The 72,089-nt window shown below is 33.2% G+C and overlaps 6 protein-coding genes and 1 non-coding gene across 9 annotated transcripts in view; 2 read left to right on the top strand and 5 right to left on the bottom strand.

Annotated features, from left to right (window-relative positions):
* Positions 1–5,708: 5,708 nt before the first annotated feature.
* Positions 5,709–10,350, top strand: LOC129312388 (glucomannan 4-beta-mannosyltransferase 2). The gene is made up of 9 exons (XM_054954971.1): positions 5,709–6,256; positions 6,414–6,512; positions 6,793–7,045; positions 8,097–8,207; positions 8,352–8,488; positions 8,605–8,718; positions 8,822–9,021; positions 9,109–9,333; positions 9,719–10,350. Exons 1-9 carry the CDS (start codon positions 5,927–5,929, stop codon positions 9,870–9,872), a joined length of 1,623 nt encoding a protein of 540 aa, XP_054810946.1. The 5' UTR covers positions 5,709–5,926; the 3' UTR covers positions 9,873–10,350.
* Positions 10,351–15,803: 5,453 nt separating this feature from the next.
* On the bottom strand, positions 15,804–15,886 carry TRNAL-UAA (transfer RNA leucine (anticodon UAA)). Its single transcript has one exon. It is a non-coding gene; the product is annotated as a tRNA-Leu (tRNA).
* A 103-nt stretch (positions 15,887–15,989) lies between these two features.
* On the top strand, positions 15,990–19,170 carry LOC129314345 (splicing factor U2af small subunit B-like). 2 transcript variants are annotated; one of them, XR_008594081.1, is made up of 7 exons: positions 15,990–16,316; positions 16,409–16,495; positions 16,702–16,783; positions 17,012–17,138; positions 17,246–17,701; positions 17,832–17,861; positions 18,734–19,170. XR_008594081.1 is itself a non-coding variant. In XM_054957767.1 (6 exons), exons 1-5 carry the CDS (start codon positions 16,080–16,082, stop codon positions 17,676–17,678), a joined length of 966 nt encoding a protein of 321 aa, XP_054813742.1. In that variant the 5' UTR covers positions 15,991–16,079; the 3' UTR covers positions 17,679–17,701; positions 17,832–19,170. The 2 variants fall into 2 exon arrangements, 1 of the variants encoding a protein (XP_054813742.1); XM_054957767.1 differs by having other exon boundaries at positions 15,991–16,316; positions 17,832–19,170.
* A 9,114-nt stretch (positions 19,171–28,284) lies between these two features.
* On the bottom strand, positions 28,285–31,510 carry LOC129313329 (histone deacetylase HDT1-like). Of its 2 annotated transcripts, none has more exons than XM_054956317.1 (10): positions 31,425–31,510; positions 30,718–30,791; positions 30,416–30,624; positions 30,174–30,196; positions 30,044–30,088; positions 29,770–29,948; positions 29,398–29,472; positions 29,234–29,315; positions 28,647–28,764; positions 28,285–28,558 (listed from the first exon to the last, which is right to left on the bottom strand). In XM_054956317.1, exons 1-10 carry the CDS (start codon positions 31,435–31,437, stop codon positions 28,498–28,500), a joined length of 879 nt encoding a protein of 292 aa, XP_054812292.1. In that variant the 5' UTR covers positions 31,438–31,510; the 3' UTR covers positions 28,285–28,497. The 2 variants fall into 2 exon arrangements, with proteins under 2 accessions (XP_054812292.1, XP_054812291.1); XM_054956316.1 differs by having other exon boundaries at positions 29,234–29,324; positions 31,425–31,509.
* Positions 31,511–33,727: 2,217 nt separating this feature from the next.
* Positions 33,728–35,525, bottom strand: LOC129313330 (uncharacterized). The gene is made up of 2 exons (XM_054956318.1): positions 34,835–35,525; positions 33,728–34,371 (listed from the first exon to the last, which is right to left on the bottom strand). Exons 1-2 carry the CDS (start codon positions 35,232–35,234, stop codon positions 34,169–34,171), a joined length of 603 nt encoding a protein of 200 aa, XP_054812293.1. The 5' UTR covers positions 35,235–35,525; the 3' UTR covers positions 33,728–34,168.
* A 7,605-nt stretch (positions 35,526–43,130) lies between these two features.
* LOC129313639 (protein TIC 100) lies at positions 43,131–49,477 on the bottom strand. Its single transcript, XM_054956911.1, has 11 exons — positions 48,704–49,477; positions 47,837–47,908; positions 47,304–47,393; positions 46,612–46,785; positions 46,345–46,435; positions 46,050–46,112; positions 45,870–45,936; positions 45,043–45,146; positions 44,826–44,952; positions 43,923–44,689; positions 43,131–43,795 (listed from the first exon to the last, which is right to left on the bottom strand). Exons 1-11 carry the CDS (start codon positions 49,366–49,368, stop codon positions 43,523–43,525), a joined length of 2,493 nt encoding a protein of 830 aa, XP_054812886.1. The 5' UTR covers positions 49,369–49,477; the 3' UTR covers positions 43,131–43,522.
* Positions 49,478–71,899: 22,422 nt separating this feature from the next.
* Positions 71,900–72,089, bottom strand: part of LOC129314539 (arogenate dehydratase/prephenate dehydratase 6, chloroplastic) — a 2,009-nt gene continuing 1,819 nt past the window's right edge. Inside the window, exon 1 of the mRNA XM_054958006.1 lies at positions 71,900–72,089. This exon is cut by the window's right edge and continues 1,819 nt beyond it. The gene's annotated coding sequence lies outside the window, so the exon portion shown is untranslated.

The following is a 72,089-nucleotide window of genomic DNA, read 5'->3' on the forward strand; positions in this document are numbered from 1 at the left end:
TAAATTATTTTATAATTTTTATAAATTTTTAGTTTAATAAATATAAAATAAAAATATATAATAATAATTTAAATTAGGATCTCTAGATTTCAACATACTGATGAGCACCAAAAATAAACTCCGACCCAAAGTCCCCTTCTCCAAGAAAATAAATTGAAGATAGTTACATCCTTGATTTAAATAATTATAAATTTAAAAGTTTTAATTATAAAAAAATTTAAGATTCAGATGTTACTTTTAGATTGTAAGCGTAATTATTGTTTGTAATCATTTGAATTACTATTTACAACTTAGTTTTTAAAAAATAAAAAAAATTAGCCATCATTAATTTAATTAGTTAGGACATATATATTGATACATTCTCTCTCTCTCTCTCTCTTTAATAATTAGAGGGCAAGGATGAATAGCCTGACACTGCAAGTGGGAAGGGGACCTTCCACTTACAAGACGTTAGCAGGGTACAATACAAAAAGGGTGGCGGAGGGAAAGGGTTGCTTTATCAGCGGGGGTACAACACAAACAGGGAAGGAAGCAGAAGAAAGAGTGGGAGAGGGTTATAGGAGCACGTGTTGGCCCTTTTATCTCGATAATGAAGCAGCCTTCTTCTTGTTTTCCCCCACTCTGAGCCCTCCCACATGGGAACGACCCTACGCTCTTGCGTTGCCCCTTTGTCCCCACACCCTGCATACCCGTTCCCTCTTGTTTCCGTTCACTCCTTGACACGTCGGATGCGTTTGTTTGTCGAGGGTGGACATTATATTCCGTCTTTAATGGCTAATCCAACCACCTAAGTCCAATCAAATCTGTTTCAATTACCTTTGACCAATTATAAAACATTGCACGCCAAATACGTACCTCATGGACTGGCATTACATGCGGAGTGATTCATTGCATCTATTTGGGGTTTACCATTTTACCTAATGAGTCGCCACTCCAGGGTTTCATTTCGTCTCTTCATCCTCCACACCCAACTGCTTCTCTTTCTCTTCTTCAACATTCCCCTTTTTAAGTAGTATTTTTTATTTATAACATCAACGGAGGTCGTACTTTTGTGGGCCATGATTCTCTCTTCTTCTCTTTCCATTCTTTAACTATTAGATCAAAATTTGAAGAGTTTAAATTTAATTTCTTATAAAATTATATTAATAATATTAAACTATAAAAATAAATAATTAAATTAAAATTACTAAAATTTAATTTGAAGAGTTTAAAATCATAGTAAATGAAAATTAAAAAAATATTTTATAAAAGATCAAATCTCAATCATCCAAAATTTTAACCTTATAATTAAAAAACGGAAGAGGATGGAAAGGGAAGAGACGAGAATCTCTGCCCCTAAATTTGCATACGGTCACTCTAATCTATTCTACAAATATGTTCAATTTTTCGGTACTTAAAAAAAATAAAAGAAAAAGAAACTGGATGCCTTTGATTTTTTTTTTTTTGTTACGTGCGTGGTCTATTTATATTGGTAGAGGAGCATCTCTGTTTTTTTTTTTTTTAATTTCGTCGCACGTAATAAACATTATTTAGCGTGTGCCCAATGCTGTGTTCATTGTACGTAAATATTGTTAAGTGCATTCAATGCTCTGTTCATTGAACATGAAAAGAAGCTCTCACATATTGTTCATTGAGGGAAACAACGAATGAATTTTGATTTAGCGAGAGGAGAGGGGACTGTGGAGTTCTAGTAAGGAATCATAAAGTCTTAATTAAATATTATCTTATAAAAATAGATATATGTTATTATTAAAAATTGAACCTTAACTTATTAAATTTTTAAAAAAATCTTAACAAAAAATATAAGTTTGGGTTCAACTTTTAACAACAATAAATACATGTTTAGTTATTTTTACAAGACAATATTCAATTGAGAACTTGTAGGTTATTGTTGGGATAAAATTTCTTGAGATGACCTTAAATGTCATTTCTCTTATACATATGGAAAAATTTATTTAAAAAAGAAGTGTTTATTACACGAAAAAAAAATTACACATTCCTTTCTGACCCAAAAAAAAAAATTACATATTCCTTTTATTCATAATTTCCCTTTCCCCGTATATCAACCCCCTTTATTGAGCGACGAACCAACGGCGTTTCCTTGAAGTAAATTATTTGATAATATACCATTTACGCACCTTTAAATAAGGCATTTTTGGAGGAACATTTTTTTTTAACCAGGTTTTTTACAGGAATATTTGATCCACGTAAATAAGACACTTGAATAAGTATTAGTTTTTCTAATATTGTCTTCCTTTAACGCGGGTGGTTTTTCTTCTTGATTTTACTCATTTTTCCATTGATACGTGAGTTTAAACATGGAATGGAATACAAAGGTTAGAATTGCTTTATAAAAAAGAATATACTCTAATAGAACATATATTATTTTTTATTCATCATAAGCCTAACCATGCATGGAGTTGAGGAAACTAAAGCCTGAATGCATGAAGCATTAAATGGATATAATATTTATTCAATATTCATTCCCTTTCTAATTTTTTATTGCCAAAATAAAACAATTGATTTGCAATTGATGCTGTTTGATATTCGCAGCGCTACCATATTTCAATTTATTTCCTGGCGAATTTTTTGGGGCTCACATATACTGTTGTATATAAGGTATTTTTAAAAAAATAGTATTCTTAAATATAAGAGGTATTATTATATTTTTAAATAATTATATAATTTTGTCTTTGTTTTATAACAAAAAGATATTAATTGTGTGCTTTATGGCTTTACCCACCACCATCATAATATTAATTAAATTTGTAGGAGCAAAATTAAAAAATTACTGATTTAATGAGATTTCAATTAAATAATAAATTTTTATTAATATATATAATTCAGTTAAAAATACTTTATATGTATATAGGAGGGATGTATTATTATTTTGGGACTCAATTAATTTCATTCCTTCTACTATCATAACTGTCTTGTATTTTGTATTTGATATCTAACAGCTTTGGAAAAACAGGCAGCTTCGCCCATATGGGCTGCCTTTAAGTTTAATTTTTTATTTGTCACCCTTTTTTTAAGATCTGACTCTTATTTGAAGGATTTAATGCTAAGCTCGTAAGTTTTGTTTTGAAAAAAATTAAAAATAAAATAAAAAACACTATAAATTAATTACAATATTTTAAAATTTAAAAAAGTAAAAATTTTTGTAATTTTTTAGAAATTAAACAATATACATTTAGAACTCTAGTAAGAAAATTTAAATCTTGATTAAAAAAGGTTTATTTTTATAAATACATAAACATAATAATTATAAAAAAATAAAAAATATTAAAAATTTTATACTGTCAACTAATATTTATTAAAGTATATTAAATTAATTTTAGAATAAATAAAAATAAATAATAATGTAACGTATGTAGGATTAGGGTTTCAGGCGAACAGGTCCTTCTTGACTTCAAATACACGATCCACAAAATAATAATAATAATAATAATAATAATAATAATAATAATAATATAACGGGCTTGAAGGGCCGCTCGAGTTCGAGCCTGGGTCTTTTTTTATAAGACTTATTTGGATCAGGTCCTCAAACTCAATTATTTTAAAAAAATAATTTTTAAAATCTAAACTTTTATTTAAACAAGGTCTTTAGACCTAGCCCTTTAAGTCCGATTTTTATTCTCAATTTTACTAACAGACTGTGTGAGAATGTTAACAGCATCTCTCTGTATAGTTAATGTCTCAATTGCTTGTCCAACAATTTCAGATCGATTAAACAACAACGAAGGATCAATTACCAGCGGGAGAAAGCACGAATGATTGTTAATGTCGTTAGTGCCCGGTCATCAATTTCTGATTAAAGAATAATTAAGGTTTTCATGTCAACAACAACTTTTTTTAAAAAAATAAAAATAACGACGAGAGTAAGAGCGTGCAAATTAAAACAATGAAGAGTTATTCTCAATAAAAACCACAGTATTTTTTTGTTTGTACAAGTTCAATAAAAACGACGTTAATTAACAGTGGTGGACATTATTGTCCAGATCAACCTTTTTATTTATACATACCTCAATCTGCAATAAAGCTCAGTAAAAAAAAAAAAGTAAAAGAAAAAAGTAGCAGTGTCTCATGCACCGTATGTAAGTTCTCGATCACGCACAAGGTTGCTCTTAATTACCTCACCAAAATACGGATTCTCTATAAATGGAAGGCACATGTGCCTCAGCCGTTCTCAGAGAGAGGGAGAGAGGGAGGGAGAGACAACAATCTCTCCCAAATGATAAATGAGGCCAAAATTGTAGGACTTTCATAAACCGTTTTCCAATAAATGTGAGTACTCATGGCTTCTGATGCTCGGTCAACTTTCACCTCATTATTGTATATCTTCCCTCCCTCTTCTCACTTTTCGGACCCCCCCCCCCCAAAAAAAAAAAAAGCGAAAAGAAACCCAAAGATCAAGATACAATTTCAATCATTAATAATTGCTGGTAAAAAAAATCATTGATAATTAACATTTTAGTTAAATTGTGATAATTGACCATGAATAATACATTTCTTTGAACTGATTAAGATATTTAATCAATAATTTATCAAATAAAAAATAATTTTTGATTCTTGCATTCTACTCATATTTTATTATAAATTCTTGTATTTTTTTTTGATATCCTTACATTTTATTCATTGAAGAATTTAAAATATTAAAAAAAAGTAAAAAAATTTATAACAAAATATGAATAAAGTGTATGGATTAAAACTTATGTTTTTTCATTTTTATCAAATCAACTGATTGAATTGACTACGTTTTTAGTATCATGTTTTTTATTTTTATTTTTTTACAGAAGCTCTTCACCCCGCCATTCATGATTTTTCTGGGGCATAGCGTCTCAAGTAATGACAAAATCTTCAGCTAGCGATAAATCTTAATTCTTAACTCCAGATATTTTATTCTTCAAGCACATCAACTTCCCATATCATGTGAAGCTCGAGATAAAAAGTGACTGCATCACAATTCACACCCACTGGGCCGTCGTGGGAGGCAGCGACGGTTACGGAGTGCAGGGCCGCGTCTATTTTCATAGACCCTGGTAGAAACATAATCCACATCATAATGACCGATGCTCTAATTTAATTTTCAAGATTTGGTACAGAAAAATTGTAATCATAAAATGTTCTTGGGTTGCACTTTCTATAAAATTTCCTTTTATACGAAATACTATAACTGAAAATTTTGAAAATTGGTAACCAAGTAACTGTTTATCTGTTTAGTCATTTTTCACCTAAAGGCAAGGTGAATCCCTAGTTTTCACTCGTACTCCGCTCTACTGAGTGATTTTATTTTAATCCAACAAAATACTTTGCAATATTTATAAAATAGAATATCCTTAAATAATAAAATCGTCCCTGCATCAAAACTGAAATAAGAAAAAAGAAAATTAAAATGAAAATTGATTGAAATATTGAAAATTGAATCCATCAAGACGTTAATAGTTAAAATTGTGACTTAGTTAATTATCAACAAAATATTTTGATTGAATCAATAAAACAATTAGCTTAATAATTTAATGATTTAATCAACCAAGTAAACTCAGATTTCAATACATAAATTAAGACTTGATTGATGCTAGTGCTTTTTTGGCACCATACCGAATAAAATTTTAATCTAATGAAATTAAATTAAATAATACATAAAAGAAAGAGAAAAACGTAGAATTCATGAGCGAAAATCGACTATAAATTAATCCCTACTCTCTCTCTCCATCTATTGCCCCCTTCTCTCACTCCCCTTCCTCTGCTATGCTCTGTCTCTGTTTCTCTCTGATAGAGAAGAGAGAGAAGCATTGTGTGGCAGTGGTAGTTGTAGCGAGGTACCTTTTCTTCGTCTGAGAGAGGTGGCTTTCATCTTCTACCTTCCGCAATTTCTTCTCCCTTTTGTTTTCTTCTCAGATAGTACTAGCCAATTCCATCTAAAATGGTCGAAGCCGAACCCAAATTCTTCATGCCGGACACAATCCGAAGTGCGAGTTACGACCTCGCGGGACAGATTAAGCTCATATGGGAAGTGGTCAAAACTCCATTAATTGTGCCACTTCTGAACCTTGGAGTCTACATTTGCTTGGCAATGTCTCTCATGCTCTTCATCGAGAGGCTGTATATGGGAGTCGTCATCATCCTCGTCAAGCTGTTCTGGAAAAAACCAGAACAGCGTTACAGATACGAGCCTATTCAAGACGATGTTGAATTGGGGTCCTCCAATTTCCCAGTCGTTCTTGTCCAAATCCCAATGTTCAATGAAAGAGAGGTTAGAATTGATGATATTCTGTTTGTTAGCTTTTCTTTTCTGCGGAAGGAGAAAACTCTTAATTAGAATTAATTGGATGTCCCAATGTTCAATGTTCAATGAGAAAACTTTGAAATCTTCTTTTGTCGGTTTATGCATTGGGTGGTTTCTGGGTCAGGTTTACAAGGTCTCCATTGGAGCAGCTTGCGGGCTTTCATGGCCCTCGGACCGTCTGGTGATCCAAGTCCTCGATGATTCTACTGACCCGGCTATCAAGGTACTTCAAATCTTTCAGAAAGAAAAGCAAACAATCATTTAGTGTAGCCTCATGAATGTTTAGCCATTTCAAGTTTCGGTTTCAAATCCCAAGACAATGAGAAAAAAAAAGAGGGAGTGAGACTTTCTCCGAGATGTTGATGGTTTTGGAGCATTGTTGCAGTCTCACTGCCATGATTGTTTTTCTATGCAAATTCCCAAAATTGACGAACTCTACGCATGGAATCTCTGCAATATTTTGTGGTTTGGATTTTGCTGAAACATTCAGTTTGGAATTACAGCAACTGGTGGAGCAAGAGTGCCTGAGATGGGCAAGCAAAGGGGTAAACATAACGTATCAAATACGGGAGAACAGAACTGGATATAAAGCCGGTGCGCTGAAAGAAGGGCTCAAGCGAAGCTACGTGAAACACTGCGAGTATGTGGCCATTTTCGACGCCGACTTCAGGCCGGAGCCGGACTTTCTCCGGCGAGCCATTCCCTTCTTGGATGGCAACCCCGACCTGGCTCTGGTTCAAGCACGCTGGAGATTCGGTAAGCTAAGCAAAGCCCAGTAAATTGTTTCACCATTTTGCTTTTTTATCAACTGTCGTTAACTTTTGCTTCATCTGTCAAATTAACCGTGTCGGTGGTGGTGGCATTTCGAGTTTTGCTTAGTAAAACTAATTTCGGCTAGTCTTTGTACTTTTTTTCCTCTTGTAACTTTGTTTTGGTTATCATGAACTTATTTTATATTATATTTTCTACTAAGAATAACAAAGCGGGAACCCTCGCATCTGATTGGGTGAGGTTTTATATTTTGCTTTTTTATTCCCCCCCCTCATAATTTATGTGCTATTTTTCGTGGTTTTTTAACATTTATTTTGGAAAGGATTTTTGCGATCAAACTTCTTGAAATGACTCGATTGTCCTTGTCAATGTCATCGTTGGGGCGGGTGAGACGGTCCCATGGTGATCCACATCGACAACTGGCGGGTGAGGCGGTCCCATGGTGATCCACATCGTCGTTGTCGATGTGGCATATTCCTCGAACTTACGGGCAGAAACTGCGACGGTCGTTGCGGGGCAGTCGTGTCATTTCATTTCCTAGCGTGAGAAAGAAGGAGGATGTATGCAGAATGCCGGCTTACTAATTATTAATTATACGAACCAACCAGCTTTTGCAGCTACAATGCTATCGGGGCAAAATTGTCCTTTCATTTCCATCCAAAACTGCAAACTCAGCTCTAATCCCCATCTCAGGCCAAAAAAAAAAAAAAGAAGCTCTGAGGCCCATCCCACGTGTTTTCAGAATTAGATAACACTGTTGGCTGCCCATGTGAATGACGGTGGACCTCACCCTTTCTTTTGCCGACACTTCCCATTCATATCTATGATGACGTGGCATTTTACTGTTTGAGTCGCATGGGAACAAGGAGCGTAATTTGACTTCATAGAGTACCAGCTTTTAACGGCCCTCTTTTGATCAATTTTTAGTTTCTTGGCCTATAAATTTTGATAGAAACGACAAAGAAAAGTGAAAGAAAATGTTGAATGTTGATTGAGCAAGAGAAAAAAAAATCATAAATGTGCGGTTTTTGGACAGTGAATTCGGACGAATGTATACTAACGAGAATGCAAGAGATGTCTCTGGATTACCATTTCACAGTGGAGCAAGAAGTTGGGTCAGCTACTCATGCCTTCTTTGGCTTTAATGGTATTTTAATTGGCTCTCCCTCATTCATTAGCAGACACTTCTGCGACATCATTCACAACGATATTTAATGTTTGGCTACTTTCGTTTCATGCTTACGTCAAGGTCATTAATAAGATAATTCCTGTTTCGGAATTATAAATGCAGGCACAGCAGGCGTTTGGAGAATTGCTGCTATCAATGAAGCAGGAGGTTGGAAAGACAGGACAACTGTGGAAGACATGGATCTTGCAGTTCGTGCTAGCCTTAGAGGTTGGAAATTTCTCTACCTTGGTGACCTCCAGGTATTCTTTCTGCTCAACACATTATATATACATGCAAACATAATACATGTATGTGTGAGTGTCTATATATAGTGATTGATATTGGTGGTTAGCTTTAATTTTGAATCACCGTTTAGGCAAAGAGTGAGCTTCCCAGTACATTAAGGGCCTTCCGTTTTCAGCAACATCGATGGTCTTGTGGTCCTGCTAATCTTTTCCGCAAAATGGTGATGGAGATTGTCAGGAACAAGGTTAGGTTTTTCAGCAACATGATACTATGGAGAGGGGACATGGGGATTAAATCGAAGAAACTTGCTGATTTTTCTTTTTATGGTACACAATTTGATCATGCAGAAAGTGAAGTTTTGGAAGAAAGTGTATGTGATATATAGCTTCTTCTTTGTACGTAAAATCATAGCCCATATGGTGACCTTCTTCTTCTACTGTGTGGCGCTTCCCCTCACAATTTTAGTCCCTGAGGTTCATGTTCCAATATGGGGAGCTGTTTACATTCCTTCCATCATCACCATCCTCAATTCAGTGGGAACTCCAAGGTCTCAGTAATTACTTGCTTCAAATTCTGTCTTAAGTTCAGTCCTTTCGTTTCAAGTTTCGCCAATCACATTTTTGAACTTTGGCAGGTCCATTCACTTATTGTTCTACTGGATCCTCTTTGAGAATGTCATGTCTCTGCATCGTACCAAAGCTACTTTTATAGGTTTGCTGGAAGCTGGGAGAGCTAATGAGTGGGTTGTCACTGCAAAACTTGGAGACTCCGTGAATAATAAGAACAAAGCAGATGCTGTTAAGAACAAGATAAATGTCACCAAGCCTATCAAAAAACCCCGACTCAAATTAGCCGAAAGGTCAAGTTATTTATCCTCGACATCATGAATATTTTGGTCTTTTAATGATAGATTCTTCATAAATTTGATCGCTATAGTTTCACTGTCTTATTTCAGTCATTTAAAAAGTATTTGTGTTTTCAATATTGCCCTCATATCAGTTTCTCTACGGGAGATTAATGCCACAATTTAATGGGAAACCATCAATAAAACACAAACAGTCATAAGAGAGTAATGTACTACTTGAAATAGCCGCAATACCATACTGTTTTAATTCTCCGTCAGGACGCGCTTTAGTTATGACTGAGTATTTAGTGGCCAGATCAGTTTCATGTTAAGCCATGCCATTTATTTTCATTCACAAGGCTAACTGTGGATATTGACGCTCATTGTTGAACACGAACAGGTTTAATTTACTAGAGCTGGGATTTGCAGTCTTCCTCTTCTTTTGTGGATGTTATGATTATGTACATGGGAAGAACAACTACTTTGTGTACCTCTTCCTTCAGACCATAACATTTTCCATCGTTGGATTTGGCTATGTTGGCACCATTGTGTGAAGCTCTTGATCAGAGTCCGTCGGCATCTCCAGAGCTGTAGTTTTAAGTTTTACATGTGTCTCAAACAAATGCATAGAGGGTTGATTTCTTTTAGAAACAAATCTATGCACCAAACCATGAATTATTTTTTTGGCAAGAGAAGTTCTTCCCCAAGATCCTAAGCTATCAAAGTCAAGAAGATTCTCAGAAATCACAGACAGATATTACTATTATTGTTTCCAGAAAGCATTACATAGACCTGAGGCAAGGAAGATGACCTTCCAAAATGTGCTTCATTAGAGTTTTTAGTTTAGTAGATAATGTCCTTTTGTTTCCATAGATTGTTCTATGAGAATTTGTACTTATTTCATGATCCTCTATATAAGCTTTGGTTTTGGTCAATTGGAGCCCTCGGATCTGCTGGATAATATAGGTGAACTTGAAATGAATTATATAAGTTTTGTTTTCATCATATATATAGATATACCATGCTCTCAAATATGAATGATTCTACCACCAATTACCAGAATTAGTCTAACATTAGCTTCATTATTGCATTGAATAACTTACTTTCTGTGAGTTAAAATATTACCACCATGGTTCAATTCTCATGTCTATTGTTTTAGTTTTGCTCCTATATTTCGTAAATTATATTCCAGAATGTAAACAAATACAACATCTAAAAAAATCATGATTGAGATGGCAAACATTGCTGATATATGAAAAACCTCCAGTGTGTGTAGAAGGAGCATGTTATAAACATAGGCAGTTAGTCCTGCGTTGAAAAAGTAAAAACGATGTTTGAGAAGATAGATAGAGATTCCACCCAAGGGCACTTTAATTTCTTTATTCTTATTCTATGTTACTTAAAACAATAATCCGAGGAATAGGAGATCATGTGCAGTTAGTTATGCACATGTAAGCAGTTTGTCATATTTTGATATTCTCAATGCCGAACCGTCAAACAAAGATTTCTTTAAAGGGGAATTGCGAGTCTGCCAACCAGCACTACAAAGCCAAGTGCTTATATACGTAATAAATTCTCTATGAATCACCCCCTTACTGCTACTATCAATAAAATTAGAGATCTTGTTATGAAAGACTAGATGGTCACTTTTGATCACGTTTTTAGATAAGCAAATAAATGTGCGGATTGGTTGGCTCACCAAATTCCTGTCGAAAGTCCTAGAGTTTATATTTTGAATACTCCGCCTTTTAGTTGTATAAATCTTCTGTACGCTGATATGACACATCATATCACTTAACACAGTTTACCCATAGCCTTTTATTCCAAAAAAGAAAAGCCAAGTGCTTAGAGAAAACCCCCACAATGGCTTTGTCATAACCATGCTTCATTGCATTCTTTTGATGGCAAAGTACCCTTTTAGCATTTGGCAACATTTGCCGGTTCCTCTTCATGCCTCGAGTCCAATCATGTCTTCACGTTAATAATGTAGGATCAGAGCAATTTTCAATCGGTCAATTTTTTTTTGGGGTGAGTGTTGGATTATAGTATCCACCCTTGATTGAGAATTGAATATTATTCTATATAAAATTAATTCGTATTTGATTTAACATATTTGGTTAAATTAGTTTTAACAATCGAATATCCAACCAAGCTTTAGAGTATGTTTGGATTAAAAAATTTGCAATTAAGATTAAAATTTAACTAAAGTTAGCAAAATAAGGTTAGAAGAAAAGTCAATAATGTAATTTATGTTTAGATACCTTTTTTTTTTCAAAAGTTAGCTAAATAAATTGAAATTTATTTGAATGATTTGATTCAAAAGCAGTTGAGATGTTCACTAGCAAAAATAAGCATATTTTTTTTTATATTTTTGCCTAACTAATAAATAAAAAAAATATTAAACTTAACATTACAATTAAAAAGTAAAATATCTTAAATATTCAATCATGAACACCTAAAATAAATTCATATTTAATTGATATGATTTACGAGTTGATCTTTGATTATATTATGAACATGTTACATCTATCTTGGCAATCTAGGTAGATTTGACTAGGATGGCTCACCAATATTGATATCTTCTTCATGGACATGTACACTTTCATTTTTAGCTTGTGTGAATTGCTCATCAATAATTGAATTTCTCCTGATAAATTTATGTATTGCCATTGCTACACAAACAATTTGAACTTGTGTTTTATGTCTAAATTTGGGCACTTTTCATATAATTACAAACCTATTCTTTCACACCCTAAAAGTTCTTTGTATGGTACATCTCAAACTTGAATGATAATAATTGAATATAGTATTATTGTTTGTAAATCCTACAACTCACTTGAAGTCTAGAAAGTGATAACGTTTACAACGATATGGATCAAGATACCTATTTAGTGTTAGATAATTAGAATCAACCAGATAATATTTACCTATTAAATAAAAGGAAGTATTGTAAATTTGATTAACATTAAATCAATGCAATAATAATTATAGTGACTTTAATAAAATATACCTATAGGTGGATGTGAAAATTCATTGAAGAGTTGATATGACATTATCAAATACTTGAGCATCATAAGCTGTACCTTCCCATCCCGCAATCACAATAGTAAAACACATGTTTCAATCACAACAACCATGATATTTTATGTTACATATCTCTTTCTTTCAATAAATTTGATTTGATCAACAATACTAACCACGCATAGCACATAAGTGTCATTAATTACTTCTATAGCATTCTTAAAGAATGGCCAATATTATGGATCATTTTGAATTGTTGAATGACATCGCTGAAACAAAAGATTAAGTGGTTTTATATTTGCCTTGGCTAGGTTAAGGCACACAACTAATACTTTATGATAATTTTTATGAACAGTTTTTCCTGAATGTTGAAATCGTTCTTGTATCATCCTATTACAAACTATATGTTTAACAATATTTAAAAACATTCCAACTATTTCTTCAACTCTTATTTTTTTAGACCAAGATCAACTAATGTCATGTACAGTTGTTTAAACAAATGTTTTTCCATTCGAAACATTTCATAACAAAGATCAGAATGACCTGGCAAAATCTTATTGACCCACATATGGCATTACATATTCTCTAACTAATTGACATGTTCCCTCTTGCTCAATTATATCTTGCTGTAATAAGAAAAGTAGTTGATGCACCACATCTACATCCCAACCTTCATTCCAACCTAACATATATTCATTTGAATCTTTCATTATTGTTCAACCTGAGGTAAAATAGTATATAAATATCATTTATATACAATATAAAATAAATAGTATGTAAATATCATTTGTATGTGATATAAAATATAAAATATATAAATATCATTTGCATATAATATAAAATAAATAGTATAAAATATCATTCAACATCATGAAAAAATAAAGCATGAGATAAGCATTAGATAAGAGTTAAATATTTACTACAAACAAGTCATCATATGTATAGCAAACTACAAGTCAAAATAAAACAATTATAAGTCAAAAACAAGTCAAGTCATCATAAGCCTATATAAATATTCATCTACATGTATTCTTTAAAATAAAATTTGGTAAATTATGGATTTGATGCTTCAGCCAATTGACCAAGTGATCAGGATGATTTTTAAGTTGCCAATAAGCATCCTGTATAGGCTTATACAGAATAAGATTGACACATCTTTAATGCAAATCTTTATCATTAAAAACTTTTGAAAGTCTATTTAGGTGAGCCACAACCTTCGAAATGCCTGGCATTTGTCAAAATCTTATTTACTTTCTATGTTCTAGCTTTATTTTTCTTAGCTATTTCACTCTTAGCATTTACTATTTTTATTGAGGTAGGGACTTTCTGCTTTTTCCTCCCACCAACTCCTCTGACTCTCTTTCTTTTGCCTTGACTTCCATCACTACTAGTTCCACTAATATTTCTGGTTACATTCAATCCTAATAGCGCATCAGTGAGCCCCTGTCGGTGCTGCACCGTCAAATAAATTAAACTCTTCTTTACTATCACCAAATCCTTTTTAAAGGTCAATGGTGGGATGGTATACATTTTCATCATCATCATCCTCTATTTAGGTTTGGGTAGTAGATAGTACAAAAAGTGTCTCCTCAGTTTCTAAGACATCCCTGAATATCAAGGTCAATTTCCTTGTAAACCTCAGCCCTTTATGTTTAAATTTTTCATATAGGGGATTTTCTTGCAAGCATTCAAGTAATCAACAATTAAGATTCTCAAATTATATTCTAATCTAAAAAACATTTACTAACTAATTCATACCAAGATTTTTTGCTCCCACCACTCATTCAGAGCATCGACAGTATTCTTGACATTGTCCTATCAAGTTAGTTTCACTGAAAATAACTTATACTATATGCTCCATTCTTTCTTCGTGTTATCCAGCCTATTTTTTAGTTGCTTTTGCTCATACCTTTTTCCTGTTTTGCCTCAAACCCTTCTATTATTGCTTGCCAACCATTTTTGTTGAAAACAATTCCTTTTCTTTATTTCTTGTATACTTGATCTAAGCATTTCTTAATGAAATTTTTTGTTGAGGTTGAATTCCCCATAGTTTTTTCTTTTTTCACTAATCATTATTCCATAGATTGATCAGCTATCACAAACATACAAAATCAATAAATATATTTGCATATATGTATCAATTTAACAAATTTTATTCTCTAGATTAATTCATACAAAAATAGGAAGAATCACCAAGCATACATGAAAATGAAGCAATACCAAGCATTCAGTCAAGAAAAAAAAACAAGAATCACCAAGGATAATCAGAAATATAGAACAGGCCAAAAATAAAAATGGAAATGATAAGCTTCTCCTTCTGCCAAGGATAATCAAAAACTTCCACTAAGAATCATCACCAAGCATTCAAAAAAGGCAAGAGACCATTCATTTAGGGAGTCAAGCATAGTCGAGCATAGTTAAGAAAAAGAACAAGAAACAAGGAGTCGAGCACAATTGTCCATTCACTCATACATAATGCAAGAGACCAGAAAAATGAAAGAGACTAGAAAATGACCCTTATTTCAATCAGCAAGAAGCAGGTAACGAAAAAGGCAAAAGAGATGATGAAGGTTTAAGATGGACTGGAGATGTGAAAAGAGACGATGAAGGCATGGCAAAGCATGACGACAAGTAAAGAGATGAAAAGAAGAAGCTTACTTGGCAAGGACAAGCGAAGGGAACTAGATCTGGCGACGAGAACTGCAGATTTGGTAGCCCACGATAGGGATCGAGAGGCGACAGGGAGAAAAACCACTTCCGAGCAGGCACACATCGAATGCAAGAAAGGACGACAGAGAGTTGGAGATTGGTCGGAGGTTACTTGCTTCAACATGGTAGAGATAAGCTTGGACGGCACCACCTATGAGCAATGGAGGTGAAGCAGATCTGGAAAGTTTAGAGCTTGCGAGGTCATAAGAGAAAGAAAACACACACAGTAGGAATGAAAAGCAGAGCTCGTAGTGGTAGATAAATGAGAAGAGGGAGAAAGTATAAAAATTTAAAAGCTAATCAATGCTTCTAATAGCCATTGATTGACACAACACTGAGGAAAAAGCCAACATTGATGGTTTCTCAAAAAATGCCCATTTACCTTTAATTAAGGTTAATTTTTTTGTTAATCCAAACACTATTTTTTGATCTTTTTATATCCTAACCTCAATTTGGTCCATTCTAACTAAGGTTAAAAATTACTCCAAACTAACACTTAATGTTTTAAGGTCAGAGATCGGGCCATAAACTCATAAAAAGAGTGGCCCTCCTGTTGTTCAGTAATAACCTATGAGGCTATAACCATAAGTCCATAACCAAGATCAAAACAAATTGGAGACTCCTTTAAATTAATGGGATAAGGCCCAACACGCTCAGCTCAGCCTTTTAACAAAACTTAGGACTTAGGATTACGTCTAGAACATGAAAAACTTTTGAGCCCAGAGCATGAGAGATGAAGGCTTTAATAAAATTCTTGCTGGCTGTGGGGTTCGAACCCACGCGCACTTATGTGCAGAAGATCTTAAGTCTTCCCCCTTAACCTCTCGGGCAAACCAGCGCTGTGATTGGGTGTCTTCTTTTATAATTTATTACCTAAATTCATTTGACGGACTCCACCTACTAAGAAGTTAGAACCATCTAGAACTCAGACGAAGGTTACATGATAAGGGCAATATGAAAACTATACGGAACTTCAGGTGGATCCTCATCAATTTTGTTCTGCTTGGTGAGGCGAAGGGCTAGGGTTTCCAATGGCGGAGCACTTAGCATCCATATTCGGTACTGAGAAAGACAGGGTGAATTGCCCTTTTTATTTCAAGATCGGAGCTTGCAGGCACGGAGATCGATGCTCGAGACTCCACACCAAGCCCAGCATTAGCCCCACTCTCCTGCTCTCAAACATGTACCAGCGTCCCGACATGATCACCCCCGGCGTCGACGCCCAGGGTCAACCAATTGACCCCCGCAAGATTCAGGACCATTTCGAGGTTTTGTCGCCGTCCTTTTTCTTTCTATGTGCTGAGGTCGATCTTACCACTTTTCATTAAATGTTATTTTTACATTGATGTCGTGAATGCAGGAATTCTATGAAGATTTATTTGAGGAACTAAGCAAGTATGGAGATATCGAAAGCCTCAATGTTTGTGATAACCTCGCCGACCATATGGTATGAATTTTTCGTCTTTATCGATACTTTGGCTGTATTATTTGCTTTCAAGTTTTTTTGGGTCCTGGTTTTACTTGTTCATACACCCAAAGGAATGCTATTAAATAGCCATCCCCTTCAAAAATATAATAGAGGATGAGGAAGAAGATATGTTGTGCCAGATCAATCGATCCTCTGAATCTAAGTTCCTTGATGCATTTTGGCAGGTGGGCAATGTGTACGTTCAGTTCAGAGAGGAAGAGCATGCTGCAAATGCGCTTAAGAACCTAACTGGGAGATTTTATGCCGGTCAGTCTTCTTATTTCCGTTTTTATTTTTTCTTTATTTAAGCGTTGTTCTTTTTTCCAAATGACTGGTCATCTAATTTCAATGCATACTAAGATGTAATGATCATCAAGTAGCATTGGCTAGGGTACATGCTCTTCTGAATGTGATATCAAATTACGTGCTATTATCTGCAGAATAGTCAAGTGAAGTGAAGTTTATATCTGTTTGAACATCAATCTTTGTGTGCAGGCCGGCCAATTATTGTTGACTTCTCGCCTGTAACGGACTTTCGTGAGGCCACCTGCAGGCAGTATGAGGAGAATACTTGCAATCGGGGTGGCTATTGCAACTTCATGCACTTGAAAAGAATTAGCAGGTGAGGATTTCCTCCGATTTTCAAGTTATGGGCAATTAACAGCACTCTTTTATTTTTGGCATCCGACTTAGAATTTTTTTTTTTTGGGGTAAAATTGGTATCTGCAGGGAATTGAGGCACCGATTGTTTGGGAGGTACCGTATCAAGCACAGTAGAAGCAGAAGCAGAAGTCCTTATAGACATCGAAGCCATGAGGAACGTTCTCATCATAGTCATAGCAGAAGGCATGATGACAGAGACTATTATCATGAAAGTCGAAGCAGGAAACACAGGACTGTAAGCCCTAGGCACTGGAGGGGAGGGAGTCGCAGCCGTAGTCCTAGAGGGAGGAAGAACCGCAGTCCTGATAGAGAAGGCAGTGAGGAGAGACGTGCCAGAATTGAGCAATGGAACAGAGAGAGGGAAGACCAAGAACACGCAACTAAGGTTAATACTGAGGTGAACAACAATGGTGGCATCAATCACTCTGGCCCCCTGCAAAATGGTAACGGGTATCAACAGCGGCAGCAACCTCCACAGGAAGGAGGATATGGATACTGATTTTTATTTATGCAATCCTCCTGGTTTGTGTTCTCTCTTTATTCCTCGTAAATTATTTTTTGTTTTAATATTTCTCTAGCCCTAGATGAAATTTTGCTTTCAGTGTAGACTGTCCTCAAAATAAAAGCTTATTACCCATTTTCCACTGTGCAGGTGGTGCAGGTGAACAGTTCTGTGATATGGAATGTCTTTCCTCTGTTCTTTTTAAATCATAACATATGGGATTTTCTTTTTCTCTCTTTGCATAGATCATTCATGACTAGTTTCCCAAATTATTTCAAGATTTTCAGCCTTTTTTGAGCCCGGGTCATCAAAGTCGGTTGTATTTTATTCTTTTGTTGGCCGTCATTTGTGCTAGAAAGCATTAGAAATATTGAGCCCTTCCATATTTTCACGCAATAACGGGAGCTTAAAAGTCATGGGAGAAAGCTATTTATTGTTTCTTCCTTCCACTGTTCTTATAAAATTTCAAACGTGTTCACCATGTTTGGGCTAAAACGTACCAGCAATTCCTGTTTTTAACAAATATTATTCCTTTATGCAATCCTTGCCAATTTTTTTGATGCCTCGCTTGCTGCCTCTTCTTTCCACGTCCTTCACCTGCTGGGCAGTGATCTTAGGGCTTCCCACTTTTTGCAATTTTTCTCTTGAAAAAATATGGGTCTGTTGACGAAGATTATTGAACGCATCTGTGGTCTATATTATTTTCAAAGAAACTATTTTGTGTCTAGACCATTTAATGCGTGAAGTTAGGGTCGCGGATGATTTACTACCACGTATATATGGATGAAACTCTGATTGATTCACTTGGTGCATGCATGCATTGTTTTACAGTCAGGGCCACTGATGAAGACTGTTGAACGACCAAATTTCGATGATTCTGTATGGTGTTTTGATTTATATGAGATCCGTTTTACCGTTAATTTTTTTAAGGGGGGAAGAAGTTAAATAGTCATTATCTTACGTTGTTATTGAGTTTTGCAGGTTCAGGTGTCCCTGATTCTCAGGACCGAGCCATTGATTTAATTGCAATTTACCATGAAATTTGTACAGGTTTTCCGGGAGCTCTCTGGCGGCACATGATTTAATGGAATCTTTCAGGTTTTGATATGGAGATATATTGAACAGCATTTCCTCGTGCAAGTAACTGTTAGAATGTATCGTAGTAGTTGGTGACGCTATCTGCTGCAACATATCGCATTTCATATTATTGGCTAAAGTAGAACTGATGTTTCTGTTTGTAGCATGTAGCACTTGGTGGAAGTTGTCATTTCAGAATCTTGGTTTGAACAATTCGCAGCTTGCACCAATGTCGTCTATTTTCTTATTAGCAGGAAATAATGCCTCCAAAAATAGTCACTTTTAATAGTTTTCCTTCGTGTGATGGGAAAGTTTGCAAAATCGCACAAGAAAAATGTAATATCCTTTGCAAGATTCGGTGAAGTGTTTATGATGCCTTTTTTTTTTTTTAATAAAAAAAGGTCTTTTTTAAGGTGAAAGTAATAAGCACAACCTTGGGTTTGAAGTAAAGGACGTGCTGGAGTATTTTGGTGAATTTAAAATGTAAGCAACTTTTTTGTAATTAAACGGCCAGTCTCGTTTTTCGAGTGGAAGGTATGTCTGATGAAATGAAATCGAACTCTACATGTAAGTTTGATAGTGCGAAGTGAATTGTGTTTTGTTGTGAAGATGAAACTGCGTTGAATTAAAATATCCATGATGAATTACATTGCAAGTGAATGAGGACAATATAATAATGTAATGGAGAGTAGATAACCCAGTTGGGCAAGGGTTGAAGTTCATTTAAGCGATGGCTCCCATAATGTACATTTTGAAAGAGTTGTCTGTGGACAACATCCGTACTTGTCGATCGTGGGTGATTATCTAGCTCAGGGATGAGGATCTTCAAGCCTTACATTGTCTTAACTCGAGGGTACTGCGTGTAGTTGATAGTGAGTGTAAGTTGGCTTTGGTAAGTAGAGGCCAACATTTTGAAAAGATTATGTTAACTTATGTTGATTGTCATTACAAAAGAGGGGATGTTAGTGAATTGTCATTTTTGTGTTATGAAAGCCATCTTTATTTTTGAAGGATTCATGCCAATTCGATGTAAGAGCACCTTTTCGTCTGAATTTGATCCATTCCAAGTTACTGCGTTCATGGCATGCTTTACAAGAAAAGTAATATGTAATATTGTGCCATTTCAAAGTTCAAATTACTGATATATATTTTGCATGAGTATAACCAGTGTCCTAATTTTCAGGGTTAGCTTAAAAGGAGACAAAATATGTTATTAATGTTGGCGACAAATCCAATTACATATGAGTGTCACTGTCATTGGCAGAGTTTGGCACATAATAAATCTTGAAGCAAAGAATCCAATCACCTAGTAGCAACTAGTAGCAATGAGGACATAGCCATTGTTGTGTAGCTCCAACCCTTGTGGGCCTAGCTCATAAGCTTGATTTTTTATTTTTATTTTTTTTAAGACTCGGTCTTTATTTGAAGAATTTAGGACCGAGCTTGCAAGCCCTGTTTAAAAAAAATTAAAATAAAATTAAATACTATAAATTAATTAAAATATTTTGAAATTAAAAAAATTAAAATTTTTATAATTTTTTAAAAATTAAACAACACACATTTAGAAGTTTAGTAATAAAATTTAAATCTTAGTTAAAAAAGACGTTCATTTTTCATAAATACACAAATATAATAATTATAGAAAAATAAAAATATCAAAAATTTTATACTGTACATTGATATTTATTAAATACTTTTAGAATAAATTAAATTTAATAATAATATAACGCGTATAGGATCAGAAGTTCAAAACTTTTTGGCTTCAAACGTGTATTCCACAAAAAAAAATTAATAATAATATAATCGGGTTTGAAGGGCCGTCTGAGCTTGAGTCTTTTTTTATAGGGTTTATCATGGACAGGTCCTCAAACTCAATTATTTTTAAAAAATAATTTTTAAAATTTAAACTCTTATTTAAATAGGACCTCTAGGGCCGGTCTTTATTTTCAACTCTATTATTGCATACAAGTCATCCACTAATTTTCTATTATGAGTAGACTTTGGAAATTGAGTTAGTATTGTGGTAATCAATTTAGTCACTTGATAGTAATTTTTTGGTGTCACGAGTCACTTGATAGTTATGAGCATATGAAATTATTGAATTTTATGTACAATTTCAATCTTTACATTTTGTAAATTGCCTTAAAATTACTGTTCCTTGTACAGTAAAAATACTGTTTTTACAGTAAAAGATTACTGAATGTTTTGTTATATGCGTTTTTTTTTATAATTATAAGACAAAAACCTATAATTTTGTGTTATAATTAAAATTACTGTTCCTTGTACAGTAAAAAAATACTGTTTTTTACAGTAAAGATTACTGAATGTTTTGTTATATGCTTTTTTTTATAATTATAAGACAAAAAAACCTATAACTTTGTGTTATAATTAAAATTACTGTTCCTTGTACGGTAAAAATACTCTTTTAGAAGTAAAAAAGATAGCTTAATGTTTTGTTATATGCTTTTTTTTATAATTATAACACAAAAAACCTACAATTGTGTACCCGAGTAAACTCTCATAGCTTACGAAGTAAACTCTCAATCTTAATTTATAAAATATATTTGAGAGAGATTTAGCACTTTAAAATATAAAATATTTTGATAAAAATAAAGTTTTAAATTTTATTAATGATATTTTTTTAATATTACACTTTCTATTATAGTCTGTCTCTTTAATTTTTTTTGTAAATGGAGCATTAAAAAAATAAATCATTCTTTAACCCTGTGCATCGCGCGAGGGATTTTTTAGTTATTGGTATAAGTATTGATTGATCATAGAAATATTTAGAATTTATCAAGTGATTTAGTATACTATAATAAAGTCAGTACTCATAATAATTTCTTGTAAAGGGTTTAGGTAATATATGATGAGAAGTTGAGAAAGAATTTCTTTCTTTATCGTATCATTACAAAGAAATGATAACTTGCCATCACTCATTTCAAGCAATAAATTTGATAAAAGTTTTAGCTTGTCTTTGTCTTAAGAAGTTGGGCTTGAGGCATACTTTTGTTAAATTGATGTGTAAAAATTGCAGATTGAACATCAATTTCAAAAGGTCAGCTCAAATTATTATGAGAAATTCTTAATTGAACATGCAATATATTATGGGAAAAAAGTTAAAAGTCTTAAAGATGTATTGAGATTCAGTTTTCCATGAATCAATTTGATGCCCCTTCATGATTTCGCTCCCTAGTGTGTTGCATGAGTTAATTATTAATAGTGCATGAGTTTAAATTTTATAAATTGTAGTACAATTCTTTTCTTTTGTTGTGACCAAAGGATTTAAAAGAGATAAGGAAACAAATCAATATGAATCGTTAAAGGAAGAATGACATTTTAGTCTCAAAAGACTAATTTAATCTCAGTAAAGTCCCTAAAAATTGAGAAATGTTAATAAAGTCCCCAAGTACATTAATAAAAAATGAAAAGATGAAATCACCCCATTCTCTCTGTATTGCAGCAGGTGATGTAACGGTTTAAAAATCACGTCTCCATGTTTACGAGTAATCCTAAAAGCTCTATCTCTCTCCCCGGACAAAATCCAAAATTCTAGCTTCTAATCTATAGACAAATTAAAAAAAATAAAAAAAATTATGAACAGAAATTTTATCAACTATAACGATTAACATTTTCTTAGAAAAAATATTTTACAAGATGTAGCTTATACTCCCTCTAAATCACAATATAAATTAATTTTTAAAAATTTTGTTTGGTCAAAAACATAAGACAATGATAGAAGTTACATGTATTTTTCAATTACTCCAATCATTTGTTAAAAAATGTAAATTTTTTTTAGAATTTAAATATTAAAAAATATAAGATATTTTTAATGTTTCAAGGTATAATTATTATACATTTTTCAAAAATATTCAAAATAAATAAATTATTTTATATTTATTTTAAGGTGACATCCAATTAAATTTTGGAAAAAAAACCCTATTAAATAAAATTAAATATAAAAATATAATATTAGTTTAAAAATAAGTAGCTAATTTATCAGAAGGCGAGATTCGATTAAAAATATAATATATTTTTTAATAAAAGGATTACACCCATACTTTATTAAGTAATTAATGAGGGTGTTTTAAATAAATTAAAATTATATTTATTAATTATAAAATGTAAATTTTTTAGAAAATCAAAATTTTAAGCAACTTTTTTGAGACCATTAATTAACAATGATTTAGCATCTTATATTCGAGAGGGAATGGCTTTTAATATAATATAACAAATCAAAAAAAATTACCAAAATCCAACTACTGCTAAAAGCAATTTGTAAAAAAAAAAAAGTAATTTAACCTACGAATTTTAATATAAAACATGTATTAGTAATTAGTTCTATATAAAACTGAAATATATAATTATAAAATAAAAATATATTACAAGTTATTTTATAAATATTAAATTATAACAATTTTAAATTATTAATATTATATTATCAATTTAACCTAATAATTTTAATATAATACATGTATTAGTAATTTGAATAAAAATTTTATTGCAAATTTATTTTGATTTGTTATATTATATTAAAACTTATAAGTTATAACCTGTGAATTATTTTTTTCTAAGAAAATATAGTCATTATGATTGATAAAAATTGCTGTCATAAATTTTGTTTATTTTTTTTTTTTTAAAGAATTTTATTTAGAGATTTAGAATTTGGACTTTGTCTGGGAAAGAGATGGGGGTGATTTTGTCTTTTCATTTTTGGTCTTTCTACTTTCGGACTTTATCAACATTTCCCAATTTTTTGGGACTTTACCACCATTAAATTAGTCTTTTGGAACTAAGTGTCATTCTCCCAATTGTTAAATCCTCTTTAGTATGATTTGATATATATATATATATATACACACACACACACACATAATATAATATAAGAAATGTTATTAAAATCAGATTTTAAAAAATACATTGATTTACTTCTACAGACGAAGGAGGCAAAAGGGGGTAGATCTCCCCTTGACACGTCCTTTACTTCGCAAAAGGAGCAAATGGGAATTTTATAAAATGTAGTGCAATCATTTAAAAAAATAAATATGAATTGTTATACAAGGAGCAACTTTAATTTAATTCATGAGTTAAAAGTCATGCTTACCTTTTAATTACACCCCCTAGCAATATTCTATTTTGACATAAAATCACCTTTAAACTTTTCAAAATGAACAATATTGCTCTTATCGTTAATATTAATTAATTAGTGTCATGGGTCTCACAAAACATGACATGTGACGCTTGACATCTAAAGCAGCATCCGGAGGACTTTTTCTTTCATGGTCAATTTCACGTGAAGTCTTCTTCCTTCCATTCCTCTCATACCACCATGGAGGATCCGACTCCAATTATAAAGTGTGGTTGAAGCAACTCTAATTACATGACGCTGCAATAATCAGAGTTGGAGCCTCCATGGTGGTATGACAGGATTGTAAGATGCTGTCAAGTGTAAAGGAAGAAGACAAAGCGTGAAATTGACGATGAAAGAATAAGTCTTCCAAACGCCACTTTAAATGTCATGTATTATGTTTTGTAGGACCCATGACACTAATTTACTGTTAATCAATATTTAATAGCAAGGACAATATTGTTTCGTTTTTTAATGTTTAAAGGTATGAATGTACAAAATTAAATACAGATAATGGTTACTTTCAAGTATATAGTTTAAAGATAAAAATAACCTTTAATTCTTGATTTATTTGCCAAAAATTGTCAATCTTAAAATCCAAAAAATACTCTTGATAACTTTTTATAATTTAAACTCCGTCCATTTTAACTAAATGAAAAATTTGAAAAAATGTTAACTCAAGATGTTATATACTTATAATCATTCCTATGCAGTAGTATAATTAATATATAATACTAATAGTGTCTTCAATTTGTTTTATCTCTAGGTAAGAAATGAGGTGTTAAGTGGTCATTTTTGTATTCAGTTAGATTTTAGAAAAAAAAGTTGTTCCTTTGTAAGATTTATAAACTTATTATCTTGATCAACAATCCAAACTGAATTTGTTAGTTACTAATAATATAATGAATTAACTATATATTTATTAGGACACTTGTCAAATGAGTGTGCATTGCAACGCACTGGATAACTTAAAATTAAACTCTGGTCAATGAGAAATTCATGTGGTTTGAATCCATGAAATAAGTCTTAAATTGAGGAGAGACAGATATAAAGTAAATTGAACTTTTTTAATTTCAATCATACAGAAAAGCACATATAGAGCTATCATACAAGCAATAACTTTTGCAATTGTTAATTAAGACGTCTATATGAACTTAAAAAGAACATTTTGAAGGTGGTGAAACTAGGAATGCTCATGTCATACGTTGCTTCATCTTCCTTTTAGTAATGGAAGTCTTGCATATTTGGCAAATGGTCATGTGTGGATCAACACCCTCTACAATTGTTAACACGGTTTGCAATGCCAATTCCATGATAGGTGTTTGATATTAAATATCCTCTTCCTCTATGCTATTGTTAGGATCTAACTCCTAGCATTGAATACAATGAATAAGTTTGTTACACATTCTGAAGAATAATCATGAACTTGGATTGTTAAGTTTAGAATATATAATAACACTTCTTCAGCACTTGATGATGCCAATGAACATTTTATCAATATACAAAGAATATCTTGGTTAGTAAAAGCAAATTGAAAAACAAGCTGATCAATGCCTTGAGATTTGCCCTGTTGAATTGTTCGTATAAATCTTCATATTCAATATATTCCACAACAATGATTGCAGAATGTCAGGAAGCCACTTTTAGTATTCATGTGATTGAATTGGATCCACCTTGATATTGATGAAGCTGTCAGCATCAATAGAGCTATAACCTATGATGGAATCATGCGTGATGACAAAGGTAATTAGATTAAGGATTTTTTCAAATACTTTGGCCATCAACCCAGCATTACAACTGAACTCTTGGCTATTTTAAAAGGATTTTAGCTTTGTTGGATTGCACGACTCTTTAATATCAATATACATTCTGACTTTGTGGAAGTCTTCTCATTTATTCAGCATAATCTTTTTGATAATTATCCTCTCTTTGAAACCATCAATAAAATTAGAGATTTTGTCATGAAGGATTGGATCATTACCTTTGGCCACGTTTAGAAAAGCGAACAAATGCATCGACTTTTTCACTTACCAAACCTCTCAAGATAATTTAGATCTCATCATTTTTAATCATCAGCCCTAAAGATGCAGATTCCGCTTGAAATCTAACATGACTTGATTTGTATTCTCTTTCTGCACGGGTTTTCCATGGTCTTGTCTACAAAAATAAAAAATAAAAAATCACCTTCTTGGATGCCCCTTATTCTCTCCCAATCTCTCTCCCCCTTTCTTCTTTTCCTTTACCTATCTCACAAAAGATAGACCGGCAGCTAATAAGAGGAAAGTTAACAGAAAAATTGGGTCTTGCAATAAATGACAGTGCTCCTGAAATGCGCAACACAATGGCAAAAAAGAAATGAATGAAATTTCGAAAAATTAAGAGACCCATTGAGCGACAATTGTTTCTTGATTAATTTCGAAAAATATAGGATTGGCATGCGAAGTTTTCTCCTCCAATATACATAATCCTTTGCAAGATTCGGTGGGAAAAAAAAAAGAATTTCTTAAGGTGGAAGTAATTAGCACAACCTCGGGTTTGATGTAAATGACATGCTGGAGTGTTTTGGCGAATTTAAAATTTAAGTCACTTTTTTGTAATTAAATGTGCTCTTTCTAAAATACAATCAAAAGATCTTCCATCATCATCCTACAATGAAGATATCATTAGCGTTCAAGTTCACCAGTGTGTGGATGAGTTACTTTACTATTCAGCAGTAATTTTTCAGCTGCCCACTCTTAAATGTTTTTTTTCCTACATTTGTACCAACATATGCATCATCTTTTACCGTACACCATATATCTATCTAACTATTACTACTATTATGAGGTTTAAGATTGAGAATTGATGATTTTACAACTCTTGCAAGAAGTGTATAAAAAGTCGTTCATGATGGAGCTAGATTTTATTGTGGAAAGTGTGAAGCAGCTGTGAAAAATGTTATTCCAAGATATATAAACCTAATCAGTCTTATTTTGACAACTTGACCATTTATTTACTATTGTGAGTCATTACATATTATTTATCAATCAAACAATTTTTTTTTTCTCATGTAAATATTAATACATACTGATTTTGTTATTTAACACCTAAAAGTGATAAACTAGTGTATTGTTATATTTAAGATCGTATGTATTATATTTAAGATTCCTAAACAGTAGGATCTTTTTTCTTTTCTTTTCTTTTCTTTTTTGGATAGCAATGTAGGGTCTTTCATTAGTATGCATTGGTGCGTTACATTTAAGATTGCACGTAGTACTATGTTTAGGGTTAATGGCTTTTGTTGGGAAAAAGAAAAGGCTAATAGCTTTAATTAAAGATGATTTGGGAACATGTTGATATTTGTTGAAAAAATAAAGACCATCAACTAATTTTAATTATTCTTAAACTGTGATTCAGTCAAAATACCTTTCAATAAATCTTACACTAACAACATGTATTAAAATTCTTGAAATAATTTATTGCCAAGAGCATTAATTTTAATTTATTTTCTTCACTTTTGTTTCAGTTTAGAATAATGTTCAATTTATAGCTTATATCCATTTGAATACATCAAATATTGAACGGAAGATGTTGCCATGGATCTTCCTATTGAATTCCATGTTTTCGACTTACAAGAATCTTGGTTATATATTGGAAGCCGAAATTCATGAAACTCTCCCTCTGAAGTACCCTGAGGAAGTTTCGTCCTTTTTTTTTCCCTTCTTGGGGAATTTATGTTTCATGATGCTTATTCAATCCAAGACGATTCGAATGAAATTCTGAGAATATGCTCTTCCATGCCCAATCAAAAGGGCATGCGTCCTTTGGAAAGGAACCTACTTGCTAATGGATATTATTAAAACAAGGTCTTGTAATACAAAATCTTGTACATGTCAAGAGTTGGAATTTTTGATATTAAAACAAGGTCTTGTAATACAAAATCTTGTATTCCAACTGCAAAATTCCGTTTATTTGTTCACATCCTTCCTAAACCTTATATAAAAAATCCTATATATCTAGAACTAAATCCCTGCAAGCTAGCACTCTCCGTTACCACACCTCTAGGCATCTTCAAATTACTGGCATTTTTAAGCATAATTTTTGGCCACAGAATTAATGAGCCCGAAAAACGATGATCAATACGAATACCCAGTGAAGTACCAAACAAGACAGCTCTCACCCGGTCACACCAAAGAAAGGGGTACGTTTTTTCCACATCTCCACGAAAAGACCAATAGCATCAAGTTCCATGTAATGAACTGAGGACTCCCTTTCAATGCGGTTCCGCATTCATGATTAGCATCGCAATTGGAGAACATAATGAAAAGCATTAAACTCCCTCACAATCCTTTTAAAAAAAAAGTATTAAACCAAAGCTCCTAGAAGCTTCATTTGCCCTTGATCACCTAATTGTGGCACTGATTTAAATTGAAGTTTTATAAACACAAACATTTAGGAGCTCAGTAATGTCAACCAACAGTCAAACAAGTTTAGACACCTCATGCACACCAATGCCAATGTTTACTATGAGACCAAAATAGCAAGGATAACAACCTAATGTCCTCACCGCACTCATGGTAATACCTAATTCCTAATAAACAAAATATAACTTGTAGATGCTAGTACTTAGTATCACTGACCCCCATGCTTAGCCTTCGAATGTTGTTGCAGACCCCCTTCTGAGGTAAAAGTCCTACATTACAAATAACATAATAAAAAAGATTAAACACAGGAAAATCCAACAAAACTATACTTTTTTGTTGTTGAGGTCGAAAACATACTTGCTACAAGATTTGCAGGCAAACTGTCCACCGGATTTGGGAGTTTGGTCACTTTTTGGAGTCTTTCCTTCCTTCTTCAGAGGATGAGGAGTGGCTACATGGCCACCCTTCTTACCATCTACAACATAACTCAAACAGAAGATATTAACCGTCTACATATTGATATCATCCATATTCAACACACAAACGAGCTATCGAGACTACTTATAATGTTCTGAATAAAGCTTCACCAATTTAAACCAGGATACCAGCACGAGCTTGATAATTTCCACGCACAGAAAAAGAAAATTCTAAAAACAATGAGATAATGAGAAGCGGTGGGTTCTAAACCGATTCCTTACCAACCTTTGAATCAATTTCCATATCATCTCCTCCAACACCACCACCAGCAATGGAAACTTTATAAATAACTGATACTAAATACATCCAAGAAATGTAATCAGATCTAAACACGCATCCAACCCAGACCCTCCTTATTGGTAAATGATTTATCCCAGGTTAAGAGTTCCTAAATATCTATGCATATATTAAAAGTCAAAGAATTAAAAAGATTTATCAAGGAGTAAAGCATATTAAGAAAGCCTTACCAGTCTTTTGAGGGGTAGCAGATTTCGCTTTCTTGGCAGGGACAGGAGTTTTCATTGCAGAGTCGTTAGGTCTCTTCTTAGCCTGATCAGCCTTCAAGAAAAATTATTAGGTCATGCATTGAAAACAAAGTAACCCTGAGATAATAGGAATGCACAACTCTCACCTTCTTAGGAGGGGTTTCATCATCATCTTCATCACTCTCATCATCACCACCATCAACAAGGCCGCCAACCATTTCCTACAACATCAATTGTGCAAAGATAAAAATAATATTGCACAAAGGCATGCTATAACCACGTCAATAAGATACCCTTCATTTGGGGTAAAATAAGCAAAGCCAAATTCTCTGGTCTTTGAACCTCAAAGAACAAAGTTTAACAGAAACTAAACTAAAAATCCCTAAAGCACTTTCACAATGTTCTTTTTTTACCAGATTCTGCATATGGGATCAAACAAAAATACAACCTAACACCTATTTTTTCAAAGAATAATGGACAGTGAAGTATGAAAAATATCACCAAAACTACTATGGTACCTCATCAGAACTGTCATCATCAACCTCGTCATCTGATTCATCATCCTCATCATCTTCAGATTCATCTTCATCTTTCTTTGGATCCACAACCTTCACTTGCTTCTTTGAATCAGCAAGCTTGACATCATTACTTTTAGATGCGGCAGCCTTTGCTACTTCAGGCTTTATATCAGGTTTTGCTAAAAAAGACATGCATTAGTTACCCTAATACTCAAAATCTTGTTTAAGCAATATATTTGCTAACAAGAATTTCAGAATCAAAAAGCAATAATACCATTATCTCTGGTCATCACCGGGATATCCTCATCATCCTCGCTGTCTGATCATGTGACACAAAAAGCAAGTATAAACAACTATCATATTCCAAGACCAATAAGATTCACAAAATAAGTTTTAAGCCTCACCAGTGAAGTCCTCATCGATCTCCGTGCCACCAGCAATCAATCTGATGTTAAGGAAAAAATTGAAGTTGACGAAATTTTTTTGTTTTTGGATGCCAGCTTTCGAAAATGTTAAACATAAAGCAATTGCGATTCTTTGAATCGGCTTGCTTTAGCCTGTGCATAAAATCACCATGACTATGGGAGGAAAGTTCTAACAGAAAAAATTAGATAACACAAGAAGCTGAAACAACTGCAAAGGATATCCTGGTAATTCCGCTTTGTAACCACAGAAATAAACACTTCCATGTTTCCAATTGTGAGAGAGCTCAAACTTTTTCTCTAGAACCAAATCAAAAGATAGTTGAGGGAATTTCTCCTGGGAAAGGGTTCCTAAAACAAGCTTCTGGTCACCAAACTTCAGATAAAGGATCACAGGTTCACTTGCTTTATTCTTTGCCTCACCAAGAGCAGCCTGCAAAAAGATATATGAGAGATTTTGCAACAAAAGTAAAAATACAAAATTAGTAAAAATGGAAAACAGAATAGCAAGCAAAAACAATCTCACCTGAGACAGGTGTATGCATTTATCAAAGTCATCTGGATCTACTTCAACAGGTGCCCCAGCCTTGACCTCAACGCCTATTGCCAAAATAAAAGTTAACATAATATCAGTAAACACCGCAATTTCCAAACAATGTCAACACTGGAAGGGGACTGCTATGCCTTTCCTCATTACACATTCAAACACAGAACCCAATCCATTAACTTCACCTCCTCCCACTCCAAGCCTTAAACCCTGGCCTATTTAATGACAGCATAGCCTAAAGGAATCACTAACTACGATGTCGAGTAAACAAGGCTGATCAAACAGAAGTGCCAACTTCCAACAGGACTCGTACTTACATTACTGGTAAGGAGAAAATACGCCGATTTCCGAAAGAATACATAAAACAAACTAACCCAAAGAAGGAACCACATTTTTGCAAAAACGATGAAGTGAGAAGATGATCACGCATATCGATAAAAAGAATGGGTTGAGGGGGTATGATGTTAAGGGTCGGGCAACGAAAGAGCAGAAGAATACCACTTCGAACTAAGTATAATCAGTAATGAATTTATAAGAAACAAAAATAAACAAACAAACAGAGGATGAAACATAAAAATAGGACAAAGTGGCACAAGAATAATCATCGCGTGGATATACATGGAACACTGGAACGTTTCCACACAAACGTTTTCGGAAAAATAAATGAGAATGGAGGTGAAGCTTACCCCAGAACTCCATTGCAGTAACGAGGAAGTGATTCGAAGACGAATAGGGTTTTCAGACCGAACCCAACAATGGGCAGATACCGATTACGAGTTGGCGATTTAAAGGCTTTTATAATTGTGTTGCCGCCTTCTAGGGTTTTTTCGGAAAAATGAGTTAACTTTTCACTCAATATAATTAATTATTTTTAAATTTATTAATAACTTAAATTACTGTTTTGTCATTCTTTTAAATTAATTATTTATGAATTTATAATTAGTTGTATTGAGTGAAACTTATATAGAATCCTTTTCTTCTTTAAACTTGTTAATTCTTTTAAAAATAAAAATAAAAAAAACAATCTAATGACAATGATTTATGTAATTGTATGGTTTTTTTTATTTTTTTTATGCCTGAGAGTTTGTTAACGGCTCAGAGTCTCAGAGTTACAGTAAGGACAAGAAATAGAGTTAGATAGAAGTTTTTATATGTTTGTAATTAAATTTTTAACTGGAATGTTGTAATATATGATTCTTCAATAATCAATATTAATAATTAATAATACAATAATATATTGTGTGCGTTATGTAATTAAAAATAATATAACTATGTATAAAAATCATAATTATAATGAATATTATTTATATAATTATTTATATAATTATTTCTCCGTTTATAATCACAATTTTCTTGCTGCTTGTTTGGGTTTGGACTCCTCTTGGATTCTAAAGAACACAAGATTGGGCCTTGCTGGGTTCCGCACCATGGAAAAGCCCAACGTGAGGCCTTCTGTAAGGGAACAACAACTGTGAAAACCCAAAAACCAAACAAAAAAAAAAACAGAGATAAAAGAATGTTAGTGGACCCAAAAAAAAACTTTTCATATAAATTTTTGAACAACCTTCACATTTTGTTCTCTGTTCCCTTACGCTCATCGTCAAGGATTCCCCGTGGCAAGAACAGGAACCAGCTTAGACTAGAGAGAATGAAGAAAGTTCTTGAATGCAGCTCTGAAAGATTGATATTTGCACCACCTTTTCTTGATAACTATGTTTGACACAAAATTTTAGCAAGTTAAAAAAAAATAATGAAAATTTGTAAGTAATATTAATAAAAATAAAATAAATACAGTATGCAAGAGAATGTTTTTATTATCGAATGCGTTATTGCTCTTCTAATGTAACCGAAACAAAAATTTTACCCCGGTAACAAGAATGCACGTAAAAAGGTGGGCGAGGTAAATGAGCTTGAGGATGTTACAGGGTTTGTGGCTGACACTTAGACTGGGTGACACTGACGAGGAGGAATGAAATGTGGTGAAGACAGTGCCAGCTGGTAGGTTTTTTACTTATCGCTTTTGGTCTGATGAGTTCAGAGGCTGGGTCGCTGGGACAAGCTTTAAGGACCGTCAAGGATCTCGGATCTGTTTGGATACTTATTAGAAATCAATTTTAAAATTAAAATTATAATTTTATAAAAATTTATTCAAACACCCTCATTTTACAAAACTATATTTGATTTGAGAAATTTTATTTTAAAAAAATTAAAATTTTTTTTATTTACAAAACTCCATTTAACTCCTTTTTTTATATCATTTATTTATATATTTAAAATTAGTTCTTAAGAAATCATCCAAACACATTTAATTTATTAAAATTAATTTTTAAAAACTTGTTCAAATATCATCACGTTCTAATAATTAATTTTTTATAATTAATTTTTTCTAATTAAAATCCAAACACACCCTTCCATGTTTCTGGAATTTTCACGTTTTTTTTTCAAAATAAACATTACCACTAGCTCCACTCCGAGAAATTTGCAATTTATCAGGTCGAGAACCGTTTTCGCTGTGGCAACTTAGCTTTAAAGATGGAGTGTTTGCCTTCCTGCATCAAAACGTAACTTAGCTTGAATTGAAGCACAACTTTTTTCCTTTTCCTTTCTCTTTTTTTTTTTTTTTGGCCAAGGAGTAGCACAACTTATTAAGGAGCTAAAATGAATGAAAACTCAAGGCTGACTGATTTGATGGAATGGACGACAGACCAAAAAGGGTCCCACAGAGGATAAAAGTCATATTTAAGTGATGTTAGCAGCTCAAAGTGCCTGAATTCGGGCAATTAAAAGCTTATTACTAAATGAATAATAAATCATACTAGCTATCAAATGTGTTTTTTTTAACAAAAAAATGTTCGTGTTTTTTCATTTAAACAGAATGCATGGTAATTGGCCTGTGATGATTTGATGAAACTAAGCGCCATATCCTTTTTTTTTTTTTTTTCCGGTACATGTGCGTATAGTGGTTTTTCTTCCGTGCAAGGGAAGCATCGCAGCATAAAAGCATTATATAATCTCACTGTCCAATCATTTTCGAGACGGTCAAGATGAACGATACAGGCCACCATATGCGCGTGGAATCTGGTAAAAAGGCAGAGCGATATTCGGCACAACATCATTTTCTAATTAAATCAGAATAAATAAAAAAACCCCTAATTTCCTCATCTTCATCATCCTTCAGACATCCTTTAGGCTAACAGCAATAAAGCAATGCACCGTGACAGAGTCATCTCGTCAAGTTACGTTGCACCAACTGTAATCAAATTCTTGACGAGGAATAGCATACTAGCGACCGAGAAAGGAACAATTATGTGACATGCAGGATTAATTGCACTGTGCATGCTCACAACAGCTTAAAGTGGGACCAATATGTACAGGGACATTGCCGCCGACCGAGAGAGAGGTTAGCGGTGCCCGCGGATGCTAACCAATCTCACAGCAAGAAATCCAACAACTTAAGCCAAGCAAACCCACTCTTGCCAACACGCTCCGCCTCTTTCGAGCACGATCCAAACGCGGTCGTTACGCTTCCGCCTTCCCCGCCGCCACCCTCCGCCGTGCCTGACGTCTGCTTTCTCGGGCACAGCAAAAAATTCCTTGACCCGAGCTCCATCAGCTTCTCCCCTCTATCCAGACCTGCACGCATTCAATTCTGTTTACATCCCCCTATCTTTAATTTCGAACGCCGCGATGCGCAATTCCCAAAAGCTAAAACTAATACTACATGTATATATCTATGATGATTTTTTATTTTAAATATAATAAATTATTAATTTCTAAGAAGGTCAAAAAACAATGTTCAAGCGATATTTAAATATAAATTTTTCAGTGGAACTAGAGGTCGGTTCCATCAATGATATTTTATAGATATTATATTATAATAATAATGTTAGTTAATACTTTATCTTGATTCATGTCCTTGGAAATTCTTTGAATCCTTCAAATCATATTAATATACATGCAAATATTTCAAGAACGTTAAAAAACCAGAAGAAACCATGAGGCATGGGAATTCTTCTGTATGCTATGAATTACTGAAACCAGAAGAAATGATGATTAAAAAACCAAATGAGAAAGAGATTCTTATCGTGAGACTCACTTTCTAAGCTGAACTGGGAGTAATGGAGGTCAAAGGCGGAGGGATCGGTGGCGGGCAGGATCGGCCGGCGACCTTCTTTCAGGTACTGTCGGACCGACGCCGCCACCAAATCACCCACTTTTGATTCCGGCGTCATCACGACCTTAACCGGTCCCAGGCTTCCCAGAACAGTTACGTGAAGCAGCAGCTTTGGCGGTTGCCGGGGCAGGCTCCCATCCGGCGTCGACCCGGCGTTCTTTCTATGCGGGGCGAGGTCCGGCACAGTCTTTGGTCGGCGCAGTTGAGAGGACATCGCCGCCATCGCGGCGCTCTGGCCGTGAAACGAAGATGATTTATTGCCTAACTTTCCTCTCCGGCAAGCCTCAATGTGGCCGGTGCGGTTGTTTTTGGAGGTAGGCATTGGAAATTATATGTAACCAAGCAAAAGAGGCTAAGTTGAGAGCAGAGAGATAAACTGCGGGGGTGGTTCGGATCACCTCAGTCGGCGGTAACGAACAAATCGGAGGCGAGGAAAGCCGACGGCTGAAGAAGAGCTTAGGCTCAGAATTCGACGGCGACCGGAAGCTATCATAACCAGAAGGCTGTAATCGTAATCAGTGGAACAACGAACGAAGAAGAAACGTGGCTCTGAGCGATTCTGTGTAGAGATTTGTAACTGCACCGGAATGTTTTGTGGCGAAGGTAGTTGGGGATGAGTTATATAATCCTGAACGGGGGCGGATTAGAGTGTGTGGTAAAGCCTATTAAAGAACGACGCGTGTCTAGGCTGGGATTGGTTATGCAGGCGAAGTAGAGGGCTTTTGTGAGTGGATGGGTATTCCGGTGTTGCCTAGAGACGGTGGAACCTGGTGTACTTAATAACTGCCGCGAGCTACTCGCTCATCAATCATCGGTAATTAATTAACCTTTTCCATTTTGTGTCAAGATATAATAATTAATTAACCTTAACTTGTCATTTTTCATTAGTTAACGCTAACGGAGTCAATTAGTCAAATACTCTGATATTAACTAGAAACTAGAAACAAAAGGACTCTTGATATTTTTACACAGAAATTTAGCTTACCATAATTGTATACCATGTATTTTGTTATTGTTGCTTAGCATTTTTTTAAAATAAAAATAAAAATTGACATTTGGAAAAGACATTAGAAATACGTATATATACTCCATTATATATTTTTAAAATTTTTATAAATATACTTTTATATCAAATTACTTTCGAAGTTAATCTCATTAAACTTATTCTTTGCTGCACATTTATTTGATGGTATTGGTGCTACGTAATATATTTAAATATTGTCAGATTAATTAAAAATATTTTTTAACGTGATTTTTTTTTAGCACCCACAACATTTAAACCCTCAGCCCCCTGAAGGAAATCAAGTGATCTATCCCAATCAATTCAACTATCATTTGTTGCTGCAAACTATTTTCTGTATCCAACAACTTACATTCATATATTTAATAATCACCATAAAGCGGAATTTCATGATGATATTAAAACAATCGTTCCACTAAAATCAATAAACAATAGCTAATGAAATTTATTATATGTTCTTTTTTTCTTTTTTTGAGTAAAAACTGAAGCGTCATTCCAATAAAGGAGCTAACATAGTAACGGATACAACAATCCAATGAAGAATAAAAGAGATAAAACCATTTACTACAAAAAAAAAAAAAAAAACACACACACACACACACACACATCTTTCATCAGACAGCATCTATAAGGAAAGATGCAATCTGATCAAAGATCCAAAAATCATTCACTAAAGTATGACCGAAAATGGTTAAACTATCAGCAAAAGTATTATAATCTGTGTATAAAATTTAAGGAAATAGTACAATCCCTAAACAACAAGTTCACAGTAGCCTGAATGATGTCTTCAAAAGAGTGATTCCAGTTTCGAGGTCTGGTGAGTAGGTTAATGGCTTCCGCACAGTCACAATAAATCTCTATATTTCTAAAACCATTGAACCAACACATCTCTAAACCTTTGAGGATTCGTAATATTTCCTCAATAATGGGGGGAAAAAGATCCTAACTTAACACTGTAGCCTGTTAGCCAATCTCCATTTGCATTCCATATATATCCCCCACATGCAGTTCTCCCATTTCTAAGAGTGGATTCGTCAATTTCTAACCGAACACTATCATTACTAGTAGTGATCCAAGAGTGACTCTTCAATGGTGCATTACTTGTAGTGGGATGCTTTCCAACAAACCTATAGTCATTAACAGCATTCATAACACACTTGGGGACAAGATGTCAGGTATCCCAAAATAGGTAAGCAGAAATAGTAGGCCAAGGCATCATATTATAGGAATTCTTTCCCAAAACAGATTTGTAATTCCAAGCCAACCATTTATTACAATCACAATTGTTGAAATTAGTCTAGAATTCAAGTTTAATGATATCCGACCAGATTACTTGAGCAATTTCACAGCCGTGGACGATATGCAAATCTAATTCTAGTACGTTATAACCGAAAGGGCACTGGTCTGATTCGAGCAGATGTCTTCTTGCTCTGAGTTGAGAAGTATGCAATATGTCTTTTGCAAGAAGCCATACAAACATCTTCAATTTTTCTGGCACTGGCCATTTCCAAATATTCTTCCATAAGTTGTCCACTGGGTCATTATTACCTGCAAAAATAAAATGATAGGCATATTTTAAAGAAAAAGAACCAGGATGGTTCCAGAAGAAGATATCCTCTCCCTCACTCTCTCTTGGTAAACAAGTGCTAGCAATCTGGTTAACGGTATTTGGGTGGAGCCATTTCAACATTTTTTGAGCATCTCAAGTCCCCTCATTCAAAATGAAATCTCTCGTAGTATCATTCTCACATATAGGCTGATTTGTCACATTAGTAAGGCTAATAAGAGGAACCCCAAAGTAGACCATCTGTCATACCAAAATTGAGCATGATTCCCAAACACAATTCGTCTTCCTAAACCCTCCTCAAACTTTTTCCAAACTTTAGAGATGCCCCTCTAGGCTTCAGAAGTAATTTTCTTGTTCTTTACGATAGGCACACCTTATCACCACATTTATATTTAGTATGCAGCACTTTGACCCATAATGATTCTTTTTTTGTTACTGAGTACCAATATAGTCTCATCATGAATGCTTTATTTTGCATTCCTAGGTCCTTGATACCTAGGCCTCCTCTGTCCTTACCTTCTTGCATTTCCTTCCAGGAGACGAGATGCCTCTGTTCCTCCCCGTAAAAGGTTATGACTAGTTATATCAAATTTATTCAGCGCTTTTTTGGGAATCAATGTAATCTGCATATGATAGCTAGCAATAGTAATAATGACTGATTTCTACAAAGTCGTCCTCCCAGCAAGATTCAAATATTTACTTTTCCAACCTGATAATCCAAGTTTGACTTTATCAATGATAGGTTGAAGTGGTATCCCAAGGTCTCTCATCAAGCTCACTCCCGATTTGCTACTGGGTGCTAAGGCTCTAGAAAAGTGAACATGTCTTGACATGCACATTTTTGTCTTCCCTTCGTTTACTCTTTGTCTTGAGGCGCTACAAAATTTCTCCAAGCATCTTATCACGGTTTCAATTTGTACATTAGTTGCTTCTCTGAAAAGAACAAGGTCATCTGCGGAAAAAAAAGGTGGGATATAGCTGGCCCTTCTTTAACTAATATGACTGGTTTTTAATTCCCCAACCTTATTTCATCTTCAATCAAATGGCTGAGTTTCTCCATGCACAAAATGAATATACATGGAGATATTGGGTCTAATACCTCTGGCAGGGAGAAATTTATTCGAAGGCTCTCTATTCCAAAGAATTTTCATATTAGAAGTTTCCACACAAGCTCAAATTAATCCTTTTATAGGAGCTTGTAGCCCAGTCTCCTCTAAACATTGGTTTATAAAATGCCATTTCAGCCCATCATATACCTTTTCCAAATCCACTTTTACAGCTAAGAAGCCATTCTTTCTTTGTTGACCTCATGGTGTGGATGACTTCTTGAGCAATAAAAATATTGTCATTACTTTGTTTTCCTGCAATGAAACTGTTCTGATGTTGATCCACTATCTTATCCATGATGTTCTTGATTTGAAGTGTTAATAACCTTGAAAATTATCTTGTACCTCACATTACAGAGCGAGATGGGCTGAAAGTCAGTAATCACCTCTGGCTTATCAATCATGGAAGGGCGAGGGCTAGATCTTCATTTTTGTGCAAGAGAATGTACATAATATTAAATTTCAGTTTGTCCTCAGTCAAAACGAATCAAGAAACATATACAGTAATTGTGTGTTCCATTTCAAATCCCTGTAATAAATCTATTTGACCTGGATAAGTTTAACACATTGCATGAGAGTTATCAAGATGTGCTTATCTTATCAAGATAATTGGAATTAAAATGATAAATTAAAGGGTTTGGCAGAGAGCGTTTGGGAAATGAGAGGTCATCTGAGGAAGAGGCAAAAGTGCAGAAGGAGGAGGGTGAGAGGATACGCGAGCTGGCGATATGTGCAGCTTGGATTAATATTTGATGAATGAACCCATGATGGTTCACGTAACTAATTATTTGGAATATGATCAGAAAAAACTAATGACTAGGAATGAGAGAGATGACGTCAGGGGCATATGATTGCCTGATTGAGGAGGTTTGGAAGGTAGCAGGGAAGGCATTAACTACATTGGAGACACACAAGTGGGAGGCTGCGTCCAAATACTCGCCCTCTTTTTTGCTACTTTCCATCTTGTTTGTTCATTGTTGCTTTCTTCTGGTCCCAGGTTTGTAGGGCAGCATCATCTTGACAAGTTTTGCTATGCTTATTTATGCAGCATGTGTGGATTTGAACTAATGTAAAAAATCCCATACCAAATAATTTTTTCTTAATAAATAATATATAATTAAATAATAAGGAGTTCATATTATATAACCAACTCAAGTAAATAATTTAATATTTATTTTATTTTGCATTATAACTAGTTTATTATATTTGTCAACGATATGTCATTGTATATCAATGATAAATTCTTTATAAATTTTTTTAATTTTTAATGATAAATCTCTTATATATTAATATAAACTGATCACACTTTTAAATTTTTAAAAATTTAGTCTATTTTCTCATAACACAAGATTTTTTTTTTTTTGCTAGTGGTCAATTTATCCTAAAATAAAAGAACATATAAATCCTATGATTGAGATTTTGAGTTAAAATAGAGTTTGTTTTTACTAGCAAGCCCATTAATTAATTCAGTTTACTGATCAGTTATGTCCCAGAAACGATTCTGTTTAGCTGCTCTTTTCATTATGCTTCTTAATTGATGTTAGAATTAATGAGGTTATGAAAATCCTTATATACTAAAGCATGTGTTCCAAATTAAACTAATATTTTACTACACTAAGTACAGTTGATTGATGAAACCACTCTAATTAACCGCGACATAGACAGGGTCGGCTGGCTACACCCTCCGCCAATACAGACAAACACACTCAAACCTTTTGCCCACCTTGCTCATTCCTTACGTGACTATTTTTCTGAGCTCGACAAATTTTGATTCATTATCCATCATATATACATCTTTTAAAAAATGTACGACATCACGTCTGCAGGTCCCATGCAAAAGTGGCACCATATTCACTTTCTTATAGTTCATCTAGCCACAGGCAAGTGTGCATGAACCTCGTTGCCACCCAGTATCAATCTCCCACCATCCCACGCAGTTAACATTTGTATTCACCACAACCAGAATATTTACGGTCAAATAAAAAGAAACCAAAAAAAAATCTGTATCGGCTTTGTTTTGTTGAAATTGTGACTCAAATTTTTATAATTATTTATGATTATTTTATTTATTATCTTAGTGTAAATCTATCATATCTCTATTTGATATTTTAAGAATATTTATTATTATCCAAGATAATACTTTTAGCTGACGAGAAACACTATATATATATATATATATATTTTGTCTCTCCATTTTCTATGGAACAAACAATTATTATAATTTCTATTTTTCTATAGTGAAATTTCTAGCTTGTTGTCCTTGAGTTTTTTGTCCTTTAAATTGAGGGGTTTTCTTACATTAAATTTTTTATGTCATTTTTTATCAATTTTTCTAATTTTTTTATTATTTTTAATTATTTTATCCTATTTACTTCTGCTGATTATTTACTCACTTCCTGACAGTTTCGTCAATCTTTGAATATCCAAAATTATTTGCCTCACTGTGTGTTTTATTTTGCTACACATAATAGTTTGACTTCGTCTAAATTTATCATCACCGCGTAATGATAATTAATAATGACTTCTTCACTGGAACACCTTGACAAACTCTCAAAACAGTCATTGGTCTTACGTGTTTGAAACCTTTTCCAGACATGTCGGTAACTTAAAAAAAAAAAATTCAGTAAAATGAATGATGAATCACGTTGGTTTTCAGAAGTCTAAAAGCAAAAAAATGTATATACTTGGCTTAGACGCGCAAGAAACATCATCCATGTTTCTGTTTTGGAAATAAAGAAGCGAACTAGATTCCTTGAGTATAAAACGGAGAGTGAATTTAAGCAAGCCAAGTTTCCACATTTTATTGGACATACTATGATTGTAATGTTTGGCAATGTCAAGGTTTGAAGTTACTTGATGGTTGCGTGAGACGATAGCCCGCCAAATTACTTCCTTAAAACATATAGGTCATTGTAAAAGACATTACGAAAGTGGAATGTGTAATAAATCATGCATGCCAACACTTGAAATCAAATGAACTCCTAATTAAAATTAAACCAGTAGATAGGAGGGAGGCGACGTAGACGGATTAAACAATTAGGATCATGTCTCATTCAAGAGGTCGTTCTGGTGATGAACACTATATAAACGAGACGAGATGGTAGGGACGGTCGACGAATCAAGTCGATGATATAAAATTAAAAAAGGATACTATTTTCTATGAGCTCATCAGCAGCCTCTCTTCAATAATCATCATGTGAATGTGATGCCCACTTTCACGGGGCACCACAGATTCCTTATTTTTCAATATAATCACATGTCAGTCTGGTGACTTCTTATCAGATCACTCTCTGTCTCTGGCTCCATCATGCTTAATTTTTTTAATTAATACTCGCTAAATATCTGATCTCACCGCATCCTCTGCCTCAAAATTATTGATTTGCGTCATATTTTGGAATTGGAATCTCCTCTACGACTTGGAAACATATAAAGATAATGAAGTCAATCTTTTAATGATGTCATGTGGAGCATTGTTGGGAGTGGGGAGAAGATAAGGTCGGTAATCTAAACGTCATTTAACTTATTCTATTTTTTAAAAAAAAAATTCGCTGTATAAGATGAAGGGCCCCTTGCTACATTACCGGGGGCTGGCATCGTAATTTTAGTGATGTCTCATCATCCTTGAGTTTATAATCAAGTACTTTGGCAAAAATAAAAAAAAATCATTTATAATTTTAATAATATTGTTTGGAGAATAATAATATACTTCAAAACTCAATTTATGAATTTATAGGTAATAATCCAAAAAAAAACAAAGGGAGAAATTCCTATTCTCACTCCAAAATTATAATTTAGACTGCAAACAATTATAACTCAATCTTGATGATCGTGTATTGAAAGATATTTCAAATACTAACATACTATGGAATGCGATTAGAGGAATGACACTTAAGTTCTAAAAAATAAATTTGATCATCGTTAAATTTTAAAAAATTGTTAAAAGATGAAGTATAAGTAATGATTCAAACAGGCATGAATATAAGATTTTTAATTGCAAATCAAGCAAGTTTTTTTTTTTTATGTTTAACTGCATTGAAATCCTGTCCTGGTGGTTGATTTTAAAAAAAAAAATCATGTTTTATGAGTGAATGTCATGTTGCGTTTGTTGTTTTCTTGAGTTTAGGATTGCAGCCGAAGGTGGTTCTTGTTGATGTTGAGAAACTCTGAATTGAATATTCAAAACTCAAAAGCACCATTCCGGAAAGATGGGATAGTAGGATGTATTTGCCATAATTGACCGTGCCAAGCTTTCTGTTTAGGCCTTTGGGGACCAGTGGGCCTCCTTACCTCCCTAACCGACAACTATGAACATCAAGCTACTAGTTGCAAAAACAACGATGTTGACGAGCAGAGGCCACTGACGGCTGCTGAAAACGCTAATAATGGCTATCCATATCATTCACAATAACTTTAAACAGAAGAAAAATGTAAAACCATGGATTCAACTGTGATTTACCATCGACAGCTACAGTTTAGATGGCGTTTACTGTTTACTGAGATGAAATTCAGGAAAGTGAAACGTGATGAAAATGAAACGCAAACAATATCCAATAATTCTAATGGAAAATTCCTTTCGGACAGCGAATGGCATAAATAACAAAAAAGTTCTCATTTTTAAATCTCTCTACCATTACAGACAAAGACAAGACGGGTCTTTAAAAAAATTGAATACTCCCCTTCATTCCTTTCGTGTTGATATTTCTTTCTTTTCTCACTTGATTCAATTGAAAATAAGATACTTGGGACTCACACTGGGCATATTTGGATGCAAAGAATCCCATTCGCCAACATACTGTGTCTCTATATGCTTCAAATTATGCACCGGTGTGTGCAAAGACAATACACTGTCTAAATCCCTCTCTGGTGCTGCATGCAACCACATGTCCCCCTTCATTCTAGGCTCTTCTAACTTGTTTCTAGAACTTGAAGAATCCAGGGAATGGCACCAAGGTCTGAGACAATGAACGCAAGTTAAAACATTTCTTTTGTGAATGGCTATTTACCTTGACTCTCCTAAGTGGTTGCCCAATAGCCTTCAAGCTTCTCGTCTGGCCAATTACAGGACGAAAACTAACTGAATCAAATGTTCTCACATTACTGAAGCCGTCAACAGACAAGGGAGGAGCCAACTGTGACTTCGATTTACCCTTTTTCAACCTTGAAAAGGGACTTGGCATCCTGAACGGAACCTGCAAGGTCAACAGAGAAAGGCGCAAGTTTCAGAAAAGAAGCATTGCTCAAGATTAGCTTAATTGAATCAGGCACGTGTTTCCAGAGAATCATGCGTCAGATGAATAGTAGGAAATCATAACTCACCCCTGAAACAAGGCTACTGGATGCGAAAAACAGTGAGGATGTAGAAAATGGTGATTTCCCAGGTTTGCTACCCTTCTGGCTATCCCTTGGCTGTTCCTGTTCAATGGAACCGAAGCTTGATTGTGCAACATCATCCTCATCCTCATCCTCATCTTCATCTCCATCTACATCTTCTTCCTCTTCCTCTTTCACTTCCTCCTCTGCTATGCGAGCTTCTCCTTCTTGATTGATTTCAGCAGTGTCATCTTCTTCTTCTTCTTCTTCTGGCAAACCCATTTCCACCTTTTTTTCCTCCTCTTCCTCTCTTCTTCTCAACAATTCATCCAAATCTGCAACCGCCTCTTCAAGACACAACTCAGCTTCTACCAGTTCAAGTTCTTTCTCCAATTGCTCCTTTTTCATTTCACTATTTTTCTTCTGCTCTTCAGTCCACTTCTCCAAGTTATTAAATAATGGCTTCAAAGCATTCTCCACTGCTATCACAACACGCATCAACATGCCCTCCTTTCCATCCCTTTTCTCTCGTCCAAAAAACTCATCATAACCAAGGGGAAGGAAGTGGGCCTTCTCTGGGTCCACATCCTCATCCTTGTTTAAGGGCGGTTGCCAAAATAAACGTATTCCATGTTCGTCATCCTCAACATAATTAATTAGGTGTCCAGTTGGAGTATGGAGGATGAGAGGATCCTCAGTATATATGAACTTCGATGGATCTTCAGGATCAGGTTCTGGTTCTTTGTTAACGAGGATAAATTCAGGAGTCTCATCTGATCAAGCAATTGAAAGGATGAATTAAAGGAACTGCTTCTTGTTGGCAGAGAATATGACAAAATAGAAAATGGATAAGATATTGTCATATATGCATACTACACACTTGTTTGCGCACACAGAGAGAATCAGCACCTTTTGACCACCAGTATTCAAGTTCAGCTGGCATGGGTATCCTAAGTGGAGCCTTATAGAAGGAGTTCAACCACATTTCCCTCTCCTGATCTACTTCATGAATGTATGTTTTCCAATAATCAGGGACCTGCCATAGAATCACATCCATGTCTCGTTTTCATGCATAAAATGGAAAGACACAACGTAAAGAAGATTGAATGTTGCCACTGAGCCTTACTTCATAAAACTGGTTAATGAAGCCTGGTGCCATCCACACGTCGTCTTCTTCATAGAAGTAGGGGTGCTGAGGATCACTGTATGGACCTCTCTCTTCTCTAACCACTGAGCGGACAAAGGTTGAATGATAAGTAACAAATAATAAGCCTAAGTGCTGTCAGACAAGCAGATACAAAATTTAAACCACATACAGATAATCAGAAAACGGAAGTTTGTTCTAACGGAAAAGAAAAGGAAAGGAAATTTCATTACAAGATAGCAAATATAATTCATAGCAATTACAAATCTGTTTTGTGTGAAGTTCCAATTGTCAGCTGGTCTATTTTATCAGTCAAGTCAGAAATTAGGAAAGAGCAAGAGCAATGATGTGCCAAACTGTCCGGGGAAAGCATGGCCCAAGTTTCTGTGCACACTGTAAATCAAACACAAGCTTTCTAAAGCCACAAGCAAGTGATATTCTCTCAGTGTGCTAATCAGCTTATGCATGGGATTATGAACACTATTGTAATACTCTAGTAAGGTAACGTATGAATACTATGTTAATACTTTTTTATTTTAGCATAAGCAGATGACATTAAAAACTTTTAGATCAACAAGCTATTGAAATCAATCCAGAAGAAACCGCCCAAAATAATAATAATAATAATAAGATCCTATGAATGTTAAGACAAAATAAATTCTATGAAGCTCAGGATAACAGACGGGCCTCCATGGATTCAATAAAAGTACAAAACCACTAGCAACCTAACCAATAGAGAAAGGAAAAAAATTTTAGTGCGCGTGTATCAGAATTTCAATATGACATAAGTTAAGGGATTTCAAACATACTTCCATCAGGCTTGTTGACAAACATGCGAGCCTTTGCAGCAGCTACTTCTGCTATACCAGCATGCAGCTGGCCCAAAAAAAACAAAAAACAAAAGAATGTAGGAGAGTTAATAGAAAAAAACCTAGTACATCTTCCTTGCTGAGCTGAAAGAAACTAAACAATAGCAGGTTATTAAATACCGCAGAAGTTTCATCATCGCAGCCCTCAGAATCATCTAGCAATTCTCCAAAGTAAAATCTCCCCTGCATCCACACGAATTATGCAACTAGCAAGTTAAAAAAAATGTAACAATCCTCAGGAAACTAAAGAATTCTCCAAACAGTACATTATCTGCACCTAATTTGCAACATAAAAATAAAATTCAAGATATTCCTCCCCATTGTCCCCCGCCCCCAAAAAAAAAGGAAAGAAAGAACAAGAGATAGATTGGACTTAATAAGTTAAGCATATGTGTTGTCTACATCAGGCACCTACATGAACCGTACGCTCATTAACTTCATATACACCACATCCATGCATTCTCCCATGCTTCCATTGACCAGCATACCGATATCGACCTTTCTCCCTGGCATAAAAAGATAAAACTTCCACAAACCAGCACAAAATAAAGATGACCCGTAGAGAGGGTACATAGAAGTGCAATGCTTAGTGATAACTTACAACATCACTCTTTCTAAAAACTGTAAAGGAAAATAGTGCTTCATAATAACAGGCAAGAAAGAGCTAACTAATAAAACTTACGGTTTTCTTCCAAATTGTTTAACCCACTCATCATTCTCATAAAAAGGAATTTCGTAGGTCCCATCAGCAAGATTATAACTATCTTCAATATCCATCTCAAGCCATTCTCTGTCCTCAGGGGACATATAATCCCTTGATATTATCTTCCCTTCAGCCCGCATCTTCGCTTCAAGCCTAAAGACATGGGGAAAATCAGCCAATGGTACTATCAACCAACAAAAAAGCTCTTGCTGACAATTGGCAATGCTGGAAGAAAAGCTCAATGCTGGAATACCTAGCTGGGAGGGGGAAGTTGGAGTTCACATGTTATTGTGCATATATTTTAAGTAGTTTTCTTATCTTTCATTGTTTTTTTTGAATTAACACAATTATTCTTAGCTATTCATTAAATCTTTGATGGATGCTTCCTTGGATTTATGATTAGCTTAAGTGTTCTGTTTTTACAAGGATAAGATTTAAGTTTTCAATCTTACTTATGATAGAGTTAACTTATTTTGAGAGTAGAGTCTCTTGGATTAAGCAGAAATCCTCACTCTAGGAGTCTTCTCTCCCTTATATTGTCTATAAATTTAAGTTTACTTCCATTTTATAAAACAAGTTCAGAGGATTGATGAGCCCAGAATTTCTACACTGATATTCTAGCTTTGATGCGTTCTAAGACTTATCGACAAGTTTAGAAGCTAGTTTCATACTTGGAACCAGGTGCAGGTTCAATATCAGGTATATCAACTTCAACTACGCCATGACCCTCCATGTCATTTTGGAGCCATTCACCTTCATACCTGTGAATAGCATTGTGAAATGTCAACAACATGAAAAGGCAGAAGATATTTCGATAAATTAATAGATATTAGATAATAAGCTGATACATCCAATGGGGTAACCAGTACATGCTGAAAACAAACACTAGTAAAATGTAAACAGCCTTACACTATGGATGACAAAATGTGAACAAAAGATGTGATATATCTTCAGGAAAGATAAATATATAATCCATCTTGCTACAAATAATAACTTCATAAAATTTGTTATCGCCAATAAGAATAACAGCTATTAACTAAGGTTTCACAGTAATCCAAGAGATCGGAATCACTCTTGCCAAGAGGATGGCTAAATGATTTTCAAAACATATGCACACTTACAATTTTGACTGCCACTGATATCAACACCCAGGCTGTTTAAAATACAAAATGGATTATAGACATAATGGGTCAATAGACATAACCTGACAAGCCCTTCTGGAGAAACGTAAACACCTTTTCCATGAGCATTGTCATCCCAAACAGTGCCTTCGTACCTTGATGAAAAAGAACATTCTGGGTTAAAAAAATATGGAAGTTAAGAAGGGGGAAATCACAAAATAGCAACAGAGGTAATGACACAACCTATGAATTTGAGAAGCGTTCATTAACACAACTCTGACATTACGAACAAGTACGATTAGAAATTAATGGAGACAGACCAAAAGGTTTACGAGTTTGTTAAAAAGTAATAGCATGTCACTGATCCCATAATCACCACCCATCCAGTTTAACCTGGGAAAATAAAATGTCGCAAGAACCAAATGTCACATCGTGGTACTAATGTCACAAAAGTAAAATAACTCAACCACTAAGAAAGACTGTCAATTCAGGAGACTCTGACAGTATCAGACTAACAACAGTAACCCAATTAGAGAAAATGTCAATTGATAGTGTTAGCTTATGAATATGAACAAATTCATCGTCTCCGCAAAAGTCTTTTAGCTTACTGTTTTAACAGATTTAAACAAAAGCAGAAATTCAGCCATATGACTTGGCACGCAAGTATAGTATTAATGCTCCATCAAGATATCGGCTTTATCAATAATAAATTCATTATAAAACAAACGGAAGACGTAAAAGCTACCACTTTAAATTCATAAATAACAATAATGTTAAGTTCACAATCATAGGGAGCATACCAGTTACCACTTAAAAAATGATGGAACTAACTGATTACTCCTAGCCAGTTAAGCATCCAGATAATCACTTCCTGACCTGACGCACTAAAAGCCTAAAACTTCCACAACATACTCAGTAAATGATAAATTACAAGTGAAAATTATACATACGAGCTGCCGTCTGGGAAAACGTAGCTGACCCATTGAAGGAATTCCTCAATCCTATCCAACTCTTCAATTACGGCCTTGGGGGTCGATATGTCGAAATGGTTATCGGGTATCGCAGGATTATACTTACGGAAGGGGACATAAAATGGCGCAATGGGTGGTTTCCTTCCAGCATCAAGCTCCTCCTGCACATATTCCCAATCATCTTCATCTGCCCAAACTGGGTCCCAACCCGTTCCACCAATTTCGAATGGACCATCCGCCCAATACTCCCCCAAGTCTTCTTCCTTCCAATTCTCTGGGTCCTTGGGAAAATCAAAAGGGTCAGACTGCGCCAAAATATCTCGGTCCTCCTCTTCGTGTATCCTCTTCAATCGCTTGCTGTCGAGAACTTCCGAGAACACCTCGAAGTTCGCCTCAGGAGTGTTCTCCAATTGGGCCATTTCCTCGCGGGATCGCCGGTAGGCCAGAGCGTCGCGAATTTCATTTCCTTCCTCGTAATCTCCTTCGTAGGAAGAGTCATACGAGGACTCCGACTCCGTGTCCGAATCATCGTCAGAGTCTTCGGAATTGGATAAGGGTGCATTTGAGTCTTGTTGCAGGTAAGTTCTCTTAGCTTCTTCTCGTTGTGACTCGGCGGCATTATTAGCAGAACCTCCGTTTGCCATGTCCCGTCAGTGGCAGTTGCTGCGGACGAAGATAAGGCGAGTGGAACCGAGTAGAGTCAGCGATACTACCGAAATAAAAGCCTGGGTGCCACTGCTAGATAGCAAAGCAAAGAGGGTTTTTCTTTTTTGAACAGTATTTGTTTCTTTCGCAGCTCGGCATTATACTTGCACGACACATGCACGTGTTTTCGTTTGGGGCACTTGAACGGCGCTTCACTGACTGTCGTTTAAGCTCTGTTTTCCCGAGCCTTTTTCGGATAAAATATCATTCTAAGAGCCGCTGAAAATATGTAATATCAAACAGATATTAAGAAATTTTAAAATACTGGTGCACCATTAAAAGATTAATTTGAAGATAATTTTAAATAAAAAAATTATGAATAAATTCTTATTAAATATAAATAATATTTCTTAATTAATAATAGTTATTTATTAAAATATTATATATACTTGTCCACTTCCACACCAAACTCTTTTAGATTAATGAACTTATTAACTGGAGAATAGTTTTTTATTAAGTACAAACAGATGTCTGTTAATTAATGAATGATTATTTATTAAAATATGATTTATATTTATTCTTTCTCACAATCAAATTCTTTTAAAATTTTGAATTTATAAGTTAGCAAGAGTTTTCTTATTAAATGTCAATGGCTTTTTGTTAATTAATACATAATTACTTGTTAATTAAAAAATAAGGAAATCATAGTCTTTTTTTCATCTAAAATTACTTTTAAATCAATTCTCTAATCCTACAGTATTCTTTTTTTGTTTTTTTCATGCCTCGTGTATTCCTAGTTTAGCACAGCTTTTTTACTACTATGATACACGAGTTTTTTTCAGGTCAACGTTAAAACAAAATAAATTGTTCACTATTAATTCTTTCTTCATAATGCATTGCTATAATTGATAGCTATGGAATTAATCTCTTAATAAATTCAAGAGTCGTTTAATGAATTATTTTCTCTCAAAAGATGTTTTTCATACACGTGTCTCTAGGAATTAAACTCTAAAATAATATTTAAGAGATCCAAACTATTATTTGTGCTACTTTCATTTGATTCCTTTGTTAATGTTTGGAAAAAGATATATACACGAATTGTTTTAAATCAACAAATAAAGTTTGTTTTTATTTTAAATTTGTTAAAATTTCATTTATCAAAAGGTTATTAACAAAAGTAAATTGTCATAATATAATTTATATTTAAATATATTTTTTAAAAATTAATTTAGTAAACTAGAAATTATTTAAATTAACGATGATTTATACTTTTGAATATACAGTAACAAAAAGGACATTAATTTATAATGATTTATTATTTTTGTCATATAAATATAATATATTATAGATATAAATGATTAAAAAATGTAAAAAATTTAAAATAACGTGAAATTTAATATGCTAAATAATAAGAATAAAAAATATAAAGTTTAATATGTTGAAAAAAATTATATAACAGATTGTTCAATATTAATTAATAGTAAATGTTAACATGATTAACGGTTTGATCTTTAATGTACAATTTGATCTCAATTGAATCACGAACTTCATTTATCTCTCTATCAAAAGTCACACTTAAAACTATCCTGTGAATTAATTATAGAAATGCATGCTTGTTAACATCACCATGAAAATTAATCATATTTTTATCATCAAAACGTCCAAAGTTAGAATTAATTATAATTTTTTAAAAAAAAAATAAGAGAAAACATGGTCATTTACAAAATTAGATATATATTTTTTCTCCCATTAAATTCTCCAGCTCCCATTTGACATTTCCAATCCATCCTAAAATTGCTTGTCAAAATCCACATCCAAAATCTTTTTGAATTCACATTCCAAAAATTATTTTGCCAAATTTAGAAGTTCCCAAACAACATTTAATATTTACAAAGTTAGGAAGTACTTTTCAAATGTCAAATGAGCTCTAAAATTATCTCTGGAGTTGCAGTGCAACTGATTTAATCAAACTCCTGAGTATGAAATACAAGAACTTTTTTTCTGCTACTGGGATAAAATAAAAGAATGCGAGCATGTTTTCGAGGTTTTATGAAGAACAGCGAGCATTGAAACAGTAGAAGAATGCAAATTTTTCTCTATTTCTTCTTCCGCTGTCACATACCAACTGGATATTAATCAGTTGAAGAAAAAAAATCTATCGCACTGGAGTAATGAATGACGATCTAATGTTGCTGGTTATATTTGTCTGCACTATCACATGTTGTACAGATAGTATTTATCAATAAAAAAATCAAATAATATTACGTGGATAGTATCTATCAATAAAAAAACCAATCAAGCCTATTGTTAGTAAGGATAAACGTATATAACATGTTACAACACTACTAGTTGACAGTTGACGTGAGTTGACAAACCTCTCCCTTGCTTATGAATCTTTTTTTTTTTTTATAATTTTACCCGTGAATCTATAATTGGCAAGACAAACGATGGTATACATTTGTTCTTCCTTTTTCTTTTTTTTTTACCAAAATATGCACAACATATTTTGATATTGACCATTAGCGTAGGCTTTTTAAAATTCAAATAATCATCGTAGATGAAATCCCACATCATCAATAAAACTTATCAAAGGTCACACTATTTGTAAATTATAGATAGTCAACTTATTGCGTGTTTGAATTTCAATTAAATATAATTAATTATAAAAATAATTAATTAATATAATTAATTTTAATTATATTTAATTATATTATAACACAATCTGTTTGAGTATTAAAATTAATTTTGACTGTATAAATTATCATAAAAGATATTGCTTTTTAAATTAAATTATTAATAAAGTTGTATGTGATATTATTAAATTCGTTAAACTTTATTTAAAAAGTAAAATATATTATTTAACAGTAAAATTAAATTTATAAACAATCTCTCGGAGTTTATTTTAAAATGTGATTCTGACTCAGTAATCAATTGTCAACTTTTTTTATTGGTTGGGTACTTTTTTTTTTGTTTCAAAAATCAATTATTTAGGCTGCAAAGTCAATTAATATGATAATTCAAACAGGCTGTTAATTGAAAATCTACGTTGATGTACAAAACTCAAGCATTGGTAGCTGTTACCAAGTTCTCCAGCCATACACATCATTATCATCTAAATTCTTTAAAAAAAGAAAACCCGATGCCTCGCGTGTGTGCGCTTGATATCACAGGACTTGATGGGAAATATTTATTAAAAAATAATAATAAAAAGATTATAAAGGAGGCTCGCATCGCAAGTTTTATTCGCGAGCGCTGGCTAGCACCTGACTCTGAGCAACTGCGCATCCAATGCGAAACTCGGGAATCATCGTAAAATACCTAACTAGCCGTGCTAAAAGATTTTAATACTTTATGGCCTTGCTCCGTTGTTAAAAAAAGTTAAAATAGAATATATTGAAAAAATAAAAATAAAACTATAAGATAATTAAAATGAAAATAAAATAAATAAACCATATTAATAAGAGTGAAAGGTAATTTAATTTGTAGAATTGAAAGCCCTTTTGTATGAGATTTTTAAATTATGTACGATTTTTACATTTATAATATATAATATTGAATATCATATGATTTGTTTTGATTTTTTTAAACCATTTAATTTTTATTTTCTTTTCAGCAACCAAACGGCAGTAAGAAAACTGCAGTATAGGCGTACAGCCAAGACATGAAACACAAACAGCTTCATTTTTCTCAACGTGTAAGCGGCCATATCCGGCTAAAACATGCCCAAGGGACTTTGTAGCAGTAGCATCTACAAGGTTTACACTGAGTTAACCAGCTTTCTGAAGTCTGAATATATGATTCGATGCAGAATAAGAGTCATGCACGGGCATTGGTTTCAACTGTATTCCTCTGTTACCACCTACCAAGTGGATTAGCGAGTAATCTTTTTTTATTATTGAAGCATTCTGTCAGGTCTTATATCAAGGGATTTACAGAGGATCCTAATTATGCACGTCTTAATGGTTAACCGCTTGAAAAGAGAGTAATGACCCGTGACAATTCGCATCCTTAATGAATGGAATCTATTCTATGAACAACATTTATTTCTCCTGTTTCCTGCAAACCAAAAACTAGAACAAGAGAAACATGTCTTCAAATTCCACATAGTTACAACAACACCATTACCAGATATGCTATCACCTTCACGATTCTACATTTCAACTCAAATACCTTAAACCAGACGGCAGACGCCATGCCGTTTCACGTTATCGCTCATGACCCAAGGAATCGTTTCCTGGGAGCTCTTGCGGTGCCGGCCGAGCGTTTCAACGGCTCCACCACCGAGTCTCTGAACCTAAACGGCAACGCCTGGGTCCTCCCTCTCTTCGACCGCACCACAGGCGACGTGTCGTTCACCTTGTCACATAAATCCACGGTCACCCATCTCTGCTCCGACCGCTCTCCTTCATTCCTCCTCCGCTGTCTCAACCCGGAACCCGGGCCCTTCTCCTCACTCGGTTCCTCAAACACTAGTTTAGCGGCTTCAATAAGCAAATCCAAGCAATTATCACAACTCGCCGTCGGATCCCCTCCAAACTGTACCGTTTTGCTCCCTTCCTCTTTTTCTTTCCCTTCTCGATCCTCGCCCATATGCTCTTCGAATCTCGTCTCCTTGGTACCGGAAACTTCCAAACTCTTGTGTCCGCTGTCGGTTTCTTCAACGGCGGAGGAATCACTCGCCGAGCATTCAAATTCTGCATTATCGGAAGGCCAGCGGGATTCAAGATTGAAATCAACATCAATCGTTCTGGTGCTCGGAGAAGGGTTGGAGGGATCGTGTCTCGGGGTAAGAGAAGGCTGTTGTTGAGAGGGTGGGACGGATGAAATCACATGCAGAATCTTGAAGAAGCACAGTTGAGCCTTGGAGTAGCCATGGGCATGGCCGGAGCAAGAACTGCTTACCGGGTTGGAAGCCATAATACTTGAAGCGTTAAAACGAAAAGGGTCGTTTTTCAGCGTTCCAACTTACTTACGTGTTGCCTTCTACAGGATTGGACCCATGGGAGCGCACGACGATCAAGGCAAAGCAGAGTGAGTGATCGAGAGAGAAGGGGGGGAGGAGCGAGCAAAAGCTGAGGGACAAGCCAGAGCTACGACTTTACAACCATGACTCATAAATAAACAATAGGGCTATGGATGATGTGGCATTTTAATTGCCCACGTCATGTGATACGTGGCATACATAACGACTGTTGCTCTTTTGACCGACCAATACAAAATCTTGCTTCACGACCAAAATCATCGCCGTAGATGGAAAGAGAGAGTGTCTCCATTTCCCTTCCCCCATCTTTTTCCCATATTAAAACTTTTCAGTGGCTTAAATTTAAGTTTTAATAAAATTATTATTTTAATTTTATACAAAAATATATAAATAAAATATTATAATTTTAAATGATTTAGATTTAAAATTTAATAATTTAAATTTATTTATATATTTTTGTGTAAAATAAAATAATAACTTTATCAAAACTACATTCTCAACCATTAAAATTTTGGTCTAAAAGTGATGGAAGAAAAATGAAAACACCCTCTTCCCATAGCAGATGCTCCTTTGCATATGGTTTGATGAATTTGGTTTGGGTTATTATTGTAATGAGATATGAACCATTCAAATCAAAATATATTACATTTTTTAAAATAAAAATTTATGAAAATTATAAAATAATGTTAATAATTTTTTTATTTTAAATATGATCTATATTTAATTTAAAAGATTCAATTTAATATTAAAATTTTTATAATTACTATATATTAACTATTCAAATATACTCTGTACAATCTAGATTTAATTGAACTGTCCTAGATTTAATTTGAACTGTACAGAGTACATTTAGATAATCAGTATATATCAATTATAAAAATTTTAATATTAAATTAAATCCTTTAAATTAAATCTAGATCATATTAAAAATGAAAAATTTATTAAAATTATTCTATAATTTTTATTTTAAAAAATATAATATATAATAATAAGTTAAATCTAAATCACTTAAATTAAAATTTAAATGATCCGGACACAATGATAAATTCCTAAATCGGTCCTAGTTTGATGTCAAGCGCGTGACTAAGGTCACTTTTCCCGATTCTCAACGCATTATTATAAATTGTCAGTATACAAGCAACAAATAGAGGGCAATGCCTTTTTTTTTTTTTTTGGTGATCCAGGATCATATTTTTATTAATGACAATTATATTTAAAATACTGTTAGACATTAAATATGATATATCTTTTAATAAAGTTTCAAACTTTCATTTGTTAAGGATTAATCTACTGAACCCAACCCGGACTACGCTATAGTGTTTGCATGTTATTATTAACTTTTGAAATTCCTGAACCGACGGATGTTGGTTTGGGAACTTTATTTATTATTATTATTATTATTATTGGTAGAAGGCTTGGGAACTTGATAATTATAAAATGATTCCCTTAAGTAAGGCCTGTTCGTGCTTATAAAGAACAGGTGTTGGGCGGTAGAGGAGGAAAGCCCATCAAGGGATTGGTTGGAGCCCAGAAGATCTCTGAGAGCCCATCACGTAACTCGTGACTTCCACTCTTCTCAGGAAAGTCCCCAAGTCCACCACTTCACGTGGCAATGTGGTACAGACAGTGGCAGTATTCTTTAATTTGGTTGACTATTCGAGCCAAACATCTCTCTTGACACGTCCTATCCTATGCTCTTCAACATATCATAGGTCCACGGTCTACCTCCGTCGACGGTTCTTTCGGAAATTAGCACTAGTACTATCGACAACTTGCAAGCATGTCTGTTTAGAGTTATTTCTGGCCAAAAAAAAAAATGTCTGTTTAGAGTTAAGACACCGCTTCTCATATATATTTAAAACTCCGATGCTGAAAAACCCCCAGTTTTAATCCAATTATTGCTTAACTAGCTAGTTAAGTTTCAAGCTTCTTCTTCTTCTTCTTTTTAACCAATCGTTGGAAGTGCTCGAAACAATTTACGAGATGCAGTCCTCACATTTTATTTGACAGAAAAGATTCTGCAGAATGAAATCTCTTGTAGTATGTTTCTTAGCTTGTTATCACTCAGATCCTTGTCCCATTCTCTTTGCATGATTATCTCCAACCAAATTAGGCCCTTCTAGCTAGCTACGTGTCCTCTTTTCGTTTAAGAAAACTCGTAGGTTCCAAATTCAATGGCTAGTAACTTGTTTTACTGTCACTGCACACATTATATCTGCATGGCTGTATTGTCATTCTTGTTTACCTTTGCCCTGCATTTTTCGGCTAAGTCTCGCACAATATCCGGTATACTACTTAGGAAGACACATTTTTATTAAGGAATCAAGGAACACTACAAGTTATCTCAACTTTCTACAAGACACGTGTCTATAATCTAATTATTACATCTGTAATATAGTTGAATTTTTAACTGCAGGAGCCTGCATCAAGTAAATGATCTGCTAGGAACTATGCTATATCCTGAAAAAATGTGCATCTGACAGTTTCCGTGCATCATTTAGCATATGTCAGTTTCTTGCCTGATGAATGATAATGATTTAATTTCTATAGCTCAGAGAGGGTCTCTGACCCTAGATTCACCAAAATAATAATGATAATGATAATTAATTTCTCCCTTGCAATAAAGACCTTAAAAAATGGCACACATATAGGCTCAGCTCGGACTCCTCTGTTTTCCACCAAATGTGTATCATCATATCGTACATGAGAAACACTAAATAGTTGGGCGCTCACATAGCTGTTCAGAAGTTACATTTTATGATAATACTAAAGGGAAGAAGACACTCACGATGCTTCACTTTTGGCAAGCAATAATAGCCAGCTTAGCTTAGCAAGCTCGTTCAATCGACGAGAGACGCGACTCTTAAGCTTAATTATAATTTCAGTGCTTATGGTTCTGGGTGTAGATGTAATCTAGGTGAGCTTCCTCAGCCATCCTTCTCTGGAAGCATTCTTCATCTCCACTACTGCAATCCTCCGTCCCCATCAACTTCTGCACAAAAGCGATTGAAAATCAGTGATAAAGTGCAGGAAAGAAGAAGCGAGACCAGAGGCCTGAAGAGGAAGAAACGATGCATGTAAAGTAATTGCTTACTGCGATATGATCACTGCCTTCTAACTCCGAAACAGAGACTTTAATGGGCTTCATATTCTGCCCTGCAGAAACCATGTTTATGATATAATTTCCAAAAAAAAGAAAGCATTTCGAGAGGTATATGCATTTAGATAATCAACTAACTACAGTGCTTTGCTTGCCTTGTTGGCTAGTTGATAAACGAGCAGATAAGCTTGAGGAGGAGGATATAAGGAATAGAAGGAAGAGGAGTAGAGCAGCGAAGCGAAAACTTGGCTTCATGTTTTCTTCTTCAAATCTATGTTTGTGTTACAGAGAGAGAGAGGGAGAGGGAGAGGGAGAGGGAGAGATCGGAAGATGAAGTTTAAATGGGCAGGAGAAAGCGAGCGTCGGGAACGAGGGGAAGTGAGAATAAATATATGCGAGATGTAGGCACTGTTTAATTAACTAGCGTGAGAATATATTAGATGTGTTTTATTTTGTAGAAAGCAATATAACTTCATCTTAAATGCAACACTATCTATAGTCCCTCCTGTCCCATTTATAAAATGCATTTTAAAAAATCTGTTTAGTTTTATTTATAAGTTAAAATATAATTTTTTAAATAATATTTTTAAAATATTTTTAAAATTATCTTCTATAAAAAATATATAACATTATTTTTTAAATTTGTTAGATGAATTTACTTTGAAGACGTAAACAATGCTTTAAGGAGAGGAAAATAAGAGAAACATATGAGGCTAATTAAGTGGAATGGATAAAATTTGTGAGATTTGATTGTGAATGTTATATGTATAAATATGTGATATTTATCATTATACTGGTTAAGAGTTATTTTTACTCTTAAACTGTACGTGAAAGTTTACAAATAATTATAAGTTTAATTATAAGTCATTTATATTCTTCAATTTTAAAAATATTTTTTTTATTGTCTTGTCATTTTCTCCATCCATTTTTTTGTTGATGGGCTTGCTTTTAAATTTTTTTAATATTTTTATTATAAATATTACTTGGAAGTCCCATATTGTTTTATATATATGTATATTTATTTATTTATTTATACTTTTTATCGAACTCAGCTTCTCTCAAATTCGGTGCCTCTCCTTTAAGTCAGAGGCTTAATTTAGACCGTCCAAGTTTATCCAAATTTAATATTTCTATTTTTTATTTTTTATTTATATTTTTAAAATAAAGAATATATAAAAATTATAAAAAAATTTGATAAATATACTTATTAATCTGACAGTTCAGATTTAATATAGATAGTCTAAATTTAATATTAAATTTTTTAATAAATTTACTATTTTGTTCATAATATATTTACACTATCAAAAATATATCTAAAAAGTTAATTTAAATTTTTTATATTAAATTTAGATCATCTATATTAAATCTGGACTATCAGATTAATAAGTATATTTATTAAAAGTTTTTATAATTTTTATATATTCTTTATTTTAAAAATATAAATAAAAAATTAAAAAAATATTAAATCTAAACTGTCCAACATAAATTTAGATAGTCCAAATTTCCCTCTATCTCGAAGGAAAGGCAAACGAGGCTTCTCTTAGAGGAGAGAAGCTAAATCCCTTTTCATTCTCTATCTCTCTTCTCCCTTTCATTTATGCAACTCATCCTCATCATCATCTTCTTGTCTCACATTCTTCATCTCTCTCCCTCTCTCTTCCGGCTCATACAACTCAAGCCCAGCATCATTATGAGCATTGTTAAATTCGTAAATCATTCCAAACATACTCATCACCACATTGTTCAATGAGCCGAAATGTAGCGCTGGCCTTACTTTTATTATTACATTGATTAAGAGTTATTTTTATCTCTAAACTGTATGTAAATTTCTGAACTGTATGCAAAAGTTTAAGAATAACTATAAACTTAATTATAAATCATTTATATTCCTCAACTTTAAATTTTTTATTTCATTGCCTTGTCATTTTTAATCAGTGGGGCTTATTTTTAAAGCTTTTAATTTTTTTTATTATAAAATATTACTTGTAGGCCCCACATTGCTCTCTCTCACACACACACTTTTTATCCTCTCTTTCTCTCCTCTCCCTCTCATATATGCGACTTAATCCTCATCATCTTCTTCTTGTCTCACACTCTCCATCTCTCTCCCTCCCTTTCCAATTGAAGCCTACCATCATTGTAAGCACCGACGGATTCGTAAATCATCCCAAATGTGCTCATCATCACACTATTTAGTGACTTAAAATGTAGTATTGGCCTTACTTTCACCTTACCGTTTCCTCGCTTGAATACACACTCTAACCATTGATCTAGCTTGATAAACCATAGCACACAGTCATGCGTGGGCCCGAACAAGGGATAATCAATAGTATTATAGGGATGAAGGCACTTGACAAGGAAGGTAGTGCCCATGCATAGAAGTTGCATAAATTGATGGAGCCCCAAGAATGATGTGTCATCTCCCTCATCTATGACTCAACTTTCTTATGATGGTTTTCTACTCAAAGAATAGTTCCCATCATTTCTATGAGGAGCAAGGGAGCTTAAGCTCAAGCTTATATTACCAATTGTGTAAAGAGTTTTTTAGGTTTCTGAAACAAAGTAAGAGCATAGCAAAGATAGGAAACCCCTTTTGTTGGCTCCTCCATTCTTCTTACAACCTCCATTAACATGTGTATGGTTGTCTTCAGCATCCATGCAATCATGGCGTGCAAGTCTAGCTAACTGGAGATGATACATTCAAGTCTTTGGCTGCAATTGCTGCTCATTGGCCACTTACAACTTTGTCGATCATTGGAGTTAAGGCTTGAGATCATGAAGCAAGGTTGGGTCTTCTCGAGAATGAGGGGAGGAAGAAGAAGAAAGAGAGAGAAGAAGAGGTTGTTCTCAAATATTAATGATCATGGTTGCAATGGTGAATGAGGAGATGATTAGTTGGGAGTGAAAGGGATAAGAGTGAACAATGTGGTGCTACACAGGGTGGTGGCGAAGACGCTGGTGGTGAGGTGTAGGGGGTTTGGGAAGGTAGACATGACGGTAAAGGTGAGGCATATGGCAGGGTGGAGGGGGAGTCGAACAAGGGAGGGAGAGTGTGAGATGAGAAGAAAATGACAAGAATCAAGCTCTAGATCTAAGGGGGGAGGAAAGAGGATAAAAAAATAATGCGGTGCCAGCAAGTAATGTTTTATAATAAAAATCTTAAAAAAATTTAAAAGCAAACCCCACTAATAAAAAATGGACAGAGAAAAGAGTAAGATAGGGTGATGAAACAAAAAAAAAAATCTTTATAGTTAAGAAATACTCCTTCCACTAAAAAATGTAACGCATTTTTTAAGATGTTGAGTGTTTAAAAATGTAAGATATTTTTAGTTTTTTGAGGTGTAATCATTACTTTTTTTCAAAAGTGCTCTTATTGATAATAACTTTATATTTATTGTAAGGTATTTAATAAGGATAAATATGAAAAGATAAGATTAATTAAAAAATATATAACTACTTTATTAAATGGTAAAATTTAGTTAAAAGTGTCTTATATTTTTAACGGAAGGAGTATAAATGATACATAATTGAATTTAAAATTATTTATAAACTTTTGCATATAATTTAGAAACAAAAATAATCCTTAAATCTATTATATCTAATGGGTTGAATTTAATCTGCCACCAATAAAAGGGAAGAAAATAATGGCCAAGGGTGCAGTGTTGGAGGGTTGGAAAGTTGTTAAATTTTTAAATAAATTTAATAATTTTTTTTATTTTAATAAAAATACTAAAAATGATTTATAAATAATACGAGAGAGAGGAGCACCGCAGCAGAATGAACACATCACGTTGACTCGCCAGCTGCTCCTTTTCGGGATTGTATGGCACACTCAATTCCATGTGTGTGGGTCCCGCTCTTCCTCAAAATGTTATTTCTTCTTTCTTGCAAAGAGTGGTGTGAATAATTTTTAAAATGACAGTAACATTCATCTAAAAATATATAAATAATAATTTAATTTTTTAAAATATTATAATTTTTTTAAAAATTTTAAAAATTTTTATATCATTAATAAATTTATATAAATTATTAAATTATTTTTATTAAAAATAAATAATTTATAATTTTTTATATTTATAATTTTTATTTTTATATTTACAATAATATAATAATGAATAAAAAATTTAATTTATGAAATTGTGATTTGCTATTATATTATTATAAATATAAAAAAATTTATAAATTATTTATTTTTAATAAATTTTTTTATCAATTTATATAAATTTATCAGTGATAAAAAATTTTTAAAAATTTTAAAAATATTATAATATTTTAAAAAATTAAATTATTATTTATATATTTTAAAGAATTTTTATTATATTTTTTTATATGTGGTAAGAAAAACTTTTTTTATTTTTTTTAAATTATAAAAGAAATTATTCCTTCTGGACGGCATAGACGACATTTTACTTTAATAAAAAATTATTAAAAAGCCTAAAGACGATGTTGTCCCTAATAGGGTGTTAAACCTTGTACTCATTCCAGTTGATTCAGTTTTATTTTGATTATATTAGGAAAAAGTCTTTTCCAACCCAAAAAAAGGAGAGAGATAGGAGTTCTCAAAATAAGACGAAGGGAGGTTTAAGATAGAATAGAACACTAAATTACTCTCTGGAATATCACATCCTAAATATTATATGTATGTGTGTATATATATATATTATTTTTTAAAAAATATATATTAAATATATTAATTTTATTAATAATAAATTATATTAATTATAATTTTAATATTTACAATAACTATTCAAAATAAAAAGTTATTAATATTAATAATTTTAATGACATGAAGCAAGCAGGACAAAGTAATCTATTTTTTTACAATTTATTAATTATATTAGCACAATTTATTCTTATATTTACCTATTTAATAATTTTATTTATATTGTATTTCTTGCTCTATTTTTAACAAAATCAATAACTTCAAATATCTTAACTAGAAAAGAACAACAATAATTTGATATTATGTTTAATTTGTTTGTTGTTATTGTTTTTGTAACATGAAAGTTACTTGTACTTGTGTCATGATGTGTTATTTCTCGTTGTATATTTGACTTTAAATTATATGTTTATAATTATGGTTAATGTAACTCAATAATTAATTTTAAATCATTATGATTTATGTATACATGTTGTTTTGATATTAAATTTAATAAATTATGTGATTTAATATTTTAATAAATGTTATCATTTATTTTTTTTATATTATCTATTTTATCAAAATATCATAATCTCGTCGCAATTTTTAATGGGAAGAAACAATTTTAACAATGGACTATGACATGGGACAAAAGTATCTCAGTCATCCCATCTCGTGACCAATCCCTGGTCTTTGCAGTTGTTCAGGTTGCGTATGTGACAAGCATTTTATTTTTTAAGTATTTGATCAATTTATTAGTTATAGACTTACAGTGCACTGGGCAGTGAACCAAGCCTAACATGATGCGGTATTATTATTAATGTATTGAATAATAAATAATTACCAATATTTTGTCCCTCCACTTATGGAACTTATATAAATATGTGATTTGAGCTAATTAAAGCTTCAAGGCCATAATAGGGGGCGCCCTTTTCCCTTTTTCAGTTGTAATTTGATCTGATTACCTCTGTTGTCAAAATTGGCGCAGCGGACAAAAGTATCAGCTAATGGGACAAAACTATAACATTAAAATTTTGCACCTTATAATAATTAGCAGACTTAATATTTCTCAAAAAGAATTTCAACTTGGCTTGAAACCATCTTCTCTTTCATAGAGCTTGACTTGATTCATGCTATCAATAATTCCAAGTATACTTGAAATCAAGTTATTAAATACATATCCAATACTGATTTGAAGATACTTATCACAAATTGCAAGAATAAATAAATTATGATAGAAGCTCACTTGTAAGTAAGGTTATTAAACTCACGAGTTTAAATAAAATTATGATAAAAATGTAAACTCAAATCACAAACTCAGATTATAAACTCATAAGAGTTTATCTCTATTAACAAATAGTTATTAAAATATAATTATAATTTAATTTAAATATATTAAAAATATAAATCATTGAAATTAAACATATTTACATTGATAAATTATCATATACAAGACATAAAAATTTTAAAATAGGGAAATTTATTTTTTGATATTTTTGTTTTCTTTTTTTATTAATATTAGTTTTTACATTTTAAGTTTTTTTTCTTTTGAATTAGGTTTTATAATTTTTATGAATTGAATCTTTATAATATATACTTAACTCACTCAACTGAAAGAAAATTGACAAGCTTAATGAGTTTAACCAAACTTTTATATAGTTCGAGTTGGCATAATTTTATAAGCTGAAAATGTAAGAATATTAAACTCAATTTAAAAACTTAACAATTATACATATAAGGTATCTCTTTCCAAACAGTCTTCAGAATTTCAAACAAAGGAATGCTTGCAAAAGACCTGTAAGATATGTCATCCTCCTCTTTTAGTAAGACTCTTGTTCTTTCATTAAAAACAATAATAAAAGTACGATGGCAGAGGCTGAACTTTGTATAACCATTAATCAAATTGAAATTATTAAAGTAATAACTTCTCCCTTCTCAAAACAATCATTTCAACTTCAGGAGCAAACGCTGATCTCCGACCGCTGCTTTGATTTTAGTACGCTATTGGTAACAAAACAAATCTAAAATAATTTGAACCTATAAGCGATATTGCAGGATAATTCTATTTAAAAAAAAAATCAATGCTTCATGAGATATAATAGAAAAGAAATAAATTATATTCCTTCCATCCTAAATTATAAAATATTTTTAGATAAAATCTCACATAATAGTAAAACTTATTAAATATATTTTACAACTTTACCTTTTAAGATAAAAATATAAATTTTTAAAAATATTCTTTATTTAATACTCCATTAATGAAAGAATATTAAAAAGAAAGAAAACATGCAAAGGTTAATATTAAAAAAGTATTATTAATGAAATATTATTTTTATCAAAATATCTTATATTTTAAAATGTTGAATCTTTCTTAAAAATATCTGGTAATTTAAAACCGAGGAAGTGCCTGTCTATCAATAAGAATGTAATTTAACCTCATTGTTTGAGGTGGGTTCAATGGCCAGATGTATTTGTAGTTACTCTAACAGTTACAATGACATTCTGACATGGTCTTTATAATTCAGCAATGGTTCTGTACATTGTAGATATAATCTGTGGTTCCAAAAAAACCTTTCACGTAAACGTGACATTGAGTATTATAAGTGAAGGCAACACAAGATGTAAAGACGAAAATGAAAAGCTTTACCTACTGTCAAGATCCTTTTCTACTAAGAGTAAACATTTCAGACATAAATAACGAGGGGATGATTAAAGAACCTTTCCAATCTTTGACGGTCTGCGAAACCAACACACTCTCTAAGATAGACAACAAGATCGAGAGAGGCTTTGCAACCTCACGGCAGAGAAGATCTTTATTCTTATTCATATTAATTGTTATTATTTTATATTGCATTTGAGAACAATTAAGAATGAAAATATATTCCCAACGTTTTGAGCTGTATTAATGAACAATTTTCATTTCCCAAATTAAGTCGAAATTCATTACTCTTAAACTACTAATTACTGTAAATGCTAGGAGAGAGTATTACTTAAAAAATTAAATTTTCATTTATCACATATAATTACATTTTTCAAATTTCAACCAATTTAAGTAGACATTCAATGCTGTTAAACTACTTATTACTTTAAATGTTAGGAGAGGGTATTATTTTAAAGATTAAAATATCATATAACACATATACAAATACCTTTTTCAAGTTTCAACTAATTGGAAAAAAAATCATACTAAGAATTTTATTTTTTTTTATAAAGAAGTTTATGTTTAGATATCTCAACTTTATAAATTGACATTCAAATGAAATTTTATAATTACTCATTTCTAACATCTATTTATATGAGTAATTTACATAGGTCTCATCATCTTTCGTACTGCATCCTAATTGGATCTCTTCCTTTCATTTGAAAAAGAAAAAAAGGAATTCTTATCATCGTCCCAACCTTAAAAGAAAAAAAAAAATCGCGTTATTTACTAACTTTATGCAATACAACTTTCAACATCATGTAAGTATATAGATTCAGTCAATATTACTTATGGGAAATTTGAAATTTATAACAGATCACCCAGCTTGCAAACTATTACTTTCACCTGCAGAATATTATTTCCCCGATAAATATGTAGAAGTAATATTCTTTTCTTTTTCCCTTGTTTTTCTTTCGTTAAAAGAGAATCCTTATGTTTTCTTTGTCTAGCTTTCACACACTTCGATGCCAAGAAAATAAACGTAAATGTGGTAAAAACGCAAGTAACGCGGATCTTAAGTGCTCCTCTTTTTGCCAAAAAGAAGATTAGGTTAAAAAAAAAAAAGGCTAGCGATCTTCCTTTTCTGCTTGCCCAGGATGAAAGCATCATTCATAGAAAGGAACGGAGGAAATTAATGAGCATCCCGCCAAAGCACATAAAAAAAAATAATATTAATTAATACGAAACATCAAATCCTTGACAAGTTGTGTTATCCACAAGTTATACTGTTATGGGGACTGAAGCTTGCTTCTCATATCATGTGTATTGTGTAATGCACAGAAAGTTTGTTTTGTTTTTAGGGTATACTTTTGATTTTTATTTTTCACTAATAGAAGCTAAAAGATTATCTTGTGTGTTTTTTCATTTTTTTGATTCTCTAAAGTGATGGAAATATCCAAATAAAAGAATGTACAAATGAATCGATAAATATTCATTCCTTCAATGTTCTGCTAGTTTCACGTGCCAGAAAAGGTAATTTTTCTCCTCAAGTTTCTTTCTGGACCGCTTAAGAAAAGTTTTTTACTTTTTTCTTTCCGCTCTTTTTGAACTTCAACAGCAAGAGGGGATTGAATCATTCATCTCATGGGATGTCCTCGGGGCTCAGAGGGACGACGCTCGGCCAAATAAAGATTTTAAAAATTAAATTAATCATTAAACCAGTTAAAATAGTGAATTAAGGGTTAGTAGTCTAATGAAAAGTCATCCTGATTTTAATTACAATAATATAATTTAATTTATATCCAAAAATATTCACATTTAAATATGCAAAAAGAATATTTAAATAAAAAATTATTAGTTCTTTCAAATAATGGAACAAAAATTCAGTAAAGAGATAAAAGTCTTATATATGTCAGTGTAATCCCAACAAAAATTCAATAAACTCAATAAAATTTCAATAACATTTAAAAAGTTAAACAATTTTGTTCAAATAAATGAATTGGATTGACTAGATCACCACTGTATTGACTTGTTTGCTTACAGCCCAAACCAACCAACTAGCTAGTTTACTAAGTTACTAGTCCGGTTTGAGTTTTCATTCATTGCATTTTTTTTTTGAACAAAACCAATAAATTTTATTAATCACTAAAACAAACATTACATACACTAGTCCACCTATAAAAGAAACAAGGAAAGCAATAAACCTACATATACAAACTAAACAAAATAGAAATCAACAACAAACAAATACAACCTACCCTACCCAATACTTAAACAATCAACCCATCCCTTTTTTCTTTCATGCTTCAACATTTCTGCTATGAAGATCATCCTGCAAAATAACAAATAGAGAAGCTGGTGGCTTGTACAGCCATCCTTCCGATACCATACCTCTCATAGAATGTGCTGCAATCCAATCAGCAACATAATTGCCCATCCTTGAAACTAAAGATAGATCACAACCCACAACAAATCTCCATTGCAAAAAATATTGATCCAACACATCCCAACACCTCTAGTCACACCCCTTCACATCCTGATGCAATAGCTTCCTATAAAGTTCTTCACAACCAGTTTCAAAAATCATAAGGCCATTGCTAAACAAATCTTTCATCCCCAACGCTTCTAACATAGCCAAACATTCAGCCTGAATAGCAGTCTAAGCCTCAACCACCTTTTCAATACCACTCAAAAAACATTCATTACAATCCATCCCAACCACACCAATGGCTGCTCTACCACTCTTAACACAAAAAGCCCCATCAATATTAATTTTTATTGATCCCACACCAAGACAGTGCTCTCTCATTGCTGACTTTAGCAAACAGCTTCAACTTTTGCTTATCCAAACAAAAAGTTGAAATTAATGTTATTGCATGATTATTAGCACCAAAACTCGACATTAGATAATCTTTAAGCCATTTATCAAATCTATAGACATGGTTTTTGCTAAATTTCAGTGCCAATAGTGAGCCAAACCAGACCATCCTTGTCCAAGGACACAAAAATAGAACATGCTCAATTTTCTCCTCATGCACATTGCAAATATTGCAAATTGAGCTTTTAGCTCATTTTCTTCTAAAGAGAGCCTTCTTGGTAGCAAGAGCACCACTAGCAACCCTCTAAATAAAATGAGAGATTTTTGGAGGTACTTTAATACTTCACATACCTTTTCACAATTGTCCAGTGGGCTTATAAGAAGAATCAGGCCTCGTAATATTAGGTACTGTCAACAACTCCATAGTAGACTTATAGCCCATCTTTACTGAATAAACACCATCTTTGCTTCCCAACCAAACAACTTTATCCACCCCTTCTACCACCGAAATCTTTACAATGTTAATCAACTAGGCCTAGTGGGTTTTCATTCATTGCTGAAAACAAATTTTTGGCCTTTGTTTGGTGTTGTGGCATGGAGGACAAATTTAGTGCATCCATTCATCTTTAATTAAATTAATTTAACGTTAAGTTTCAAAATAAGTTAAAAGTATAGCAAACCTGAGTAAAAAATCAACTTGGTTTATTTTGGGTGGGAAAAAATACACCATATATACAAGTTCTTTTCCCGAATGAGATATCTCGAAGATGTTTGGAAAAAGAAGTTGCTTGTGTACTTAGTTTTATATTACGCATCTCTAGCGCTGCAATTAAATGATGCCAAGTAGATTTATTTTTACAACACCTTTTTTAATATCCCTCTCTACTCACTCCCAATCATGAAATAAAAAAGGACATGATCCATGGCTTTTTGTTTTGATCGTTTGGACTGGCCAATGTGACTTTTAATTTTGGGCTTGCAAAGTTTTCTGAGACACGAGAAATCCCAATGAAAGGAGAGGAGGACATGTAGTGGACACGGGCTTTGACCTGGCAAGTCATCAGAGAGATGGAGGCCCTCTTAAGGTTGTCTTCATACCCAACGTTACACGTAACGGACGATCTCATGAGATTCTCTGGACCACTCTTTTGTGGGCCTCCTTCTTTCTGTTGCTCACATGACATGAGTCATATCCCCACCGACCCACGTTTAGTTTCCCGCGCAAAGAGGGACCACCACGCGGGTATGCTTCATGCTTTTGTCAGCTTGTATATATTGTCCGTCATCGACTTGGGCTTTGTGGTTTAAACCTCACATGGTGCGTTAATTATGTTCATTACGTTTTCTTATCAATTAATCCAGAAAATGGTTCGCATCGGCATCTTGCTGACACGGTGACGTCTTTTCCATTTCAAGATGCTTCTTTACAACCACCTCAACCTTGTTTAGAACTCCGAAATTATCCTCGTCATCATTATTCGTGGGCCCCACACTTCATGCCTCCCAACTTAACTACTCCTCAATCCTCACCACCCATTCTACTTCCCCTTTTCCGCCTTGAATCAAATATTTGTTAGAGCCTAGTGCATGAGATTTGAGAACTATAAGAATATTAGTGTGAAAGGGAAGAAGATGGCATCTTCCAGGAAATGGACTGAGAAAGCGAAGAAGATGCTTTTCAATGCGATTTCCATGAAAGAAGCATCTTCCTTTCCATCATGTTTCTCATACACATTCAAGTGCTTGCCTTGTAGCGAAGTGACATCTTAAAAATTAAAGAGGTTCATTTGATAACTCCCAAGACTTGTCATGTAATGGTTTTTCCAAACAGAAATTTCTGACATTAATCCTCCTCAACAACCACTCTCATCCACGCATAAAATATCTCCCTCCCTGTGTGCACTGAAAATTTTCAACGATACAGGTGTGTGTGAATATAATATTTATTAGATTTCATCCACTGATAAATCAAGAACTTACATGTTGATGATAATTTTGACTTTTAGTTTTCTATCACACCACATGCCAATCTTAAAACAAAAAGAATAAAAATGGGGCAATTTGTTACATTAGCTATTTGTCTGCATCACTTTTTTCGGGAAACAAATGAAATATGATTTATTGAAAACACGATATCTGGTACTGCTTGAATCTTCCTGATCGAATAATTCGATCGATTCTTTATTTAAACATAAAGAATTTACAATTTTTTAAATGTATACTATAAGAACTACTCTTCCTTTAACATAAAAAATTTTAAATGTTAAAAAATAAAAATAATTTAAATGTAAATTAAATAGTGCAGTTTTTCATTGACTATATTTTTAATTAAAAAAATCCTAAATAATATTTTCCCCCCTTTTGTATAGTATCCAAAATAATCCCTATATATAAAAAAAATTTAGAACCTTTTTTTGTCCTTAAATGTAAAAAATTGTTAGCATAATTTTTAATGAATAAAACATTATATCCTTATTAAATTAAAAAAAATATTTTATTAATTTGCTTTGAAAAAAGAGATTTATTTTTTATTTATAATAATTAAAAAATTAAAAACATTGCTGTGTTTTAAATTAAATAATTAATTTTTACTGATTGATATGATTCAATTAAAAATATTTTATATGCAAAGAAGGAAGGAGTATCTTACATTACCTACCACACCACACCACTTCTCATTTTCACGCTCTTCCATTCCTCACCAAACCCTCTCTCTCCTCTCCTCTCTCCCTCTCTTTCTCTTCCCCCACCTTAACATAATTATCTTCCATCACACGCTATAATGCTTGCTTAATCATCACCTTCACTTTTTTTCTAAACATACTAATTAGTAACTTCGTCAAAACCTTCATCGTCTTTGCCATTATTACATATCTTTTTTTTTTTTTAAAGGGAGAGACAAAAAAAGAAAGTAAAGTGAACACTAAAATTGTCACAGTTTTGCAATCGGTTAATGTATCATGCTTTGTTATATGTCTATATTAGTATATTACATGCATGCTCTTCTTGAGCACTATTTTTTTCCCATGAAATCGAATGTACCCATATCATTCATCGCTGCTCGGATTGCCATGCTTTGTGCACAGCTTTGTTATTTCCCATTCACTTCTACAAATTATGGGATGGTAGACTAACCATTATGAGCCTTTATATTTTGTTTTGCCTGCGTGAAGACACTCAGAAATTTCAAATCAGTCATGAATGAGACATATATAGTGAGATACTTTGAATTCATGTAAAGTTTGATCACTTTAAATTAACATGTTAAGCAGAAAGATCTTAAATTACTGTTCAACGTTGCCAATTAAGACACGCCTGAAATTATATACAGCCTGTAACGTCCAGCAAAATACTTCATGAAAACCGGACAAATTGAATCTGATTAACACTCTTTATAAGACTCCAGAAGCAGAGCAAAGAAGAACAGGTTTGGCTAAAAAAAAAAAAGAGTGAAGAACAGGAGGAATTTTAAAGAATATGTTGTATTCAACTGGTTTGAAGTACGAGGGTATAAAAAAGGGAGAATAACAATTAGGCTTAGAATGTCAATTTAATTATAAAAACAATTGAAAATAAAAAAAATCATACAATTACAAATTTAGAGGTTTCAATTATAAATAAGTCATTTACGTTTAAGTATAACTCTTAACTTACAATTGATATTTTCATTTGCATATATTTAAATTAATGTCTGTAAATTATTTAACAAAATTTTTGTCAAGATCTAAACGTCATTCGCCCTCATAAAAAAGTTAAAAAAAGGGTTGGTGCAACTAAGAAACAAGGACCAGGCCTTGGAACACGTAGTCTCGATTTGTGAAAATTTCAAGATTTGACTTGCCTGGCAATTATTATTGACTTTGAGTTGGTGAGAAAACCTTCATCCTTGAGCCTTCTATCTTGAAGCAAAGAACCTTCAGCTATATTGAATAGATTATACACTTGACATTTCCACAGTTTACAAGTGTACATGTAGCTTTCATATAAGTTGGTCTGTGTTTTTTTCTACTACGTGCCAGACCTCGTGGAATTCAAGCTATTTTGGTTTAGAAAGCCCACCCCCACCACAAAAAAAAAAAAAAAAAAACAAAACAAAACAAAATAAAAAACGCTTCCCTTCTCATCCTCTTCCACCTATTGGCCATATTGCTAATTAATCAAACATGATGTCATTAAATACACACAACAACCAGATGACGCCTGCCAATCCTTAATGACGCAGTTCGGCGCCTAAATTGAATTAGTGATCATTCTCAAACTAGCTTTCCCCCATTGAATATGTTATTGCTCCTCAATGCTACTATTTTTTTTTTTTAAAATGAAAGAGTAGTGACAGAGACAGACGGCAACGTTAAAAGGAGAGAAGAACTAAATGAAACTTTAATTTAAAAACAAACATATAACTCAGTATCATGTATGTACACACGCTTTGGTCGGAAAATACATGATTGAGTAGAAGAATAAAAATACCAAGAATAAAGTAACCGACTCTATCTACTGATCCACTCTCATGTACACTTTTTTGATCCTCAAACATAAAA

Source organism: Prosopis cineraria, unplaced genomic scaffold, assembly GCF_029017545.1.
Source record: "Prosopis cineraria cultivar Desert tree isolate PC_DT_omini unplaced genomic scaffold, ASM2901754v1 PC6, whole genome shotgun sequence".
Classification (NCBI taxonomy): Eukaryota; Viridiplantae; Streptophyta; class Magnoliopsida; order Fabales; family Fabaceae; genus Prosopis; species Prosopis cineraria.

Coding starts and splice junctions, on each gene's coding strand:
- LOC129312388 (XM_054954971.1), top strand. CDS start 5,927: ATGGTCGAAGCCGAACCCAAATTCTTCATGCCGGACACAATCCGAAGT. Junction 7,046..8,096: donor TCAAGCACGCTGGAGATTCG/GTAAGCTAAGCA, acceptor GTTTTTGGACAG/TGAATTCGGACGAATGTATA. Junction 8,719..8,821: donor TGGAGATTGTCAGGAACAAG/GTTAGGTTTTTC, acceptor TTGATCATGCAG/AAAGTGAAGTTTTGGAAGAA.
- LOC129314345 (XM_054957767.1), top strand. CDS start 16,080: ATGGCGGAGCACTTAGCATCCATATTCGGTACTGAGAAAGACAGGGTG. Junction 16,317..16,408: donor AGATTCAGGACCATTTCGAG/GTTTTGTCGCCG, acceptor TCGTGAATGCAG/GAATTCTATGAAGATTTATT. Junction 17,139..17,245: donor CACTTGAAAAGAATTAGCAG/GTGAGGATTTCC, acceptor TGGTATCTGCAG/GGAATTGAGGCACCGATTGT.
- LOC129313329 (XM_054956316.1), bottom strand. Junction 30,089..30,173: donor GATCGATGAGGACTTCACTG/GTGAGGCTTAAA, acceptor TCACATGATCAG/ACAGCGAGGATGATGAGGAT. Junction 29,949..30,043: donor GGTGATGACCAGAGATAATG/GTATTATTGCTT, acceptor TGTCTTTTTTAG/CAAAACCTGATATAAAGCCT.
- LOC129313330 (XM_054956318.1), bottom strand. CDS start 35,234: ATGCCTACCTCCAAAAACAACCGCACCGGCCACATTGAGGCTTGCCGG. Junction 34,372..34,834: donor CTCCCAGTTCAGCTTAGAAA/GTGAGTCTCACG, acceptor GAATGCGTGCAG/GTCTGGATAGAGGGGAGAAG.
- LOC129313639 (XM_054956911.1), bottom strand. CDS start 49,368: ATGGCAAACGGAGGTTCTGCTAATAATGCCGCCGAGTCACAACGAGAA. Junction 47,909..48,703: donor GTTTTCCCAGACGGCAGCTC/GTATGTATAATT, acceptor TTTTTCATCAAG/GTACGAAGGCACTGTTTGGG. Junction 44,690..44,825: donor TGAATACTGGTGGTCAAAAG/GTGCTGATTCTC, acceptor TTGCTTGATCAG/ATGAGACTCCTGAATTTATC.